Consider the following 72,089-nt stretch of genomic DNA (forward strand, 5'->3'; position numbering starts at 1 on the left):
TGTAAGGATTCTTTAACCACCTCCACCTGGATCCCTAGGCTTAAAGCCACACTGTAACAGCTCTTGGTGAGCCTCACGGTTATTGGGGGAGGCAAAATGACCCCAGAGGAGTCTTCCTCCTTTCCTGATGAGAGAAGCGCAGGCCGAGGCTGCTCTTTCTCCACTAGTTGTCCAGCAGGGTGCTCCTGAACTACCTCTTGCTGGTCAGTACTGGGCTCAGGAACAGACAGTGCCCAGTGAGTAGGTGCCCCATGCCTCTCCAAGGACCCCCCCCCCAAAAAAAAACCACACATCATGTATGACCTAGAAACCATGGGGAAACCCCATGGATTCCAAAAAGGCCATTGAACTGGTGGAGGGCCTTAGTGACCAGCCTGGCCACCCTCTTGATGATACTCACCAATATCTCCTAGCAGCGTAGTAGTGCCTTAGTACGGAGTAGCAAAAGTGGCTCCAAAGCTGGGAAACATAGAAGCCAATGTCTGATTCAGACGACAACACTCTCCCTCCGCTGACCACAGAGGAGCTGCTCCAGGAGACCAGTGCCAAGTTGAATGATGCAGAGCAGCCAACATTGCAGACTTCCCCTTCAATGACACAGATGAGCAGTTTGAGGCAATGGTTGACAGTACTGAGCACTGCACTGATGTTCCTGGCGCCTGTGTGCTACTGGTATGGAGAGCAGTCTCCTGCGTTTGTTATGCTTATAAGAAGCACATGGGATCTTTTTCAGCAGAAAAGGCAATACGCCGCATTTATTGAAGATACAACAATTAGCATATGCATTCAATCACACCACACACACACACACACACACACACACACACACACACGTCCCGCCAGTCAATGTTATAGTTACCAGTCCAGAGTCTGGATCAACCAGCTAGGCTGACCACCAGTAAGGAGGAGCCGGGTTCAGTCAGTCACGACAATGCACCAGGAAAGCCTTGGCAGGATGAACCCAAAGTTTCATGGCAAGGCACCCTGTTTACATAGTGATTTTCCTTCATTGAGACCAATGAGTTTTGCACAGTCATGCTGTAATCAATTCTTGTTTGATGAGTGCTTGTCTTCTTGACTTGTCCTTCTTTATCACAGCTATCTTGTCCCCATTGATAGGACCTGTCTCATCTTTAGTCGTCTATCTGCCCTCCTCTGACATTTCATTAGGGGCATGTTGCAGCCTCCTGGCACCCTTACATCTGTTTCTGGTTCCTCCCTCCTACATCTGGCTCAGTGATGGCCTTCACACTTCTCTCTTTACACATACATTCCTCATTCACATACAAAAAAATTAAATTTACAAAACATTTTGTATAGTATCAAATTGCAATGCACAAGAAAAACAAACAATCATAGCATTCTTTTACTTATTTTAAAATGCTAAACCTACAACAAAATAGGTTTCAGAGTAGCAGCCGTGTTAGTCTGTATTCGCAAAAAGAAAAGGAGTACTTGTGGCACCTTAGAGACTAACAAATTTATTAGAGCATAAGCTTTCGTGAGCTACAGCTCACTTCATCGGATGCATTTGGTGGAAAAAACAGAGGAGAGATTTATATACACACACACAGAGAACATGAAACAATGGGTTTATCATACACACTGTAAGGAGAGTGATCACTTAAGATAAGCCATCACCAACAGCAGGGGGGGGAAAGGAGGAAAACCTTTCATGGTGACAAGCAGGTAGGCTAATTCCAGCAGTTAACAAGAATATCAGAGGAACAGTGGGGGGTGGGGTGGGAGGGAGAAATACCATGGGGAAATAGTTTTACTTTGTGTAATGACTCATCCATTCCCAGTCTCTATTCAAGCCTAAGTTAATTGTATCCAGTTTGCAAATTAATTCCAATTCAGCAGTCTCTCGTTGGAGTCTGTTTTTGAAGCTTTTTTGTTGAAGTATAGCCACTCTTAGGTCTGTGATCGAGTGACCAGAGAGATTGAAGTGTTCTCCAACTGGTTTTTGAAGGTTATAATTCTTGACGTCTGATTTGTGTCCATTCATTCTTTTACGTAGAGACTGTCCAGTTTGGCCAATGTACATGGCAGAGGGGCATTGCTGGCACATGATGGCATATATCACATTGGTAGATGCGCAGGTGAACGAGCCTCTGATAGTGTGGCTGATGTGATTAGGCCCTATGATGGTATCCCCTGAATAGATATGTGGACAGAGTTGGCAACGGGCTTTGTTGCAAGGATAGGTTCCTGGGTTAGTGGTTCTGTTGTGTGGTGTGTGGTTGCTGGTGAGTATTTGCTTCAGATTGGGGGGCTGTCTGTAAGCAAGGACTGGTCTGTCTCCCAAGATCTGAGAGAGCGATGGCTCGTCCTTCAGGATAGGTTGTAGATCCTTGATGATGCGTTGGAGGGGTTTTAGTTGGGGGCTGAAGGTGATGGCTAGTGGCGTTCTGTTGTTTTCTTTGTTGGGCCTGTCCTGTAGTAGGTGACTTCTGGGTACTCTTCTGGCTCTGTCAATCTGTTTCTTCACTTCAGCAGGTGGGTATTGTAGTTGTAGGAATGCATGATAGAGATCTTGTAGGTGTTTGTCTCTGTCTGAGGGGTTGGAGCAAATGCGGTTATATCGTAGCGCTTGGCTGTAGACAATGGATCGAGTGGTATGATCTGGATGAAAGCTAGAGGCATGTAGGTAGGAATAGCGGTCAGTAGGTTTCCGATATAGGGTGGTGTTTATGTGACCATCGCTTATTAGCACCGTAGTGTCCAGGAAGTGGATCTCTTGTGTGGACTGGTCCAGGCTGAGGTTGATGGTGGGATGGAAATTGTTGAAATCATGGTGGAGTTCCTCAAGAGCTTCTTTTCCATGGGTCCAGATGATGAAGATGTCGTCAATGTAGCGCAAGTAGAGTAGGGGCATTAGGGGACGAGAGCTGAGGAAGCGTTGTTCTAAGTCAGCCATAAAAATGTTGGCATACTGTGGGGCCATGCGGGTACCCATCGCAGTGCCGCTGATTTGAAGGTATACATTGTCACCAAATGTGAAATAGTTATGGGTCAGGACAAAGTCACAAAGTTCTGCCACCAGGTTAGCCGTGACAGTATCGGGGATACTGTTCCTGACGGCTTGTAGTCCATCTTTGTGTGGAATGTTGGTGTAGAGGGCTTCTACATCCATAGTGGCTAGGATGGTGTTTTTAGGAAGATCACCAATGGATTGTAGTTTCCTCAGGAAATCAGTGGTGTCTCGAAGATAGCTGGGAGTGCTGGTAACGAAGGGCCTGAGGAGGGAGTCTACATAGCCAGACAATCCTGCTGTCAGGGTGCCAATGCCTGAGATGATGGGGCGTCCAGGATTTCCAGGTTTATGGATCTTGGGTAGCAGATAGAATACCCCAGGTCCTGGCTCCAGGGGTGTGTCTGTGCGGATTTGTTCTTGTGCTTTTTCAGGGAGTTTCTTGAGCAAATGCTGTAGTTTCTTTTGGTAACTCTCAGTGGGATCAGAGGGTAATGGCTTGTAGAAAGTGGTGTTGGAGAGCTGCCTAGTAGCCTCTTGTTCATACTCCGACCTATTCATGATGACGACAGCACCTCCTTTGTCAGCCTTTTTGATTATGATGTCAGAGTTGTTTCTGAGGCTGTGGATGGCACTGTGTTCTGCATGGCTGTTTCCATCCCACCATCAACCTCAGCCTGGACCAGTCCACACAAGAGATCCACTTCCTGGACACTACGGTGCTAATAAGCGATGGTCACATAAACACCACCCTATATCGGAAACCTACTGACCGCTATTCCTACCTACATGCCTCTAGCTTTCATCCAGATCATACCACTCGATCCATTGTCTACAGCCAAGCGCTACGATATAACCGCATTTGCTCCAACCCCTCAGACAGAGACAAACACCTACAAGATCTCTATCATGCATTCCTACAACTACAATACCCACCTGCTGAAGTGAAGAAACAGATTGACAGAGCCAGAAGAGTACCCAGAAGTCACCTACTACAGGACAGGCCCAACAAAAAACAACAGAACGCCACTAGCCATCACCTTCAGCCCCCAACTAAAACCCCTCCAACGCATCATCAAGGATCTACAACCTATCCTGAAGGACGAGCCATCGCTCTCTCAGATCTTGGGAGACAGACCAGTCCTTGCCTACAGACAGCCCCCCAATCTGAAGCAAATACTCACCAGCAACCACACACCACACAACAGAACCACTAACCCAGGAACCTATCCTTGCAACAAAGCCCGTTGCCAACTCTGTCCACATATCTATTCAGGGGATACCATCATAGGGCCTAATCACATCAGCCACACAATCAGAGACTCGTTCACCTGCGCATCTACCAATGTGATATATGCCATCATGTGCCAGCAATGCCCCTCTGCCATGTACATTGGCCAAACTGGACAGTCTCTACGTAAAAGAATGAATGGACACAAATCAGACGTCAAGAAATATAACCTTCAAAAACCAGTTGGAGAACACTTCAATCTCTCTGGTCACTCGATCACAGACCTAAGAGTGGCTATACTTCAACAAAAAAGCTTCAAAAACAGACTCCAACGAGAGACTGCTGAATTGGAATTAATTTGCAAACTGGATACAATTAACTTAGGCTTGAATAGAGACTGGGAATGGATGAGTCATTACACAAAGTAAAACTATTTCCCCATGGTATTTCTCCCTCCCACCCCACCCCCCACTGTTCCTCTGATATTCTTGTTAACTGCTGGAATTAGCCTACCTGCTTGTCACCATGAAAGGTTTTCCTCCTTTCCCCCCCCTGCTGTTGGTGATGGCTTATCTTAAGTGATCACTCTCCTTACAGTGTGTATGATAAACCCATTCTTTCATGTTCTCTGTGTGTGTGTGTATATAAATCTCTCCTCTGTTTTTTCCACCAAATGCATCCGATGAAGTGAGCTGTAGCTCACGAAAGCTTATGCTCTAATAAATTTGTTAGTCTCTAAGGTGCCACAAGTACTCCTTTTCTTTCTACAACAAAATAGTGACCTTAAAACGTCTGTTACTGCCTTGAAATCAGCCCTGGCACAGATTCCGGATGATGCATCTTTACCAATTGGCCCATTACGCCATTCCTTTCTGCTCTCCGAAAAGGGTATCTGGGAGGATATGATCAAATCAAATTCCAATACATGTAACATCATCATCTCAACACTTTATCCTTCATTCCAAAATCATCCAAAATGCAAGCAAAAATCCTACTACTACTACTACAACACGCTTCTGGAGAAACTGGCATCAAAAGGCTCAGCAGAGCTTTCAAGTCCCCAAATGCCTCACATGGTCAGTATCAATATGGTCTCAGGACTGTATGGTGCTACACACAGAAGGCGCTCCCTCAGGCACCAGACTCAACAGCACGTTTTGATGTCAGTCAACGGTGCTGACTTCTGCAATGCCAAAGAAGAGGAAGGCTTAGATTTTGGCTGCACTCTACTTTCATCCCCATGCCTAGATGACTTCAGTAGTAGCAAGCTTCCCTTGTCAGCTGTCTACATAGAACTCTTATGCTGCTTAGGCACTAGGGAAGGTGAGCACTGTTGGGACTCTGGTTAGGAGAGCGCCTCCTATGTTGCCATTGCCAAGATATTTGGTGCAGAGCCTGACCGTGTCCTATAGTCCTTCAAGAGTCTGTTTGACCAGGCTGTGATGGAGGCCTTAAAACTGCTTCCATGAGCAAAATCTTTATCCTGGCTTCTTTCTTTGTCCAAGACTTAAAGTCTTTGCAGCTCTGGCAATGATCCAGAATAGGAGCTTCACCTAGAGACTTCAAAGGAGCTAAGGCATCAGCCTAGTACAAGAGATGCAGGGCTTGAAGCTCGATGAGCAAGGCATCCATCAATCAATGCAGAGTAATAAAAAAAATCCAACTGAAGGCAAAAATGAAAACTTCCACTAAGTACTAATATAAATCTAGAAAGCTATCTACAATTGTAAATTTACAATGAATACTCAGAGCACCTGCTAAAGCAAGTCAAGCGATTCCAACAACAATCACAGGCAGTGAGAAGGAGCAGAGGGAGCTTAGAGGAGGTGGGGCCTTTTATACCAGCATGCAGTGGCACACAGCAGCAGCAGGTGCTCGAGTTGCCCCAACAAGTACCTCTGAGGGAAAAATTTCCAACAGTGAGGTGCACATACAAAACAAGAATGGAATGTATATGGGCAATCACTCAAAAGAATAAAGCAAGACAGCTACAGAAATCTAGGAAAATAGCAAAGATATACTCAAAACATCCTCTCTTTTGCATGAAATATCAGATTCACAACTGGGGGCAGGGGGAGGGGAGAATTTACAAAGGCTCCGAGAGCAGTTAGGCACCTAGTTCCCATTAAAGTCTATGGGAGTCAGGCACCTAAGTGCATTAGTTGCCTCTGAAAATTCCACCCTCTTTTTCTTTTGTTAGCCCCCTCAATTTACCATACCAAAATGAATTCATTTGCACTTACCCACTAAGTCACAGGGCTAACATTAGCCATGTTGTGTTCACAGGCTACAAATCATTTACATGTTCCATCAACAATTATTTATTCTGCCCATGTAACTGTTCTTAATCTTATTCATAAAAGAGAACAATGCTGTCAGACATTTGTAACATTGGATCCAAACTATAGTTGCAAGTCAGACACAAATTACACCATTATTCTCCCACTAATGAGATATCACCTACATCTAGGGTTTACTTACTGCCTAACAAGTGACCCCTCCCACCCCGCCCCCCAAGATCATGGTGTCCTGGCCCTATCTTCCAGAATCACAGAGAAACATCTGGGTTTTTTTTTTGTGCGGGGGGGGGGGGGGGGAGAAAGAAGAGCATCAGTAATTCCACATTGGGCAGAGATCAAAACAAACTTCTCTCTTCCCCTCAGCCCCCAAGGTATCCCAGCTGACTCCTAACTACACCCACCTTTGCCTCCTATCCTTATAAATTTAAAACTGTAAACTCAAAACTTCACACCACATGTTATTCTAGCATCCACTTTCTGGCCCATTAGGATAACAACTCTTGGACTGAGGTTAGTGGAAGTGCGTTTAGAAACCAGACTAATGGCTTTAGTGACAAATTAATCTGTTTATATGTTGGGGGATGAGGGGAAGCGAGTGGAAAGTATTAAGATGAGAAAGGGTCTTCAGTATATTTTAACAAACCATGTACAAGACTCATCATTTTGAATAATTTAAGTTTTATTTTTCATTTCCTTTTAAGTTATTGTTCATACACTGGTGTTATAGAATTTTCCTTTATCAACTTGGTAAACTAAAGCATAATGGACAACGAGTATTGTTTAGCTTTAAAATAATCCAATTTAGCAACTGTTTCTTTTAAAATAAACTAGCAAGTAAAAAAGTAGATCCTCCGGCTCATACAGACTTGCTGCTAGAGAACCTCAAAACGTACATATAACAACACTATGAAACTTAAGCTATTAATGTATGAAAACTCAAGTCATGAGAAAATCAATTTTATTAGAAAACAGATTGACGTTAGTTATTAAGAAGCTACAGGATTCAAGTTTACTTTCAAAAATTAACTTTTAATAGCATTCTTTCCACGAGTGCACAATTCCTTTTAAAATTCCCATTATGAAGTCCCTTTCAGAATTTTAAACACAAGTAGTGATATAACTTAATATTCCCCACAGTTTACTAACATTTTAAGACAACTGATGCATGTCCAAATACACTTTGACATATGAAAGATTTATTTACCATGCTTGATAAACTGAATGCAAACAGATTATATTTGCCACACAATTACAAGAGCAAGTTACAGCTTCTACATTACAAAAATAGTTATCACCTATTAGCATCTCTATACATATATTCAGCAATATGCATTTGCTGTACAATGAACACTAATAGTGGTTAAATTGGTGGAAAATTACTCATTAAAACAAAATTAAAGAACTCAGTAATTAAGTGGCTTAATTAATATAATGTAAAATCTTTAATGTCCAATAGACAACTACACCAAAACTATAGGCTTGTTCCCATCATCAACCATAACAAATGGCAGTATAGTTACTGGTGCACTACCAATACCTAAAGTGGTGACTCAGCATTTTAATCCAGTCTAGGGAATACTTTCTGGTATTCACAGATCCCACACTCTGGGGCTTGTTCTCTGCTCTCCACATTTCTTATCAATTAAGAACTGTTCCTGACAGATAATGATGGGTTCTTGATAATCTTAAGTACATCCATGTCCCAAGCAGGCGCATACAAGAATAGAATTCCATGGCCAGCAGAAAAAAAAAAAAAACCTACTATTTCTTACCCTGTCAGCATACCCAATTAAATAAATTAGGGTTTAAGGGTTTCCCAAATGAAACAGTGTATGATGCTTTTGTAATACATTTAGTTACCACCATTCCAGTGAGCAAGACAGTTCAAGACTGACCTAAAAATCATTCTAAATAATGAATACTATTACCTTTAGACCTCTTAACACACTAAATTCATGTTTTTAACATGCTGAATAAAAAGTCTATTAGTTACTTATTATCCCAACACATTTCTGATTAATACAGTTTAAAGAAGGTAGGTTTCCCCTTCTAGAAAAGGAATACATCTTAAAGTGTTGCCAGACATGTGGTATTTTGGATTATTGTTTACTTATGACAAGTGTCAACCAAGGGCCTGATCCTGAAAACCTTACTCATGTAATTAACTCTTGCACATTAACTAGTCCCAGTGAAGTTAACAGGAATATACACATAATAAATGGGTTGTGGAGTCAGGTGCCAGGTTATTGGCAGACAAAACTTACAAAGTGTTTTCTGGTTATAGACTTGTTACACACATTTAAGAGTAAGAGAACTTCATGTTATATTTTTCAGCTTTTAACAACGGCAACTAAAAATTTTGCCTGTAACACTCAACACACCACCTCCAAACATCTCAATCGTTTCACCCTTTCCAAGGACATATTTCAGTTAATCAGCTGGTAGCACTAAGTCCATGATGAAAATGTAAAGCATCGCTGGTAAAGTAGTCTGCTCTAGTCACTGTACAGTAAAAAACAAAAACAATGTTTTGAATTATACTTCTATTTAGCAGATTACTCACTTGGAGTATTTCAAGGACAGTTTGTATCAAAGTCAATCAGTGTGTGTGTTAAAATAAAGTTGCTAAATGTAACAGCAATGTTAATATTAAGGTAATACATACATCAGAAGTGCATTAAAACTGTCAAACTATACTGCATGGCAAATTACTACAAGAACACAGACCTTCACATTGCATAATTTTTAAAAATTGTAATCTTCTATCAAAGTCTCCAGATGAAAAAACAAGTTACAAATGTGGTGGAACATCTAGAAGGCATTTTTCTTCCACAATTCATGAACAACAATGTATCATGGCTCTGTTTTTCAGAACAAAAGTTGCCTTTTGAATTGCTCTACTGTGTATTCAAGCAGCAGATCTCCAGTGTTTGTAGAACACCTTTTCTTTTTTTTTTTTTTTAAACATTTTGATAGCATATTTTAAATTAAACAGGGTTCAATTTTTCTAGTTAGAAACAGATCAAAGTGTCTAGTAGCTTATTGACCTAACATGCCATGCAGTTTACCACAGCATAAATTAAGCTTTTAGTTTTCTAAACAACGAATATATTTGATAGTTATGTTTTTAAAGCACATTTCCCATTTAATGTCGTAACTGCACATAATTTGTATTACCATAGTGCCCGGGATCCTGATATTTGACCAGGACAGCTCTGTGCTAGGTGCTGTACAAATCACAGAATAAAGAGGTGATCACTGCCCCAAGAAGCTTACATCATCCCAGTCATATTTCAACAGAGTTTCTATTTTAGAGTGCAACAGATCTGCTACAGAATAAAAACTATGAAAATGCAAGTGACAAACTATACCAGAGATATTGTTTGCATTACAACAGTGTAACTTTAAAAAGAAAACGTCTTACATTATAGTATCAGGTTACAAATAAGTTGCAAAAAAATTACACAAATATTTGTGGAGAGTGGGGAGTCCAAGTTGCAGTTAGGATATTCATCTTCCTCAGCTCAAGAGAATTAGGACTAATTTCTAGGTTTCCTCAAGTGTAACCAAACAGATGGGATTAAAAGAGTGTTTTTTCCAGTGTAATCTGAATTTCTCTTTAAAAAGTTACATATATTTATTAACATAAATGAGCCCTAAGGATAAGAGATCAATCCAGTTAAAAATAAGTGTATGGGTCATTTTTAACCAAATACATCTGGTATCAGCTGTTATAGTATATATTTATATTAGCCTCTCCCTTCACCCCATATCGCAGTTCCAGAGTCATTTCCAAGCTAACACATTCCAATGGATGCAAAGTAAGTACCTTAATTTAAATTACATATCATCTCAAGAGACTTTGTGGCCAAATAAATCAGCATTTTACAAACCAAATTATACAAGGATATGCTTCACTATGGACCTAATTAGTAGCTTTTGGGGCTTCTATGAAAAGAGAATGCTTTCCAATCTGTGTTTCTTGTACTATTTCAGGCCCTGATTCTGCATAAGAACTCACTCATTAGCCCCTATCATACACTCAGGTAGATCCCTTTTCAGAATCAAGCCCTTAGCAGTTAAATATTAAGAACTCTACATTTTTGTCATCTTGAACCAAAAGTTTCTTAGCTGGACTAGCTTAAGGAAAGTAACTAGCATTTACACAGATGTATTACTACTGACAGCACTGTTCACGGAAAGACATTTTATTAATGGATCATTTTCTCAAAATAGCCAATACTAAGAAGCTTATGTAGAAGTAAAATTGCATAAGAGTTTCAGTCCATTTCTGAACCCACAGTTTTGCTCACAGAATGTTTTGTACTGTATCATTGGCAGGTTGTAGCCTTAAATCTGGCATGGCCATATCCAGAAAGAAATATACCATGATTTAGGGAGATCCTGCAGTGGCAAAGTGCTCTAGAGGCGGCAACTCTTACCACACACTACTCTCTGCTGCTGGCACAGGGGTCTAGCCAGAGCCTCTCTATATCCCAGTCACTGGCTGAGAAATCAGCCCTTTTTAACTGTCAGCAGTTAGCTGCTCCACACAAATACTGGTACAAGCTCCCCACAGCCATCTTAGTATAACCTATCACCAACCCCCATCCCAGGCATGCTTTGCTATTGCCAGCTATAGTCAAAGACTGAGCATTTGCAACTAAATGTTTTTTATATATATATAAGAGCATTAGGTTATATTAAGTGCAGTATAACTTGTTTGATTCGGATTTTACACCATTTTTCGAGTTTACAACTCACAACCAAAAATATTTTTAAGGCAGCAAAAAGTAACTTGATGTTGTAATGCCAGCATTGTGTCTTCTGGTTCAGTGTGAACTGACCAGCACTATTTGCAGAATTGTGATGATTTAGAGTCCAATAATGCGAAGAGATATAGGCAGGCACACCTTCGCACCCATGCAGAACTCTTAGCAGGACCCTCACTTATAACAGTCACTTTTTTTTTTTTTAAATTAAATTGTGAAGTTTAGCTCCATATAACAAAAAATGTGAAGGAGAAAACAAAAACACAAAATTACATTTTTAAACTTTCAGACTATTTCTTAACTGAAAAGTTACCTTTAGAATATAACACTACTGCCAATAAACTGGATTTGTATTTCTAATATCCTATGTTAGAAAGATATGGAAGCATTAAAGCTGCAGAACCTGTTTAAAAATACTGTTCATTTTAATTTAATAATCTAAGCACTCAATAGCACAGTATACATTAACCTGTAATTATCCAATTTAGAACTAACTAAATCAGGATTCTTTTAACTAAACTGAAGACATTATTTGGATTCAAGTAAAAGAACAAAAAAGTGTTTTAAAGACATTAAAGATAGTCTCCAAAAAAATCAAAGAAATGTTACAATTAAATAGAAATTAAACTATGCTCCTCACAAGGTGAAATGCACAAGCACACAGTTCCGCGGCCAATTATACCTGGCATTCAGTGACACTGAAAACATTTAGGATTATTTTGGTTTGTTACCAGAAAGTAGCCACATCTGAGTTCTTGTAGTTTAGTGTTTGCAAAGGCACTTGCACTTTAAAAAATAAATAAAAAGTCACTCTCCAATCTCATAATGTGAAGTGTGAGGGCTCAAGAGGATTTGAGCAACTACTGCTTATTCAGTCCAGAGAGATGTTAACACTGACAAGTAGTTTAGGTACACATTCTTTATATTTCAAAGCGATTATGATGAGATATTTTCAGTTTACACTTAGCTGCCCAAAAGCCATATCTAGACTTCCTATATATACTGTTTAAGTGATTGTGTAAACTTGAAAGTGATACACTTGTACTCCAAACTACTACCAAAAAAAAAAGGGGGGGGAATGGTAACTTTATGCGTTTTATATTTTTCATTATCCAATAGATACTTCAACATTCTTTAAGTGATGAATTTTGCAAAGCAGTCATGAATTTTTGTCATATGCATGATTCATTTTTAAAAATATGAACGTAATGAACATTTTCCATAAATTCCCATCCTGGGACATGGGCAGGGAGGAGGTAGAAACAAAAACAAAAGAACAGTAGCCAACTTAACACCAGATCCAAAATTCCACATTCAAGGAAAACAAAAACTTTCATTCAAGTCAACAACAGTTTTGTTTGTGCTTAAGGAGTGGAAGGGAGGGGGGGGGGGAAATCAAGCAGTTAACCTGTAACGGAAGCATATCTAAAACAGAATTCCTATACAAGCTGTATTATCATAAGTTTACTAATGCATTCTCAAGTTACCACATATATAGACATATCCAGACACTCTAAAGGAAACTGGTGACTTAAATAGAAGCCTTGATCTGTACTACTATGTGTTATAGTTTCAGTTCTCATTATATAACTTTTAGCTTATATATTTATTCCTCTCACAAATGTTCCTTAGTGAGATTGTTTCATCTATACAGCTAAATATATGCACATTTACTTTAAAAATCTTGTAGCCACATTGTGCTGTAGGCTCTCTGTCTGAAAATTTAAGATGCATTTTTTGTAGTGAAACAATTTGACAGAAATGTCTACATATCATAAAAGTAAAGAGAAGGGGAAATACACTGTTCAACAATTGGGGCTATATATATTTTGCACTTTTTCTCCTCCCGCAGATCGTACTGTAAACGAACAGACCTTCAGGGTTGCTAAACTACACACACACACACCCCCTTTTAAATAGTAGCAAATCTGATCAACAGTTCTACTAAGATGAAGTCTGGCAGCAACAACAGCCATCTTTTTCTTTCTGCATCATCCACTCTGCCATTTTTATTGTGGAGGTTGAAGCACGTTTAGATATTCTGACTGGCCCATTTGATAAGTCGTGTTTCCACCACAGTCTACATACTGGTATCTCTCCTGGGATATTTGTTCAGAATGGCCAAAGTAAGAGGTCGTCACTGTCACTCTTAAATACAGACAAAAAGAGAAGAGACGTTTGGTTTGTAAAGGCTACAGAAAAGAAATTTGACTTATCAGACCAATGCTCCTGGAGACAAAAGGTCTCTGGTCACAGAGCAGATAGAGCACTGGCATTGGCTGTGCAAGTTTCATCACGCTTACAGGCTCCATGTTAAGGCAAGATCATATTTAAACTGCAGATAACAATTTCTTAAAAGCTGAATCTTGCAAAGAAATGATGACCCATTTAGTAATTTTTACCACATTATAAATTAAAATGTTTATTCATTGTATATAGAATACATTTCCCCCCATATTTAAGAACACTGTAAATGACTTTTTTTTTTCCAAATACACTGAATGGCTTCACTAATTACTTTTATGCACAAATACAAGTGATCCATACTTACTGCATCATGACTACTATGTTATGCACTTTAATAGATGGTAAGGTACAGTAATCACTGAAATAACAAAACCAGAATTAGACTAATCAAGTGGTAAGATTTAACAAGCTAAAATACAGAACTAAAATTCTAAGAGAGGATATTTACGTGCTCTTTGGTCTTTAAAGAAGCACTAAGTATGAAGAGCTGCTATTAATGTAAATCAACTATAAAATATTTTTAGTCAAAAGTCACTGCAAATACAGCATATTGGCATCTTCTCTACACACAAATAAATCCCTTTTTAAGTTTACATGCAAAAAGTCATTCTATATAATTGTAGATTTTTTTTTTCCTGTTAAACTGCTTTTTAAAGTGGGGAAAGGGAAAGACTATTTTAACAACAAATGTTTAGTCATAGGCTTGCAATTTAAATTTCAAGCAGGGGATAGCCGGGCTCTGTAACCAATAGTTCAATTTAAATCTCAAGATATGGGCAAAGAAAGCACAACAGAAAAACGTCAACACATCACTAAGGCTACATTCACACTACAGCTTAAGTCAGTATAAGTTATGTCACTTAGGGGTGTGAATAAACTGCCCACCTGTGCTACATAAGTTATACCAACCTAAGCTCTGGTGCGGACAGAGCTATGTCGGCGGGAGGGCTTCTCCTGCCAATATAGCTACCACTGCTTCTGGGGACTAGAGTAACTAAGGGCTTGTCTACACTTACATTTTATAGAGCTCTAACTTGCTGGCTCAAGGGTGTGAAAAAATCACCCCCGAGTGCAGCAAGTCTGAGTGCTTTAAAGCACTAGTGTAGATGGGCTCCGAGCGCTGGGAGCCGGGCTTCCAGTGCTCACAGATAATCCCCTCGTGGAGGTGGACTACCAGGAGCGCTGGGAGACCTCTCTCCCAGCGCTCGCACGCGACCACACTCGCACTTCAAAGCACTGCCATGAGAGTGCTCCCACCACAGCGCTTTGAAGTTTCCAGTGTAGCCAGGCCCCAAGTCAAAGGGAGACCTCTCTCCCATCAGCTTAGAGCATCTCCACTAGCAGTGATGCAGCTGCACCACTGTAAGTTCTGTAGTGTAGCTAGCCTAAGATTTCTGCCAGACTCCTGGTGCAAAGTTGCAAGAGAGTCAACAAGGTTGGCAGGCTTTTTTGATTAACTCTTTGTGTCCACCCATTTTAAATTTGGACATTAAGGAACATGAAAAATAATTACAGCAGTAAGATTCCAAGCTAAATTACGTATTTGAATCATTAGACTTGTATGTATTCTTTAAAAAGTGCAGAAAATACAAGTGTTTAAGCATTTGTAAGCTAAGTTCGTATTTCACATTTATTCTAATGTTTATTAGCAATATTTTTTTAAAATTTTCTCCAAACATACGCAAGACACTAGTTCTCATTGAGTACTATGGCTTAGACCCTGCAATTGGTGTCTACAGTTGTATCAAATTGAAACTTTTTTTGACTGCGTTTGTAAATACAAAAGCGCTTATCTGAAAGATGTTCATGGACAAAAGATTCTTCATATTATGGTAACAAAAATGTCAGAGTTAAGTTTACCAAACTACAAAATTCAACTGAAATTTCAACCCAAATACATTTCTTTTTTGAAGTTATAAATGAACAAATGCTTATAAATTCTGTCCTCAATTGCAATCACAAGAATTACACCATTGTACATCTGTAGCGACATCCATAGTCCAAAGAGGATAAATATAAGGGATATAATCCCTCATGTTTGCATCATAAATCAACTCCCAGCCAGACAGTTAGTTAGAAAAAAAAGTTTCTTGAAGCAGATTATTGTAAATTAGTCCATTACAAGAATTCTGGCACCCTTCTCTGAAGCACTGGGTACTGGCTAATGCTAGAGACAGGAAACTAAAGTAGATGAACCAGTGGTCTGATTGACTATAGCAATGCCCATGTTCCTGTCTACCATTCATAAAAAAGCAGTATTTGCTTTACTACTGTATTTAGTAATTCCTAATCCAAATATAGCAGAAATACAGAAATGTGGTAAATGTTAGTTTTAGTGGGCACCACTATATAACATCATTTGTACAATGTTGTATACATACACACACACACACGTATTTTAAAAGCCAAACACTTACAACATGTAGCTCATTTCATCTTGTATGACTGTAGGCACCATATAATCAATCTGAAAAAAAAAACAACCCCAACAATAATTCAATTAAATGATCAGAAAACACAAGATCAAATATGGCTCATTTCAAAAAACATATCCACATTTACCTGCTTCATATCCAGCGGACCAATGTTGGTGATATTGTTTAGCCGTGCCTTCCCAATAACCGTTTTTGAAAACTGAACTTGGGCTGTAATGTTTGCCACTTCAACAGAATAATAATTGTTGTTGGTTATATTTAGGGTGTTCTGCCAAAAAAAAAAATAAAAAATAAAAAGAACTTTAGAATTGCCCATCATGAGTTTCTTGAAAAATAAACGTTTTGAAAATTGTTGAGTAGAAAACATTAAAGTGTCTCATATCAAAGTGAAATAGTTGTATAAACTATCTTTTGCTTTATGTAACTCTGCATACTTTTCTAAACATATTATCTAAACAGTTACAGTGTTTCTCAAATGCAGTCATCAGGGGCTTTTCTTGCGGCCACAGCCTCCTCAGCTGTGATGGAGGGGTGGGAGTGAGAGGAAGTGGCAGAACAGCGGCCCCTCCCTGTTACTCCTGGATGGACCACGTTGGTGTTGGTTGCTGGGGCTGCCAGCAGGGGTTGGGCCTTGCCCCCCTCCAGAGACACCTGGGGCACAACACTGGAGGAAGAACAGGCAGTTGGTGAATTCCCCACTTTCCCAGGGGTGATGGGGCTAGGCTTTGGGCGTCAGCCCTGGTGCGACAGGGCAGCAACAGGCCTGTGGCTCCAGCCGCATTGCTTCAGGCTCCAACCCCGAGCCCTGCCCCCGGCCATGGGGCTTCGGGAGCTGGCCATAGGGCTTCAGGCTCCAGCCCCCGCCTGCCTCCCCCAGCCACTCACCCATCCCATCACCCCAACCCCAACCAGGGTTTAATTTATCCCCAGACTTGTCAGGGCTGAGTAAGGCTGCTGTGAAAAGTGATACTTTTATGTTTGTTAATATCACTTTTCACAACAGACTTACTAGCTAGCAATAAATAAATTACAAGGATTTGGACATGTATATGTGCATATTTATTTGTTTTTCCTAAAGCTAAACGAGTACTTTAGGGGAAAAAAAAATATGAGAGCGGCCACCAGCCAAAGTTGGTGGCCACACTCCAAGTCCACCAAAAAAATCTGTACTGAGAACCAACATGTTAAAACATGTTTTAAAACACTAGGTAGCATCTGGTGCAGGCAGAGACAGTGGTGTTTTCACAAATGTTAGCTAATATTTTTACTAAATCTCATTTCTTATAGGATGAACAAGGTCTTAAAGGGCAAGAATGTGGGCGTTGTAGAAGTATACCCAATTTTCTTCCCTGTAATATATGTCAGCTCATTAATTTATGCAGGCAGTAACAGGAAATTCTCTTCTGATCACATAAAATGAATAACTGGGTTTTCAGCAAAAATTCCAATTCCATGAAGATTTGTGAGAGAAAGGAAAACAATCTACTTTCCCAGTTCACAGGAGAACGTGGATCTGTAATGCATACACTACATGGGGAGCGTTTAGCTATTGTATCCACAGAGTAGCCCCTTTTCTTAGCCTCCTTCCAGCATGCTGCCACCTCTGCACCAAATTATTTAGAGCCATCCCTGTTCACTACTCTATGCAATTCAGCATGCTGATTCTAAACACTTATAATACTTACATTTTAGGTGGCCACATTTTAAGAGGTATCCACCTCAACAATTGCAATCACCTTGTATACTATTTTCAGTGAAGTACAGGTATAGACTTAAAGAAGGCATATCTTTCTTAATAGTAGACCTAGAATCCTGGCACACCCTCCCAAAGCAGATCAAATCCCAGTTTCTACCTCTAAATCATGCTGTAAGACCTCTACTGTTCCCCAAAGATCCAGACCAGACGAAAGTCTCACAGTAAACTGAGGGTAGCAGCCCATGATTATACAAACTGGAGAGAGAATATGACCACCCGAACAGTTGTCACTATCTTTATAATCCATATAAAATGCCTGTTGGGGTAAACAGTGTCAGAATGCTTACAAAATAAATGACAAATTATGTGCCTAGTGAAATTCTATATAATAAAGCATTTTTGACTGGATCCATACATTGTGTTTTAAGGGGAAACTATTTACACAAGTTTACTGTTCACTTCACCACAATGTTCAGATTATCTTACCGTAATATTTAGATATATTATGCGCCTACTTGTTTCATAACTGACATATACGGACTTCACTCCAATGTATTCAACATCAATGGAACGAGGAAATAAGAAGAATACAGCCAGCCCAGAAAGGAGTAAGCATACAATTACAGAAGCAGTTACATAAAGCTTTCTGGAAAAAACAAACAAACAAACCAAAAAACTGTTAATCTAGTGATGTGATATCAACAAAAGTGATTTGTTATAAAATTCAAACCACTCCTTTCCTATAGTTCATTTTACATAGGAATGCTTATATACTTAAAAAGAAAATAAAGATATTTAATCCAGTCTGTCTCAACCTTTCACTCTAACTCCTTAAATTCCATTTAAACTGAGAGCAATTAAACTGCATATTATATTTAAGAAAAATCTTTGCATATAGGTTAATTGTGCTTCAAGTACAGATCAATTATGGAAGTAATTGATGTAATTAGTGACTCAAACTTCAACAGATATGGATGCTCTGGTCTAAAATTTTTAACCTAATTATGGAGCCCAATTTAAGAAAAAGACCTCAATCAAAAAATACTCTTTATTTGAAATAGAACACCCAGAACTGAGAAAGCAAGCAAATCAAATTCTGAAATATTGTCATATATGAGAATGAGGCTCCCATATGCCTTTCAAGGCACCTTGTTTTACAGGAAAAAATATTTTATACTAAAGCTAAATAGCAATGCTACTAGTTTGCTTAAATGTCTGTAACTAAAAACTGTGACTTTTGGTTTCTTGGAAAAAAAGCAAGGCATACGAAATAAAGCCTTGTAATATGGCTTCATAAAACTGCAAATTTGTTCCAAGTTTTGGACAACAAACAAACAATTCTTCAGAACTGACCTACCATTGTACCATATCTAGATGATTCTTAACAGCATAATCTTCAAGTCCTCACAATTAAAGTTTTAGAATGTGACAATTTTCACATCCCGATAAAAAATGGTATCTTGCCATATTTCAGTATTATAAAATGAGGTATACTAGCAAATAAATTAGTACATTAAAAAAAGCTATAGCTTCAGTAAAACACATTAGGTGTTGGAAATCAGAACTTAGGTTTGTCATCTCTCTGCTAAGCCAGCCCCAAAAGAATTATAAAAACCTCTCTATTCACTAATATTTTCATGTACTTGTTAAAAATTATTATTGCTAAGTATTGTAGGATTTCTAATGTCTGCTAGACATGAAAATAAAAGTCTATTACAGAAAAATCCAAAACCTTTTGGTCACTATCATAAAATACATCATAAATCACTAAGGTTCAACTGGTTTAACACATGGGCAGATCTAGTAAATTTAATACAGAGAAAGAAGCAACAGAAAAGGCTAGACCAGAATGATGAGTTTACTGATCCTTGACACTGGATGACCAAGAAACTATCCAAAGAAATATATAACAGCAATTGACTTATTTGACAACAGTGGGCCAAATTCACTGCTGATATAGATGCGACAATGAAGTAGTGTCTCCTTATGTCGGCAACGAATTTGGCCTTTTGCCTTCAGGTTAAAAGCTACTTTGCCCTTTGTCTAGAGCAGAGGTGGGCAAACTACAGCCCGCGGGACAGTCCTGCCTTGCTCTTGAGCTCCCGGCCAGGGAGGCTAGCCCCCACCCCTCCCCCGCAGCCTCATTCAGCTCACCATGCCACCAGCGCTCTGGGCAGTGGGGCTGCGAGCTTCTGCTGGACAGCGCAGCGGTGTGGCTGGCTCCAGCAAGGAGGTGCAGCTGCCAGTCCTGCTGCTCTGAGCAGCATGGTAGGGGGGCAGGGAGAGAGGGGGCTGGATAAGGGGCAAGGAGTCCCGGGGGGCAGTTGGATGGGGCAGAGGTTCCAGGGACTGGGAAAGCCCACGGTCAACAGACCAGGAACGGGGGAGGGGGGCACTAGATAGCCGTGGGAGTCCCAGGGGGAGTGGGTGGATAAGGGTCAGGGCAGTCAGGGGACAGGGAGCAAGAGGGTTTGGATGGGGGGCCTGGAGTCCCAGGGGGGCGCTTAGGGACAGGAGTTCCCGGGAGGAGGCGGTCAGGGGACAAGGAGCAGGGGGGTGTTGGATGGGTTGGTGGTTCTGAGGCGGGGGAGTCAGGGGGGGCGGGGGCCAGGCTGTTTGGGGAGGCACAGCCTTCCCTACCTGGCCCGCCATACCATTTTAGAAACCTGATGTGGCCCTCATGCCAAAAAGTTTGCCCACCCCGGTCTACAGTAAAGGCTACTGGATTCTCAAGCAATATACAGCCACAGTCTTCTAAAATGTTAATCATTCAATATAACTATAGCCCAAAAGATATTGTACTGCATTATGCACTGTGCTACAAAATACCTTGTTAAAAAACAGTTTTTGTGCTACCCTACAGCTCTGTTGTTCATGTTTTGAGAGTTAGTTTAAAAAAAAAAAATCTATATTCTGATGCTAAATGTGATGCAATTTATCAGCAAAAGAAAAGTTCATCATTTCATACATTCATATTCTTACTGTAACTTACGTTCTTCTTGGCCTCAGCCTCTGATCACTGTATGGAATCAGAGCCACAAGCTGGTTTTCCTGCCCTACAAATATACAAGAACAATTTTCAGAAATATCTTTAGGTGGACTTAGCTATCTCTAAACAAAAACAGTTCAAATAGCATTTTCCAGCAGAGTTTAATGGCAGCTCATGATGGATTTTTGTTTTTAATTAAAAAAACAGTAATTAAAACAACATTTTGGAAGTGTCCTTAGATATGGAACATCTCTTCATAGACTACACAAAAATCCTTTTAATTCCCCATAACAGAACAATCTGTGGGTGTATTAAGAGACATAGGCTTTTATCTCAGAAGTAAGGGTAAGAAGCAATTTTTTGACAGGGCAGTGAAACGAAATACTTGTTTCTCTGGAAGACAATTATTTGTATTGCATTAGCCACCAAAAGCACCAAACAGAACCAGGGGCCCATTACACTAGATGCTGTATGAACACATGGGACTACACGGTCCCTGTGCCAAAGAGTTTCCATTCATTTCTGACCTGTGTTCTCTTCTTATGATTCAACAATAAAAATGTTTAATATTGTAAGCACCTTGGAGCAAAGACCAGTTTGTAATTCACTATGCACACCTATGATGCATAGGAAGTGATCCATCATCAATGAGTGAGAATTAATAATCTGAACAGCATGGCAGCAAAAGAAAAAGAATCACTAATACCAAAATCAAGCTTGCAAGGACAGGAACTAGTGTTATTTGGGTACAACCTTTAATGTCAGGACCAAGAGTTTTGCTCACAATATCCTCAGTTGCAAACACCTGAAAGTTTACCAACACACTCTCTACCAAGTATCAACAAATTATTCCTGGGGCAGTGAGCTGAACATCTATGAAAGTTCAGTGAACTATTATCACACCTGATGCACTTATATCAACATTTCAGAGGAAAAAAACTCCAATGTGTAGCTTATATGACAGACAGAAAAAAATGGTGAGGGAGACGAAGGTCATTTATGATTGTTTGTCTGAAGAGGATATACAGGATTATCATTGGGAGTCTGAGCCCAGAGGTACTCTAGTATGTCTACACTGCAACTAGACATTCATGGATGACCTGTGCTAATTGACTCGGGCTCGCAGGGCTCTGGCTTAAGGACTATTTCGCTGCAGTGTAGACGTGTGGGGTTGGGCAGGAGCCTGGGCTCAAGGACCCTGCGAGGTGGGAGGATACATCTGCAAAGAGACTTGCAGCAGCAAGTCTCAGAGCCAAGTCACTTGACTCGGGGCTCACATTATGGGACGAAAAATAGCAGTATAAAACATTCTCAGTCTGGAACCCAGCTTCTGAGATCTACCGCCTTCACTGGGTCTTCCTTCCCTCCCCCCCCCCCCACAGTGTACAAGTTCCCTCAGAGGGCTAAACAGTCGAAGAGCTACAGGAATTTTCATACGATTCCTACTAAAGGCACAAGACTTATGAGTTAGTAATTTGTCCACATGATATTTTTTTAGGGGGAAAAAATACAAGTCCCAGTAAATGAAATAAATAACTAAAACTTAAAAGTACAAGCAGGACTTTCATAGAAGAGAAGTTGAAAGTATGCAGATTATTTAATGTGCAAGTTGTACAAGCAGCAGGAGAGGAGATAGGGCACATGTAGCAACACAGCATGTGACAATAGTTGGGTTAAAGTGTAGAGCCTAATCACAGATAGCTAAATATTAATGGCACCATTCAGCTCAAACAGCTTTTGCGATAAGGTATCGCAAGGGGAGGTTAAAATAAGTTGAAGCACACTGGTTTCCTGTCCACACCAACAGACCTCTACATTTTTCTTATAAGCCCACAGCCTCTTCTCTGCACAGTTTTCAGTTATAGACTCATGACTGGGTAAACAACAAAAACAAAGCCACACAAAGTTTCCTCAGAGTACAAAAATCTTTGTGTGAAGAGCTAGAAACAAGGTAAAAGGTCTGAGAAAAATTCTGGAATATTTGTTCTTGTTTGAGAGAAACTGAAAAAAATACTAAAAATAGTCATGTGATTGTTTAAATATATTCTTCAAACTTTGTGAAAAAGTATTGTAGTGCTACTTTTATTTTTACTCTGCGTTGTGTTGAACAGCTGGATTTCACCAAAAGACAAGAAACAAATTCCATATGATTGCTACAGTTTAACAAAAGCATGAATCCAAGTACATTGTGCTTGTAATTCCAATTGTGAAATATAGTCTCCTATCTTCAAAATTTTTAACTATATTGAAATCTCATTTTATAGCACACTGAATTTTAAAATACCAGTTCACTCTATTAGCCAGTTCTATTGAAAACATTTTTATTGCAGACTTTCGTTAATTAGTTCACATTTTAATGTTTCGTATGAGACAAGCAAACCAAATAAATGGTTTAATAAATCACCCTAATGCAAAAATTGAATAAGGGTATGTTTAACAATTTTCTATTTTGATTTACTAAAACATTAGAAACATCCTCAACTAAAGTGTTACCTATTAATATAACACCTAGTATTACCATAACAGAATGATTAAAAACATTTCTATTTAATTTGTTTACTTGAAATATTTGACAGCCCTTTGTACAGGTCTATCACATGGCAACAGGAGAGAAAAATATATGGTTGTAAAACTACAAAAACAGAAGGACTTAGGCCAGATGTGATGCCTAATGATATTAAATCCTTTAGGTTTATGTAAGCCACTACACTGATACTGATATTAGTTGGAAATTACATAGTTTGTTGCTATTTTTTTAAAAATGATTTTTTTTTCCCCCAAATGGTTTTGGAGCCTTTCCTCCCCGAAGATTCTGAAATGCTTTACAAACTGTACTTGAACAAGGACTTTTAACCAATACTGAAATTCTCTCTGGAGTAGAGTGTGGTAGCTGTTCTATGCCAAAATAATACTTAACTCCTGGAGGAATTCTGCACCAAAAAATTAAGAATTCTGTGCACAGTATTTTAAAATTCTCAAAACTCTGCATATTTTGTCAAAACACCACAATATAATCATGCCAATTTCAATTATGGTAATTTATTTCTAAATATCTGTCAGCAAGTATGCCTGTATCAATACAGACCAAAAAAAAAAAAAAGATTCTGGTAATTTTTTTTTGACAAATAGTTTACTTACTAGGCATATTAATACAGAATTTTGAGTAATTCATTTAAATTGCAATACAGAACTGTATTTTTTGCACCCTTCGGAAGCACCAAAAGCTTGGGGGAGTCAGGGGTAATGGAGGAGCTGAGGGAGGGGGAAGGAGCCTGGAGTGAACCTGGAGGGTTGGGGTGTGGGTGGGAGAAATATGGAACAGGATTTGGGGGGGGACTGTTAGGGAGTTGGGAAGCCTCCCCCATGCAGACTCTGGCTGACCCCAAGTCTCTCCCATTCAGTCACGCATATCTGCCCCATCCCCACATCCCCCCGCCCCATGGGTTTCTGCAGTCTCCTCCACCATCCCCATATATCCCTGCAGCCTCCCATCTCCAGTCCCTATGTGGCCTTGCACCCCCACTCGCATTCGGCCCCTGGCTCAACGTTGTCACCCTACTAGCTCTGAGCCCAAGCCCTAGTCTCTCCCCCCCACCCCCAGCCATTCTGAACAACAGTCTGTGGCCCGCCCCAGCAGCCCCATGTGTCCCACTCTGTCTGTCCTAACTTGGCTCCACTGGCAGAGTTCTGTGATGAACTTCTATTCCTGGGGGAATTCTGCCCCACTGAGCACTCACAGAATTTCTCCTCCCCCTCCAAATTACATTATGACCTAGAAGTGCTGCAGTTCTGCCTTTTGCCCACCAGCGGCTGTTTTGGTGCCATAACAGGAGGCTGTGTTCATGCTGCTGGCTGTTCTGGGGCCACAGCGTCCTCTGGTGGGCAAAAGGCAGAACTGCAGTACCTCTGGGGCAGAATGTATTTTCCGTGGAAAAAAAAAATGTTCTGTGGGACACATGAATTCTGCACATGCACAATGGTGCTGAATACCCCCAGGAGTAACATTTTTATGAAGGGAAATGAAGAATCGTTTGTCAAATTAAAAATGCAAGATTATACTTTGCAAAAATAGAATTTGATCAAAATAGAGCTAGTACACCTAAGCCTGTGTCTTCTTTAGGAAAAAAATGAGCTAACACATGGTAATATGCTAGTGACGACAAGTTATAATTTTCACACATATTAGAAGGTCAGGGTAAATCCTAAAGGGAACATGTAAAACTATAACTTTCTGGTCTTCACTAGGATTGTGCCTCCTGTTACCTAACACACAGTAAGAACTCTAGTGTAGTCAAAAAAAATCTACTACTGAAGAGATGGATTTTGCTTTGACATGGGCATCTACTAATCATTTGACCAGGCTAATTATAATCGGTTTTAGAACTGAGGCTGAACATTTCCAAATGACATCTGTAAAATATACCATAATAAAGGGTACAGCTTAAAACTAGTTTGTGACAGCTCTAGATAGAGAATACTTAGCACTTTAAAAGTATTTATATTTTCAAAGCAGTATACACTAGGGTACTTGAAGGTGCATGAATATTTTTTAAACCAGAATGCTGAATTTCAATAGCACTAGGTATTGCCCATATTCTCACATTATCTACTAGCTAGCAAGAAATTCTCCAAAGAATGTCAGGTAAAAAGGATAACACCACCATATGATGAAGTCCCATTAATTATTTCACCCTCCCGATCACAAATACCTTTCAGGACCTTTACAGGAATACTATCAGGAGCTCCAGCACGCACAGACAAGGGCATCATCTTTTAAGGAAAGTAGAAGTAACAAGGGGCATCCAACAATGCAGTCACAATAGAAAAACATTCTATGTCCAGAAACAAAGACTACCTATTTAAACAGATTTTCCCAAGCCACAGTTGATGTTTACTATTCAAAGCATGCAAAATGTATGGCTTTCAAAAAACCTCTTCTTGTGGTATGCACAATACACAAAAGCATATCAGCCTGCAGAGAGCTGAATCCCTCAATTATGATTTTAAAAAACAGAATACAATGCATGTTGAGAATTACTGATGGTACTATTTAAAGAGGTCCAACAGCCTTCTTAAAGGCACAAAAGGCTGCTTTTTTAAAGGAGAAAGAAGTAAAGCTGTTTACGCAAGATGCAAAGGACATCTAAAAGGAAAGACACTTCCTGCTAATGTAGTTTCCATAAAGGCCATTTTTCACAAGTATTTGTAGGTCATTTTAAGAGGTGTAATAATTTAAGGTACAGATTGTCTAAGCAAGAATTATGCAGATTCTCTGTACCCTAGTTCCTTACCAAAAGGAAGTCAAAAGACCATATTATACCTATCCTTGCCTAAATTTCTCCATCTATAAAATGGGAACTACAGACTACTTACCAGTTATAAAGAGCTTTGATATAACTGTTGACAAAAACTGTATAAAACTGCAGTTAGAATTGTTAAATGTTTGGGATCAATATGTATGATGAAGTACAAGCTTACACATCAATCGTCAAAACTGTTACTTCACAAAACTAGTCTGACCATTTCTGATAAACAGAAATGTATGCTGAAAGCATTTAACAGAAAAAAATAATCAGAAGACCCTATACTTGATGGACATTTAAAATTCTGAATTGACTCACATGTTTTAAAAATAAAGGTTAGTGAGAACATTAAAATAATATTCTTAAGGGTGCAGGCTCCGATTATCACAGTATATACTCCAGTGAGAGACCTCATACAACGTCTCTCTGTAACTCTGCCTAGTCATTTCAATATAGTTAAGGGATAAAACACCTAGATACAAAGAGAGTTAAGAGCCCATAAGCACGAGCAAATCCAGATTAAAGTCTTGTACTGATTTTCTCTGATACAAATATTAAAAAGGTATTTATAAAATGTTGATTCATCGCACTCAATCTGACCGTCTTCTTGGTGGTGCAGAAATAGAAGAGAAAAAACACATTTCAATTACAGAATTGTAGCTAGTGGATGCTGGGTATTAGTTTCATTTACAAGGAAATATGCTTATTTTTATCTATAACACCTACCACGTGGAATTCTCCCTGTTCCCTGGCAAGTGGGACAAGTGACACTGTCTCTTCCTGTAAATTCCACATATGGGAACTGTGACACATCCCCATTTCTTCCATCTTCACTATGGGATTCAGAGTGAATTAATCCATTCCTCATGTTTTCAGATCCTGTACCTCCATCATAGCCATCTTCCTTACACGTATGTAAAGGCAGGTGAGAAAAGGATTTCCCCATGTCTAAATGGTAGAGAAAGTTAGAACTATGTTTTAGGAAAAACAATCAAAAATGATTTACTGTCTTATGCTAAACCCAAGAGGCACTATTAATATTGCATTGCTTAGGAATGAAAAGAACCCAATTCATTTGGAATTCATAATAAAATGAAGTCAGAATAAAACAAGATGAAATCTGAAATTAAACAGCTGACAATCAACAGAGGTCACTTTGAAGCTCTACAGCAGAGAAGTCAAACATACAACTTGCAGGATCCATCCAGCCCTACAATTGTATTTATATGGCACACAACATTCAGATTAAAAAAAAAAGTTGCCATTCTTGACAAAGTAATATTTGCAACTAGGAGCACTAAAAGGAAAACTTTCCAAATATGAACTGAGCATAACTATTGCAGTTATATCTTCCTGAGTCTGCAAATAGCCTGTAACAATGACTGAGAAGTGTGAATTCCCCTAGACCCTATTATCCTAACTGGACATCAACTCTAAAATTCAATTATAACATTTCAGCAACAACATTAATTATTTCAGTACTGATCATTTTAGCAAAAAGAATGAGGAAGAAAGTGAAGCCAAGCCCCCAGGGAGGTGGGATTTAGGAGCTGCTAGAGGGAAAGAAATGTAAAGGGAATAACCCAGGAGACAGAAGAGAAGGATATAGGCAAGGAAAGATGAGAACACAATGTCAGAGACAGAAATCATGACAAAGGGGAGAAGAGTTTCCTGTTGAGCATTGCTGAATAATAAAGTACTACATAAATACCTAAAAGTTTAGTTTTCACATATAGGCCAGATTCTGAAAAGAATCGCTATCCAAATATCCCATTGACATTAGTGGGGGATGGTGCAGATTAAGGGGGAAAATGGAGTCCTAAATTTATACCCCAGCCCACAGAAAACCAAGTGTGTAATTTGGCCCTTTTCAACAAATCAGTTTGGCACCCTTAATCTATAGCCTTCTACTCAGTCTGCTTTTCAAATCAACACTACAAGAGTTGAAACCCCAATTTTGACCAACTTTAACATTTGTATGACTGGGTGGACAATGTCATCCAGATTACAATTACTTACTTTAAAAATACTTCTAATTAATCTTTTTTAAAAAATAGCTTTTGAAAAAACTTTAAAATAAAATGTTGAGCCCGCTAAGCTCTATTCCATGCCTGAAAATTCACTTACCAGGGGCAATTAGGGAAACTTTACTTAAAGAGACAGGAGCTAAAGACAAATTTCTACAGAATTTAACATTTCATTTAATTATATACATTTTTAGCCATTATTATTACAAAAATGGCTCTAAATCAGTTTCCATATATAAGGCTATCTTCCTGTATCTACAGACTATGATAATACTCCCAACTGACGCTCCTAGCTTTCTAATGAAGAAGATTGAAATGGAAAGCTATCCCTGGAACCCGAGAGGCATGAGTGAAACTGACAAGAATTGCATCATTTTCACTCTTATACTAGTCAGGAACCCTATAAGCAGCTGAGACAGACAGGGGAGTTACTCAAGGGGGGTGGAGGATACAAAAACAGAGGTTAGGAGATTGGTAGAGTGCTAGGGGACCCTCGAAGATTGCCAATGCCAGGAAACAGTGAAAGGGATAGAGTAATGAAGGCCCTCCACTTCCCTGTTGCATCCATCAAGAGGCTGGAAGTTTGACGGAAAGAAAAAGAAAATTAACTTCAAATTTCTTGGTCTAGGGATAGAGTTTTCAAGTTTCACACACTTGGAAAACAGCAGCAGATATATATTATCCCTCCACTTCACACCCCACTAAGCACGGTACAGGAAGATAGCTGATGAGCAAGGAGAGGAGTAAAAGGGCATGGACTTCTCACCAGTACATTAGCCTCAGCCCTTGCTGGTGGCCCTTACTATCTGTACCAAACTCTAACTGGAATAATCCTCTAAATCAGGGGTGGGCAAACTTTTTGGCCCAAGGGCCACCTCTGGGTATGGAAATTATATGGAGGGCCACGAACGCTCACAACATTGGGGGTTGGGATGTGGGAGGGGGTGAGGGCTCCGGCTGGGGATGCAGGCTCTGAGGTGAGGCCAGAAATGAGAACTTTCAGGGTGCAGGAGCGGGATCAGGGCTGGGGCAGGGAGTTGGGGAGCTGGAGAGGGTCAGGGGTGCAGGCTCTGGGTGGTGCTTACTTCAAGCACCTCCCGGAAGCAACGACATATCCCCCCTCTGGCTCCTACGAGGAGGCATGGCCAGGCAGCTCCCATTGGCCATGATTGCTGGCCAATGGGAGATATGAGGGTGGCGCTTGGGGCAGAGGCAGCATATGGAGCCCCCTGGCTGCCTCTAATCATAGGAGCCGGGGGGCAGGGAGGGGAGGGAAATGCCGATGCATGGAGCAGGGCAAACCCTGGACCTGCTCTCTGGCTGGAGCTCAAGGGCTAGATTAAACATCTGAAGGGCCGGATGAGGCCCCCGGGCGTAGTTTGCCCAACCCTTCTCTAAATAGTGGGTGTATGGCTATGCTCCAGGCTAAACAGTAGGAGCATTACGACTGCAGAAAAATGACTCCAAGGTGAAATGATTTATAAGTGTCTGTACCATTCTAGTAGTAAGATTATATAATCTACCACTATCAGTGTGGATAAAAATCAATGTTTAAAAAAAAATCTGATTTTTTTTAATTTAAATCGGATTTTTTTGATAAAATGCTTTTTGAGGGAAAAAACTATCTAAAAATTGTTTTAACTAAGATACAGTATAGCTCAAAGATATCTCATCATGGAATAGGCATTATAAATTCTAATTCTATAGTATGAGACAATATATTTATGTAATGTTTAAGAAAAGTTTTGTAAATGAGTTCCAATAGTTTATGCATTAGGGACCCAATCTTATGGGGTTCCACAAGTTTATGTATAGAAAGATTAACCTAAATAATCTATCTAACCAATGGGACTCAGCGCTCAGTCTAGAAGATACCAGAGATGCTTAGTTTTGCAGTTCTCAAACTGAGGATGTGTCTCCCCAGAGGCAATGTGCTTGTTAACAGAAAAAATGTTTTAAAATAAATAAATAATATATAGAGGTGAGAAATAACAGACCTCAACTCTGTTGTCCCTCTGCAAATTTGTATACACAGAATCAATCCCTTACCTCTCTCTAAAAGTGCAGTTTCAAAAAGTTCACTGAACAGAAGATTGTTGGGGTTGGAATAGATCTAGACAAGGAAAAGAAGTCTGGAGATAAATGTGAGAAGTGAGGGACATATGCTTGTTGTGTTAAAATATTATACGTTTGCCACTGAAGAAAAAAATCCAGAATACGCAATACCGTTGTTTTAGTCAAATAAAACAATTTAAATGTCTGTCCAGTGATGTTCTCCTCCTAATACAGCATGACAAGAAAATCCTCCAAATATTAACGATTAACCTGTTGAATTGGAGATAGTTCACCTCCCAATGACTTCATAAATATCGGTTTCAATTACCTTTGGTAAATGAAATAACCAACCAACCATTCATTTTCTGATATAGCTGTAAAACTAATGTAAAAAGTTTTCAAAGTAAATCACTGTTTAAAAATGTATAGTGTGTACCTTCTAAAAATGAAACCTACATCTATCTGAGTTATGAAGAATATGTATTAAGGTTATAACAACAAAAATACACTTTTATGTAGAAAACCATGATTAAATCGAGTCTTCCCGACTAGTGATTTAAATCAAATCCACCCTGACCACCATCATTCTTTAATGCAAGGTAGCACATCATTAACTACCATAACTTAGATTACAGTCTTTCATAGAGTTTGAAAACTCACTCACTAATGTGCAGCTTGATCCTGCACAAATTATTTAGACAAAGCTCCCATTGAACGGAAAGGGAATTTTGCTTTAGTAGGAATTGCAGGATCATGCCATTAATTTCCACTATGGTACTAGAGAAAAGAAATCTAAAATATAAAAACTCCATTCCTGCAGTTGTACAATAAGGTGTCCCATATAGAGTAAGTAGTATTTTGAGAACTTGCATGCATTCCTTCTGTATGGACCTTTCATATTATCAGAAAGATATATTATTCCAATATGGGGTAAAACCTACTGGAAAGGATAGAAAAAGATCGTAAGTTACTTACACTGACATCTTACTGATGGTCCCAGCAGCATTACTACATCATTACAGTTGGGTGTACACAGACATTTGCTTGAATTAAAAATCATGAATGTGTCTCAATATTCATGACCCATTTTGTTGGTTTTAGCAAGTATTCATACAAGTCTAGTTTTAGTCACAAAAAAATTCATAACGAAACCTACCCATAAGGGTATTCTTGCAACCATTTTGAATGTGCTTTGAGGATTTGGGCATGATCCAATAATGGAGCTGAAATACCATACAACAAATGACTAAAAACACAAAGCATATTGTCAATAGAAAGTATCCACAGCACAAGCTGCGGTAAGTAGTTTGTGAACAATTTATAGACTGAAATATGTTCACAAAAACCATTTAAATAATGAACAAATTTACAATAATTTGAATTTGTCAGCAAAAACAGAAATAGTTTCTAATTCACTAAATTATTCACTGATGACAACAGAGGGGCAGAGCCATCTTGTGTAATCAGTCCACTTAGAGAGTTTTATGATTCTGCCACAGCCTTGGAGCTATGGAGCCCGAGTTCTTTACCTCAGGCAACAGAGGTTATTGCTTACACTGAGGGTGGAAACATGCCCCCATTCAGAGCAGGTAGACAGGCTCACACTAGCACTGCTGGAGGTACTGTACTAAAAATAGCAGCATGGACATTGTACCATGTGCAGTGGATGGGGCCAGTCACCTGCGCTCAGACCTGTGCCACAGTGTCCACACTTACTTTTAGCATGCTAGCTCAGTCAGACCAAGTGTGAGTCTCTCTACCTATGCTGAAAGTCACGCCCTCTAGGTAGACATACCCAGGGGATCATACTTTTAGATCCAGAGGTCATGGATTCAATCCCTGCAACTGTTATGCTACAACTGCAACTAACTCGTCCAGCTACACTGCTAGAAGATTCAAATGCCAACTGTAACTGAAAACTACCATTCCATCTATAACTTAAATATTTACACCTCAAATCTATAAACATCAATTCTGAATACCCCAACACAATGGAATTTAAAAAACCTTAACATTTTGTAGATGGGAATACAGAAAAAAGCAATTAGGGGAACTGCCTGACCTCAAAATTATACAATAAACCAGTTTTAGAACCAAGATTACAACACAGGAATTTCTGGTTTCTAATCCTGTAGTCAATTCCTTAGACATAATACTTCTCAGTACTACACTACAGCCTACATCAGCATAACTTGTGTCGCTCAGGGGCATGAATAAACCACTTGCTGAGTGACATAAGTTACACTGACAAACGCATTTATATGCGCAGCACTATGTCAGTGAAAGAGCCTCTCCCACCAACACAGCTTATGCTGCTCATGGAGGCGTTTTTTATGTCTTTACCAGCAGCACCACTGTACATATAGACATGGCCTAAATGGATGCAACTTTTCTTTTAAAAGACAGATTAAAGGTGGAGTTCTTATTTTACTCTGCTATACACAAAATTAAAATGCCACTCTAAAAAAGCAAACAAAATGATAATACACCCAGTTTTAAAAGCCATTTTATTGCAGTTGCCTGCTCTATCAGCTGAGGATTAGTCATTACTATTACAAACTCTCCCAACATATAAAAGGTAGAAGAGGTAAAGAGACATGACTTGGTATTCACAAGTCTGTTCAGATGGGTAGGCATGTTTAACGATGTGCAATATACAAGCTTTAACAAACTCCTCCTCAAATCCCTGCCTCCACTAAGTACACAGCAAAAAGTGTTTCAAGAAAACACTTGAAACTTGGGACCTTGAGACTTACTTGCTGCGTGGACAAAACAGAGAGACAGCCCTCAGAGCAGACAGGGCCTACAGTGTGTTTACATTTGAATCCCACTACCCCCATCAGTCACAGCTAGAAGCAGGTGATTTAATTTCACCAGAGACCTAAAGAACCAGCTGGTGGAGACCTCCCCACAAAACACAGGCATCAAAACCACAGCATGACAACACCAGGCCTTAGCTATCCATCCCACCCCAGCCGCACAACCCTCCCCCCCCACCACACACACACCCCGCTCCTGGGCCGGTCCCACCCCGGCGCACAACCCTCCCCCCCACCACACACACACCCAAACACACACCCCGCTCCTGGGCCGGTCCCACCCCGGCGTACAACCCTCCCCCCCACCACACACACACCCAAACACACACCCCGCTCCTGGGCCGGTCCCACCCCGGCGCACAACCCTCCCCCCCACCACACACACACTCAAACACACACCCGGCTCCTGGGCCGGTCCCACCCCGGCGCACAACCCTCCCCCCCACCACACACAAACACACACACACCCAAACACACACCCCGCTCCTGGGCCGGTCCCACCCCGGCGCACAACCCTCCCCCCCACCACACACAAACACACACACACACCCCGCTCCTGGGCCGGTCCCACCCCGGCGCACAACCCTCCCCCCCACCACACACACACCCAAACACACACCCCGCTCCTGGGCCGGTCCCACCCCGGCGCACAACCCTCCCCCCCACCACACACAAACACACACAAACACAAACACACACCCCGCTCCTGGGCCGGTCCCACCCCGGCGCACAAGCTCAGCAGCGCCCCCCGCCCCGGCCAGCAGCACTCAGTGACACCGGCCCACCAGGCCCCGCTCCCACCGCCCAGGCCACAAGAGGATGACACGGCCCGGCCGCCCCGCCCCGCCCCCTAGGCCCCTCTGCCCGGCGTCCCCTCGGCAGCACCGGCAGCCGCCGCCCTGGCTCGGCGCCCTCTCACCTCGGCGGCTCGCTCGAGGCAAGTGGGCTGCGTGCGCGAAACAACGACGCCGAGCTCGGGAGCCCGGATCCTTCCTCAGCGAGCGCAGCACGCAGGCGCGGCAAGGAGGGGGCAGGGGCGGCCTGGCTAAGGGCCGATGGTCCGTAGGGGCGGGGCTGAGGCCCGGCGGCGGGAACCTCTCAGCCGCCCCTCAGGCCGCGGGAGCGGGGGCCGCTCTGCTGTGGCACGAAGGTCCGCCCTGCGATCCCTGTCCGCCTCTAGCCGTTCAACAGCTTTGCTCTAGTGGAAGCCCCGCTAGAAATCCCCCTTCTCCGGGTGCTGCTGGGCGCCGGGAGCCGCGGGGAGCAGCGCCCGCCGGGCTGGAGAGCCCGGGAGTCAGCCGGCCGATCGACTCGTTGCCCCGGTCGCCAGCAGCGGGCTGGGCCCTGCCAGAGCACGGGCACGGCGCAGCCCTTCCCTCAGCGGGGCCTCTTTTCTTCAGCGCCCCGCCTGAGCCCCTTGCACCCGACGTCTCCCTGTCGCTGTGCGGGCGCCGCTGCTGGCCTTCACAGCGTCGCCAGCCCTCGTGCTTTCATCCCAGCCAGGGTTTGTAACGTTCAGTGATTTTGTTGCTTAACGCCCCAGCCTCCGGGAGAACGATTGTTTTCTAGATGGGCAGTTCGGCTGGCACAGGAACGTTGCTGTGGGGGGAGGGGCTTCCCTGCCTTCTCCACATCACCCCATTAACAGTTTGGGTGGCGACTTTCCCATTGTACCCACCTTGGGCAAGTGGGGAGGGAGCAGAGCAGAGATGTGCGTGAAAGAGAGACCCCCCCCCCCCCGCACCAGTCAGCAGAGCTGACCGGGCACAAGGGAAAGGGTAAGCTGCCTCCCAAAAACAGAGGAAACCGCTTAGGCCTGGTCTAGACTACACAGTTTTGTCGACAAAATGCAGCTTTTGTCAACAAACAGTGGAGTACACGCAACAATGCTCCTCCCACCCATTTAATTCCCCTGCTATGCCCACAAAATAAAACCACCTCAACCAGCGGCATAGAGCTTTTTGCGATGTAATTAGAGCGATGCAATGCCAGGGTAGACAGTGCACTTCCTTGTGTTGCCCTAATTGGGCTCCAGGAGGTGTCCCGCAATGGCCAACGTGACCGTTCTGGTCAGCACTTTGAACTCTGCTGCCCTGCACTCAGCCACCCATTTAAAGACCCAGGAATTGTTGAACTGCCTCTTCCTGTTGGCTGTGAATGGACTGTTCACACAGCATCTTTCCAGCTGACCATGCTTGCTTTCTGCAACAGATGTGCTCCCACATGGAGTACACCAAAGCTGTTGGATTTGCTGGGTCTGTGGGGAGAGGAGGCTGTGCAGTTGCAGCTTCATTCAAACTGTAGGAACTTTGATATCTACTGGCAGATTGGTCGTGGCATACAGGAGAAGAGCAATGAAAGGGAAATGCAGCAGTGCTGTGCTAAGATCAAGGAGCTGAGGTGGCATACCAGAAGGCAAGTTAGGGCAACAGTTGCTCTGGTGCAGTGCCAATGTCATGCCACTTCTACAAGGAGCTGCACGCCATCCTGGATGGTGACCCCACCACCAAGAGCCCCATGGATACTTTGGGGGGATTGGAGGGAGCAGCCAGTGGAGTCAAGCCTGAGGATGAATTGGTGGATGAGCAAGTGGAGTTGGAGGAGGATGTGAGACATGTGACAAGGTCATCCAGTGACGTGGCAAGCCAAGGCCTATTTTCGACTCCAGAAGGGTCTAGCCAGTTCCAGCACTCTGACTCTGGCACTCATGAAGCAGGAGAGGCAAGCTCTGTTAAGCACGCATTTTGCTTTGATACTTCACAGTCATAGGAGACTGAGGTCTCATTTTCTTTGTTATAAGGTAGAGGAGGGATAAGGGATAGAAATTAATAGAGCCTATGCAGCTACGCAGTGAGGGCCCAGTGGAAAAGTTTGGTAATGTATACCTGGATGTCCCAGGAATCCTCCATAGAGATCCCTAGGAAACTTTTGTGTAGGTACTCAGCAATCCTCTGCCAAAGGTTCCTTGGCAGAGCTGCCTTGTTTCTGCCCCTACTGTAGGAAACGTTGCCATGCCAACTGGCATTTATTTCTTCAGAGACTAAAGCAGCACACAGGCGAGCATCATACAGACTCAATCTGAAGCTGCACGCATGCAGGAGATGCATCCTGGCATCTTGGGTTACCTGCAGGAGTGAGGTATTGGGTTTGAGTACCCCAGCCTGTGGAAGAGGGTGCCAATATTCAGAATATCCTGTTTGCAAACCACCCATATCCTTTCTCCCTTCTTGCTCATTCCCCCTTCCTAACCCTCCACGCTACCTGCCAAACTCACCATATTTGGGACTCTTGTCAAGCTGTGTGCTAACAAAGGGACAGTGAGAAAGAGGTGTGTGTGACTTTTGTGATTCATGGCTTTGAGTGTACTCTCAATACTGTCTCTGTTCATTGTTTCTTTAGCTTCTGCAGATGTGCCCTTGAGGACGAAGCCATACACACTGGCGAAGCACCTCTGTCAGAAAAGAAGGCGAACCAGGAGGAGTAAGGAGGCTATGTTTAGAAAAGTGCTCCTGTCAATAGATGCAGCACATAGCGAAACAAGAGCATGGAGAGAGACAATTAATGAAAAACTCAGGTTGGATAGCCTGGAAAGGAGACATGGACTGGATCAGATGATAGATGGACAGGAGTGGATGATTAAGCGACTGGAGGGACAGAGGTGCTCAAGTCCCTCATAGTAGTGGAGTCTGAGCACATCTGTGCACAATTCCCCCTGCAGCCAATACAGAATGCCATTCCGTGCTCTCCCCAAACTCCCCCCCATACATTCCTCACATGTTTCCATTCCATCACAACACCCCTTGCAATCCACCCCAGGGCCTGGTTTTATGATGAAAGCTGGAGTTAGTTACACACAGCTGTGAGAACCTGAACCGAGAGACTGCTCCTCATTGCCATGTCCCCTGTTTGCAAAAAATATATGTTTTAATCTTTTAATTAAAGCCTAGTATTTAAACAAAATGAGTCTTTGTGTCATGCACATGGTAGTTGCTGCTAAAATTCAAACACAGTGACTATAGGCAGGAACATTGGCTCACTACAATTAAACCTCAAGAAGCAAGCATTACCGGGGTCATTTAAGGCAGCAAGTAAACATTGCCTGACCGAATACATCACATAAAGACCGGTGCTCGTCAAAATGCTCCTTCAGAGCCTCTCTAATTTTAAAAAGGAGGACTTGTGGCACCTAAGAGACTAACATTTATTTGAGCATAAGCTTTCGTGAGCTACAGCTGTAGCTCACGAAAGCTTATGCTCAAATAAATTTGTTAGTCTCTAAGGTGCCACAAGTCCTCCTTTTCTTTTTGCGGATACAGATTAACACGGCTGCTACTCTGAAAACTCTCATTTTAATAGCGCCCCCTGCCCGTTGTTCCCCTGTGATTGCTCTGGTATCTGGTTGCTCAAAATCAACAGCCAGATGATCCATCTCAGTGCTTCACCCCTGGGGAAACTTTTTCCCCAATTGGTTCGTAAACGTTATGCAGCGCACAGCATGCTGCTATGGCCATCAGAATATTTTCCTCATTGAGGTCTAACCTGCCAAAAAGGTGGCACCAGTGACCTCTTAATCTGCCAAAGGCAGATTCAGCAGTCGTTCAGGACCTGTTGAGCCTGTTGTTGAAGCGCTCCTTTTTCTGTCTAGGCTCCCGGTGTAAGGCTTCAAGAGCCTCAGGTACAAGGGGTAGAGTGGGTCTCCCAGGATCATTATGGGCATTTGCACTTCCCCCACTGGAATCTTCTGCTTTGTAAAGAAAGTCCCAGCATGCAGCTTTCAATACAGTCCAGTGTTCCTAAAGATGCATGCATCATGAACTTTCCGTGACCAACCTGCATTGATGTCAGTGAAATGGCCCCGGAGATCCACCAGTGCCTGCAAGACCATGGAGAAGTAGCCCTTTCGGTTGATGTACTCTGTCACAAGATGGTCTGGGGCCAAAATTGGGATATGCATGTCATCAATTGCCCTGCCACAGTTAGGGAATCCCATTGCTGCAAACTCATCAATTATTTTCTGCTCATTACCCAGAGTCACAGTCGTTCGCAGCAGGAGGTGATTAATAGCCCTGCACATTTGCATCACTGCAACCCCCATGGTGGAATTTTCAACTCCAAACTGATTTGCAACTGACTGGTAGCATTCTGGATTTGCCAGCTTCCACCCAGCGATTGCCACTCCCTTTTCCACTGTGATGGCAGCTCTCATTCTGATGTCCTTGAACTGCAGAGCAGGGGTGAGTTCTGCACACAGTTCCAAAAAGGTGGCTTTCCGCATCCAAAAGTTCTGCAGCCACTCCTCATAATCCCATATGTGCATCATGATGTGATCCCACCACTCAGTGCTTGTTTCCCGAGCCCACTACTGATGGTCCACAATATGCAGCTGCTCCATGAATGCCAGCAGCAATCATGAATTGTTTCTTTCCGTTGCACGCAGCAGGGCAGGCACCAGAGATTCACTTTTTGCTTCCCAGCTCATGAAGTACAGCAGGACTAGCCACATTGTGTCCATAAGGTTCATCACCATACTGGCCAGCAGTTCAGGAACCATGCTATCAGGCAGAGATGGAAGGTGCACAGTTTACAAGGAGCTGTTAAAAAATTATGCCAAACAAAGTCAGAAGCCCATGAAAAGATGGGATTGAAAGAACTGCGTCATGGGACTGTGAGCACACCCTTATGATGCACTGTGATCCATTCCCAGATCTTCCAGTGGCAGAGGGCGAGTTGCACAGTGGGATAGCTACCCACGATGCAACACTCTCTCTGTCAATGCAAGAGCACCGACTGTGGACACGTTCTGCTGACACAAGGAGTGTTATATGGACATGCACAACTGATATAATTAAAGCGGCATATGGTCGTTGACATAAATTAAATCGACTTAACTCTGTAGTGTAGACAAGGCCTAACACTCTTACCAGAGCAAAATGGGAACAGGAGGAATAGGGCTGCCAACCCTACATGACTGTCCTGTAGTCTCCAGGAATTAAAGATTAAACTTTAATTAAATTAAGTCATGATGAAACTCCAGGAATATGTCCAACCAAAATTAGCAATCCTACAAGGAGTAGTGACTCTGGGGGTACACCTATACTGCAATAACAAGACCCACAACACAGCCACGGCTCGCCCAGGTCAGCTGACTCAGGCTTGCAGGTCTTGGGCTGCAGGGCTAAAAATTCCAGTGTAGACGTTTAGGCTCAGGAATCCTCCTCTCTCTCTCAGGAACAATTTTGTGACCCATTTTTTGTGTTGTAGCCAGGAGTAAAGAGGGAATAAGATGCCCCCTTATGCTAGTGCACCTGCACTCGGGAAAGCAGTCTCCACAGAGCTGCTGGGCCCATCTGCAGACAGGTTGTGGGTTGAGTCTTGACTTCCCCCCTAAGTGGCTTAAAAAGAGTAGTTACACTGGCGTATGGAGGAGCATATGCTGTGTCCTCTCATTCAAGTGCATTACAGACCTCTCACTCCAGTGAATCGAGGAGATTGGGAAGGACATTGTGACTCCCAGAATCACAATCTCTCTCCAGGGCTGCTCCAGTGGCAGCACAACAACACAAACTCACAATGTAGCCTATAATTTGTTCGGTAATATGATTCTGGACAGCAGCAATTTTTTTAAAGTTGTGTGGTCACATTTCCAAATGCTTATTTCAACAATGTCGGCATTAAACAGGAATTTGGTTAAAAGGCTGCCATAATGCTAACTTGGCCCATCCTTTCTGAGGGGTATGCCTAATAAGGAGTATAAATAACCACTCAAAGTCTTCTCATGTAGCATTCGCTGTATTCCAGAATTGCTGCTATTTATGAGGAATGCACCAATATAATACTTGGATACAGTTCTCTAATGAGAGTCTCAGCACTAGTCTTGTGTCTGTGCATTGAGCTATCTGGATAAGTAAAGAATAAACATTTCATATCTGATTTTTTTTGATATACTACATCCCTACTAGCAACTGTCATTCTTGTTGCACTTTGGTCTTACGAATACCTTTCTAGTTTATTTTGTTCATTATTTATACACAGTACAGTAGTTACTCAATTGACATGAGTGAGATGATTAAATTCTGTGTTATGAGGGGGATGCAGAAAGAACATAACTTATCCCAGTTACTATGCAATTTTAATGTTGTGTATGAACTATGACTCATGCAGTAATACATATTATCAGTGCTTCATGAATAGCCCATATTTCTCCATGGTTGCATATGTCCATCTTTCATATGTAAAACCATATGGTTGAATACGGATGAGCAAAATAGCCTCGATACAGAACAGTAGCATATTTCTTTTCTAATTGAATGAGTGATCTGATATATTTATATAACACCTCTTACTCAGAAGCAGTCCAAAAACTGTGATCAGAGCCTTTACCTCAGAAGAGCAGCAGCTGATTGCACAGCTAGCCAGATTCTGCCATCCTTGCTTATATATAGTAATACTCTATCCTCTCAGTAGTCCCATTGATTTCAGCCTTGCCCAGTTTACACACAGTTTTTGTTACAAAGGCAGAATTATATGCTGCCAAATAGGAATATAAAATGTAAGATTCTAGTACTATTGATGTTCATGGAACTGATACCAATACACAAGTGGGTTATGTGGGAATTTTTAATGTTTAATCTTCTTGTAAGCTCTCTTTTGCTTCCATATCCTCCTTCATCATGTTTTATCAAACTAATGTTTTTACCATAGAGATTCGTAGGGGGAGGTAGGACATAGCGGGAAACTTTGGCATTTATGCAATGGGATTTGCTTAAATCTAAGGAAACCCACAAAACTTTAAAATAATTTGGGGGTGGAGTAGGGGGTAAGAATTAGATAAGACCTTGGGAAGGTCTGGCCTATGACCTGTGCTTTAAAAGACTCCCTTTCTCACTTTGTCAGCCTAACACAGCTATTTCAGGTTTCAGAGTAGCAGCCGTGTTAGTCTGTATTCGCAAAAGAAAAGGAGTACTTGTGGCACCTTAGAGACTAACACATTTATTTGAGCATAAGCTTTTGTGAGCTACAGCTCACTTCATTGGATGCATTCAGTGGAAAATACAGTGGGGAGATTTATATACACACACAAGAACATGAAACAATGGGTTTTATCATACACACTGTAAGGAGAGTGATCACATGAGCTATTACCAGCCAGGGGGGGGAGGAAGAAAACCTTATGTGGTGATAATCAAGATTGGCCATTTCCAGCAGTTGACAAGAACGTCTGAGGAACATTGGGGAGTGGGGGTGGGGAAATAACATGGGGAAATAGTTTTACTTTGTGTATGGACCCATCCACTCCCAGTCTCTATTCAAGCCTAAGTTAATTGTATCCAGTTTGCAAATTAATTCCAATTTTGCAGTCTCTCATTGGAGTTTTTGAAGTTTTTTTGTTGAAGAATAGCCATTCTTAGGTCTGTAATCGAGATTGAAGAGAGGTTGAAGTGTTCTCCAACAACTATTTCACAAGAGAACAGGCATGCATGTCAAATATCTCCTACTATTGTTTTCTTTCCTAAAATCTTGTTTGGCCAATATGAAGAAAACTCTCCTGTACTTTTGATTTCCCACATGTTTTTATTATAACACCTTAGTGTATATCTGGTGTAAAGAATCTGTTTAAACTTGATGTTTAATGTCTTTCTTCTAGGATTCTCCCATCTGCTTTTAAGGCTCAGGTACCAAACAGCAATCTGTAGTGTTTAATATCGTTCTGCACAACTTATTCTGTTTGTTCATTGAAATTGATTTACTTCATCTTGGCATCAATGCAATAGATCCAGAGGGAGTACCATTTTGAGCCATTATTGAAGCATGTGAAATGGCACCCACAACAGACAATTAAGAGCTAACAGAAGATGCAGCATCAGGAGGACCAGCATGAACAGAATGCATTGAAGCAGTTCTATCATATGGCATGAAGCCAGGTTGTCCCTGGCTCTCATGTTATGGGGAGGGTTCAGTATTACACTCATTAATGTACATGATATTTACTACTTCATGTCAAGACATTTTCGGTGGACTAATATAGTCTACTGATGAATTTCTGAGGATCTGTTTTTAAAATGAATGCTTAAGTATGGAGTCTGCCAGACTGATTAGTTACTACTCCTGAAGAAAATTGTTTTGACCTAAAAAATATTTTTTTAAAGTTTTGAACATTTCATCATTTTTAAATGAAAAATTCCAGTTTTCCACTTCAAAATGATTTTTGTATGGTAATTTAAGCTAATTACAGTTAAAGCATTTTTAAATAGTTAAAATCAAAATGCAATATTGAAGTTTTCTAAAACAAAACATTTTGATGAACCCAATTTTTTTTTTCTTTTCAGGTTTTCAGTTCATGAACATTTTTGAGATTTTTTCTTTTATCAAACTTCAGGATCAGAGCACTTTTTGATATCTCAACTTTTCATGGCATGAAAAAACTGTTTCCTGACCAGCTTTTCTGAGTATATTTTTCACAACTAGCATACTGCAAAACTTCACGTGCTGTCAATGCGCAATGACAATTCGTACACTGTTACAGTATGCAACATCATTGTTAGTCATATTGATGCATAGTGAAGAAGTCTATTACAATGAACAGCATAGCATCTCTGACCAGTAAGTATAGTCACTTTAAGCTTTGAATATCATGAGGTGTTTTTTTAAATTTTTTGGACACATTTTGGGTGAACAAAGGCTGAACGAATACAGGCTTAATGGCTGGAGAATTGAACTAACTTCTTATTGGTTCCATGGTGAACTACGCAATGTATAGTTCTTGCAATTATTTATATCAAAGATGCATCACGTTCAGTGATCTTTGGCTTGCGTTGCCATGTGAGATAATGGCTTCAAGATTGACCTCGGGATTTTCACTCAGGTCCAGATCTTGAGAGATACCTAGGTTCCTAACACCCACAGATCCCTCAGTTTCTTGGATGGTGGATACCAGAACCAGAGCATCAGCTGCTGAACAGAATCTTTTACAGAATTTTTTTAAACTATTCTTGTGACCTGCAAAGACTAGCCCCACTCTTATCTTTTCCTAGGCAAAACTCTTGTTGACTTAATTTGGAATTTTGCCTAAGTAGGAAATGCAGTATCAGGTTCACTGTTCTCCAGCCAAAGGACAGATGTCCCATTCACACAACAACTTTTGACCATGCCTTTAACTGGTCAGGGACACAGGCTAAAGCATGGGTTTTGTCAATATGGTCTATAGATAAAAACTAAATAACAATCAGTAATTAATTACTAATTAATAACTAGTGAATCTTAAACATAGGCTGGTCTTTCTGGCCTGCTTAGTATGGCCTAAGTATAGTATGGTCAACAAGTCAGTTTCTGTAACCTGTTACATACAGTTATTTTATGTGTAGGAACACACTTAACTGTGCCTCTGTGCCAGCCAGTTTTCACATAATTTTGTGTAATTATGATCTCCCACAGTGCACTTCCCTCATGATGTGGGTGCCTGACAGCTGGGTTCTCTCTCCTCCATGAATAAGCTATTTCGGAAGGCATTTCTAGCTATCCCACATGGAATATGCAGGGCAGTTTAAAATTCTCAGCATCTTCCTTTGCTGAACATAGTATTCACACCATTGTTCACAAATCTGAATATTGCAAGCTGCAAAGCAACTGCACCTACTATCTAGATGGGGGGGGAAGGGTGTGGAGAGAAAGGAGCTTTAAACATAACTATCATTCTTGGCACAGGCAATTGCTTCTGAGCAAGCCAGAATGACTCAGAATGTGCTCATTAAAGATAATGAGGGTGGTAGGTGTGGATCCAAAAACATAGTTGTAATGTCAGAAGAAACACTGTGCAGACATAACACTGTCTCTTGTTACACATGAGACAAGGTGAGTGAGGTAATATCTTTTGTGGGCCAACTTTGCTGGTGAAAGAAAAAGGTTTTCAAGCTACACAGAGCTTTTCTTCAGGTTACAAGTCACAAGTAACTATTTAAGATGACAGTTCCTCTAACTGATTATAAAGTCATAGTTGAAGTGTGGACGGTCTATTAATGTTAAAAGCAAAATATATGAGCATAGTGTAATGCCCCATCACGTCTACCTGCTCTACCAGAAAAAGAATTTCTGGCCTTTTAAAGACCAGGTAATAAATGCAAGGGAGTCTTGCCCCTTAAATCAGTAAGATTGAGAGGTGGATGCTCCAATCAGAAGAAAAACACCCTGCTAGCATATGGGCAATTATTAGAAGCTGGGTTGGAGAGAAAACAAAAGGCCAAATTTGGAGATTCTTACACAATTTATGCCAATTCCTTCTCAGCGACAACTCCAATTGAAGTCAATGGGAAATTACTCAAATAAGGACTGAGGAAAAACTCAACAAAGACTTCAGAATTTGTCCCAAAGTAATTAATTAAAAGAAACTAGAGAGAAGAGACACAAAGCAAGATTCTGATCTCAGTTATCCTGGTGTAAATCTGAAATAACTTCGTTAAAGTCAATACAATTACTCCCGTGTAATTGAGATCAGAATCTGGTCAATTTTGTGTGAAAGGAAGTAGGAAGGACGATAATGCAGCTCAGAGGGACAAATAAGCAAAGAAATACAGAAACATCTTTGTGAACTGAAGAAATACAAAGTACCACAAAAATGCTTAACTTTCAAAAGGAAAAGGGAATTTTTAAGGAGTGCAGACACCAGAGTAGCAGTTTTCAGAGTAGCAGCCGTGTTAGTCTGTATTCGCAAAAAGAAAAGGAGTACTTGTGGCACCTTAGAGACTAACAAATTTATTAGACCATAAGCTTTCGTGAGCTACAGCTCACTTCTGTGACCATTTATACGATAGCTTTCAGGATGCCATTCACCCCAGCTCTGTGTCCACAGTAATTAAACAAAATGACTGGCTAAAACAGTGGGTCACCTTTGCTGTTTCTTAGACAGTTCTATCTAACAGGAATTTGCATGCATTCTAATTTAGCTCATGTTTATATATATATAAATAAAACTCATTAACCTTTTTTCTTATCTCACCATACAAATGACACATCTAATAGAAGGAAAACAGGTAAAACACTCATGCAGCCCCAGTCAAGTCAACAAAATTGCTTGGATGAAACCAAAGGCAGAATTGGGCTCTCAGTAAATAAAATATACAGATAAACACGTTTAAAACAGTATTAGGTTAGTAGTTAGATTACTTTCTAAGAGTATAAATATTTTTTTGATAATGCATAGTAATTTTCTCCTGTGTTTCTAAATACGTTTGTGCTGAAAGCTGAGTATTTGGACATTTCTGAGTTCTGGTGTGAAGAACAAGGGTATTTTATCCCATAGCTTGGAATGAGACATATGTGACCTGAATTATATTTTTCACAAGCTGCCAATCTGATTTCATGGGGGTCTTAGAGAACATATTCTCTAGGGAGTCCCCACAGTCAGCCTGATGTTCTCTTTTTCTATTGTGTACTTTTTAACCCTAACATTGGTAAAGCTCTATATTTGAATATTTTGTGTAAAAACATGTGAACATACAACTACTGGCAACTTCAAAGACTATTGGCCACCTATTGGACAGAAGTTCTTTCCTGCAAGACACATATTTGATTTTTAACACATTTTTAAAAAATAGATTTGATGAATTAAAAACACCCCTTGAGGGCTAGGCAGATTTCCTTTCTGGAGAATGACTGGGATTAATGTGGATGTGCAGTAGCGACTTCAGAAATCTCTGTTTAGAGCACAGATGCATTCAGAGAAGACCCATTTATACACTATGACAGATGCATGTTTATTTAGTTTCTACTTATTTCAGATCCACCCGCTGAATCTCATGGAATGACATCGCTTTTGTTATTAATTTGAACAGGCTGAAAGGTGCTGTCTCTATATTCATTTTTATTCCTAAAATGTTCATTCCTGGCACTTGATTTGTGACACCTGACACCAAAAACCTGATGTATGGCTCAGAGTTAAGAAGCATGGGACCAGACAGAAGGAGTTAGCTGTAATCCCTCAGACGTACAATATGCTAATATACAATATAATACTTAGTCCTGCTATGAGTGCAGGGGACTGGAGTAGATGACCTCTCGAAGTCCCTTCCAGTCCTATGATTCTATGATTCTATGCTGTTCTGTCATCAAAATGTGAAAATCACCTGAGTGTAAATAGTGTCATACAAAGAAAATACTAAAGTAAATAAACTGGAAAATTGTGTGAGTTTTGATTCAGAATAGATTAGGCTTTCAAAAATGTTTGCTTATACATTTCCCTTGACTCCTCAGGATTATAGAAACCAGACTTATTTTCTTTTCTTGCACATTAACTTTTCCTAAAGAGCTGTCATGATCAAGGGGGGTATGAGGACGAGCTCTCACACATACCCTAGAAAATGCCTCATGCAGCCAACATAAAATATAACCTCTGACAGCTAAACTCTGACCATTTGCACTCTCGTGGCAGAGAGAAAGAGGTGGTGTGAAAGGCAGGTGTCTGGTGCCTTATAACCAGATTGCTCTGGGCAAATGGGCCTTTTTAGCCATGGTAGGCAGTCCACCTAGAAGGGACTCTGATTTCAGACCAAGAATGTCAGGAATGGCCAGCTGGTTTGTAAAAGTTATGCCAATGACATATACTGTAGGGGTCTTTGTCTTCAGGCAGCATAACCATACAATGGTATGGCATCCCCTGGAAGCAATGGGTGACCCCTTTGCCTGACACTTGTGGAAATTGGGAAAAGGCTACTGTATTCTGGGTGCATGTGGCTAAAGAATCAAGCCCAAGAACTATGTTTGATTTCCCTGAACTTGGGAACAATGACTGGGAAATTTGTATAAGTTTCTGAGGTATTGAAAAGTAGGAGAGTGCATGCAGGCTGTGTACAAGAGACAAAATGGAAGTGGTCAAAATCCATGAACATCGGGAAGGATTATAAAATAATTTATCAAGGCTCAGTAGCAATGGGGAATGGAGTAGCCTGATGAGTCGAGGAGGAGCACAGTGGACCCTAGCTGCAATCATAAAAGAGATGTGCAAGAATGTAGTAATTACTGATCCATCAAGTTAATGAGTCACACAAGGAAATGGCTGGAAATAATTATTGAGAAACGACTTTGGGAGGAGAGGAGCATTAACTAAGTGACAACCAATTAGAGTTTATGCTAGGAAGATCAACAATGGATGCAGTGTTTGCAACCCGAGTATCTCAGAAAAAGTATAGAGAGAATGCTAGGAACTGCACTTAGTGTTTGTGGACTTAGAGAAGGCTCAAAACAAAGTTCCTAGAGAATTGTTATGGTAGCGCTTGCAGTCGCGCAACCTGCCAGAGACATATGTTCAGACTATCATGGAGAGATACGATGGTAGCACAACAATAGAAACAGCTGTGGCTGCAGTGAGTCATTCACTGTGAGGTTAGGCCTACATGGTTAGTCATTCACTGTGAGGTTAGGCTCTGCCTTAAGCCCATTCATATTTGTGATTGTAATGGACACCTCAACACAGGGTATATGGGGAGACACTCCATGGAGCATGCTTTTCATTGACATTATGTTGTGCCATGAAGATAAATATGAACTGGAAAGAGACCTAAAACTATGGAGGGCTGCATTTGAAAAAAATGGCTTATGAATTAGCCAACAAAAGATGGAATACATGTGATGCTTCATAGAGATGAACAAAGAGAAGTCAATAAAACTAGATGGTATGGAATTTACATCTGTGCAACAATTTAAATACCTTGGTTCAGCATTGAGCCATGATGGGAATGTGGATGCAATGTTAGGAGTCACATGTAGAGCGCTTGGAGTAAATAGAGGGAGTTAATAGGAATTCTCCATGATAAGAATATGCCAAATAAACTAAAGAGCAAAGTGTATAAGATCATGATTGGGCCTGCGATGACATATGGATTGGAATGCTGGTCAATGAGGAAGAGAGAAGAACAACTATTTCACACTGCCAAAATGAGAATGCTCAGGAGGATGCTGAGTAAGATGAGATAGGCTACGCCAGTGCTTCTCAAGCTATCTGATGTGGGGGACCGGCAATATTTTTTCCCAATGTGCACACAGACTGGCAGCCGATGGTTCGGTCCGCGGACCACCACTTTGAATAGCACTAGGCTATGCAATGAAGCAGTATGAACCATGATGCAAATAGCCCCCATCATGGAAAAGATGAGAAAGTACCAACAAAGACGGGTGGGTCATGTGCAATGATTAGATGTGGGATATGTTATCCAGAAAGTACAAGAGCTAGTAGTCATGGGACAAAGACTACAAAGAAGACCTAGAAAAAGGTAGTTTGAGACCCTGAAGGGGTATGTCTACACTGCAGTTAGACACTGCCGCAGCTGGTCTGTGTCAGCTGACTCAGGCTCGTTGGATTTGGGGTAATAGGATGTTTAATTGTGATGTAGATGCTTGGGCCCACTTTCCAGGGCCCTAGAGCCCAGGACCCAGCCCAAGCCTGAACTTCTACACCACAATTAAACAGTCCCTTAGCCCAAGCCTCTTAGCCTGAGTCAGCTGGGAACCAGCCATGGATTTTTAATTGCAGTGTAGACATACCAAAGGAGGACATGAAGAGGGTTGTTGTCAGCTTGGAAGATGCACTTGAGATGAAGAACAAGAGTGACCAACCCCAACTGATAAGATAAGGTGAAGAAGAAGACACATTTACTCATTTCCAAGTTTCTATGGATGTCAAAGTACACATAAGAAAGAAAAGAAGTCAGATACTGCAATGGGGAAAAGAAGCAATTGTCCTACTTACAATGTTTGCTTCCTAGGATTTGTTTCCTAGTCTCCTTTTTAAAATGGTACTTGAAACAAGGGTAGAATTTACCATGTCCTTTGAAATAGAAGATTAGTATCCTGAGTTACTACATTGGCCACACTCTTGCTTTAAGTCCTCATGTAGCCAAACAAGGTCAGTCATATTTAGACCAGGTTTGCAGTGTTTAAGTTAGCTGAGGGAGTTATGTCTTTTGTCTCTGAAAGATCCCAGAAGGTAGCATTTATAGTTATTCATTTGGCCCCAGAATGCTGTCATGCGGCGTGCCACAAGGTTCTGTTCTGTCACTCCTTTTCAATGTGCATGTGAGGCCATGGGGGTAGTGAAATGGTTAGGACTGCAGTGCTACCATTGTGTGGATGACATGCAGCTCTGTTTTTTTGTTTTCAGCAGACCCAGATGGTGCGTCTTTGCATTTCTGGTGTTTTGCCAAATTGGGATTTGGATGAGAGTGAATTGGTTGAATGTTTATCCAAGCAAAACAAGAGATGCTACAGTGATCTTAGTTAAAATGTCATCATGTTCTACTAATAACTGAGATTTAGAACAGGAGACAAATACTGAACCTCATATACCACTGTGGTAAATGTCACTAAAGGTGTACATCTTAATGGCAATCACATTGGTGAGCTGGAAGAAGGGTTTTTAATATATGGAAGAGAATATTTCAGCCCCCATTAATTAGGGAATTTGTCAACCATTTGTTGAAGAGGTTTTCATCTACTGAAATACTTGTGCCTACCACAGGATGAGATATCCTTTTAAGGGAGCTGGGTTTAGCTTTGCCTTTGACTAATTAGCTGTCTCCCAGATGATGTGTTTCAGGCTAGGGATCAGGTGAGAGAGCCTGTAGATCACTGGTCTGTGGATCAAAGGCAAACAAGCAGCTCTGTTAGGAAAAAGAGACTTTTTGTTTGTCTGTTTTGGGAAATAACTGAGCCCAGCAAGGGGCTGAAGAAATTGTAGAGTTGTGGAAAGGCTAGTTTTGATGTAAATTGATATTTTAATTGTGATATTTTTAATAAAGCAGATCCCAAGAAGGGGTGTTATTGATTTATAACAGCCTGGATGCGGTTTGGAGAACCCCAAGAAGGGGGAACTGTGGCAGTAATAGGGTCTGATTCCAGAATGTGTAAGACCTTGTTAAAGTGCCTCTCTGTATCACCTCATATCTATATCATAACCTGAGATAAGAAGTACCTAATCTCTGCAGTGGCTGGTGGGGAATTTGACACAGTCAACTACATATGTATTTTACTACATTTTTCATTTTGCACTTGACCTGGATTCCCCTTAATCTTATTTCACTAAGATTTATAATACGTAGCCTATCTTATGACTTTTTCCTTTAAATTAAAAATGCATTTGCATTATAAAAGAGATAAAGATGGCTAAGCAGGCTGAAAACAATTCAGGTGGCAACCCAAAACTTAATTTAAAAAGTTTTAAGTCTGTGCTGGTCATGCTATATGCCAGGTCATCTCTTAGGGCTCCAAGCTTTTGTGTAAGCTTTTCAAATGAAAGATTCTTATGGATTTTTCTTTATGTAAACTCTGAATTTCCCTCTCACCACTCCCTGGCTGTGCCACATACTCTACATATATACATGCAAAATGTTTCTATAATACCCTAGTGTTGCCTGATGCTAGGACCAGTTTAACTGCTCTAGAAGCCTCAAGTGACGCTGGGTTAGAGTGCCTTATATGGGGTCAGAGTTTGCACCTGTGAATGTCCCTTCCACCTTAGTGTCCCATCTGTGTTTGTTCTCTCTTGTTAAAGAGTTCCAGCCGTCAAAGTTGCCTGTGTAACCTATGTAAAGATGATACTTAGCTGCCAGGCTGCAGCTTGGGACATGATTTTGGAGCCTAGTGGCAATTGAAAATCAATATATGTCAATTCAATGTGCATGTGGCTGCCAGTTTAAATTTGCTTTGTATTTATTTAGGTCTGACTGCTACCATTTATTTCACCTTTTATCAACTACCAGCAGTATGAGGCTAACAGTGAAGAATGATGCAAATTCAATGATCCTATTGACTGAACTGCGGAATTTTCTCCTTGAGAGAGAGAGAGGTTAAATGCACTTATGGAAAAAGAAGGAAGGTAGGTAATGGACTCAGATGAGTTAAGTGTGGACTGAAGTTCTGAGTATGGACTGAAGCATGGAAGAATGGAGATCACATTATATTAATCTCTTGAGCATATGCAGCTCTCCATAAATGACTGTGAAAGACACAGAACTGATACCAAAAATTTGCTCCACAGAACAATAAAATGCATAATACATTAAAGACATCCTAAGTATCAAAACAGTTGAAAAAAGACAACTGCTAAGGCACAAGGTTTGTTCTACTTCAAACCGCTGAAAACTGTTTAGAGCCAGATTGTGCCCTGGCCTTACAGGAGCATAAGAAAGATTAAATCACCTCGTCCTCCTCCTGATTCCCTGCATCTTGAGTGGAGGCACAGAGGATACAGCAGGTACACTTTTCTCCCCCACACATCCTCTAGTGCAGGAGGACAGACTTGTGAGGAATGGGTGGAGCCTGGGCTCCACTGCCCCCCCACGCCTTAGCAGCACCAAAGAGTTTGGAGGGGGTGGGAGAGTAAGCAACTATTAGTAACTATTAGTAGCAGATTACTTCTGCCTGTGTTTCCCTGCACAAGGGACTTAATAAGTAAGGAACTCACTCTCACCTTCCTATGCGACTTCAGGGTTTTTGTTTTATTTATTTTTTTAAATTCTGGTCTAAAGGACTAGTAGAGATCACCCATTAGGCCTTGGAGGGTTCTACCCATATGACTGGGGGGGGGTGTTTGCCATTAGTTAGAAGGGGCTTGTTATAGGGCTAAAATGGGGGTCTTTCTATTTGTGTTTCTCAGTACATAAATTTTTTTCTTATGGCTAAGGCACCTTAAAACCTCACCTTGGAATGCAAAACATCCTGACTGAAAGGCTGGATTCCTTTTTCCATTGCTGAATAAACTGATCCACCCCACCATCTTAAGCACCCATTTTTATTACCATGTTTTGGGCCTCATTTTTAATGTAGTGCATGTATATTTTTCATTAGCATCATGTGAAATCTGATCACAAGCTATTCATATGATACTTTCATTTGGCAAGGAGTGAATCACTCCTGGCATCTCATGACATACCTTTGATTTTATTGGACAGTCTGCCGCAAACGTGCCATGTCACTTTCATGCCCTAACAGCAGTTAAGTGGTTAAGTAGCATATTCCTCATAATGAACAATGTTGCAAAAACTCGACTTGAATTTATAGCTCAAACTCAGGGGAAACATTCTATGAGCAGCATGTCAGTAAGAAGATATTCTCAACCTTTGAAAACAGGATTAAATCCAGTGGGTTACCAGCTATACATAGAGATAGAAAACACAAAGTCAGAATCTTGAAAGCAAAATCATGACAATGGCTTTAAACTAGGGATGGTCCAATCTCAGAATTCCACAAAAGCCTGTAAAATGGTCCCATCCATCTCTCTTTTCATCTATTTCCCATATTCATCCAATTCCTGCAAGATAACAGGTCCAGCTCAACGATATCCTTCCATCTAAAACCGTTACTCTAACCCTCTAGTGATCCCCCTTCTTTTTGTCTTCTGCTGTAGGTATCCATGGTCCAGCTGCTGTTCCTGTTAATTCATTCAGATGAGACTATTCTCAGTCATCTGTATTTTATAGTGCCTGTGTATTCTTTTGATTCACTCACCACAGAGTCTTTCCTGAGTAACAACAGAAATTAAAGTTGCAATCTCATGCCTATGATAAAAAATAGTTCAGAGGTATCTTTTGTAATGAATCAAAAACATTTTGAGGAAGCTTCTTCTGGGCCGTGCCCCGAGCTTCTTTTTATTTCAGAATGCACTTCTGGAGACAGAAGGATGTTTATATACTAGTCAGAAATGTGTGACATTTTCTTTCCAAGAAAGAGCTCCTGCCAATGGTAAGGCAACCAGCTGTAAACATAATATCCTGAAGCACCCCTTTTAAGTATATTTATGGCGTTTTACTAGCCACTCTTCCTGGATGATACATAAGGATACAATTCTATCACGGAGGTCACAGATTCCGTGACTTTCCAGAACCTCCATGACTCCTTCTGGGGTAGGGCTGGAGCAGTTGTCAGCCCCAAGACTGCCAGAACAGCGGCCCCAGGGCTGAAGCAGCTGTTGGGGCTGAGACAGCCTCCCTGGGACTGGAACAAAAGTGGTCAACCACTGCTGCTGGAGCAGCTGCAAGCCCCAGGAGCGCTCTTTTTCTCCCTTCTCCCAAGGTATTTTTAGTAAAAGTCCAGGACAGATCGTGGGCTTCCATGAATTTTTGTCTATTGCCCATGACCTATCCTTGACTTTTACTGAAAATACCCATGACAGAATCTTAACCTTAGCGATGCACCACAGCTGAGATCAGGGTATATGCTTGAGCTGAAGCCCCTCTATTATAAAAAAAGAGAACTGCAGTAAGGTGTTCTCTGTGAGGCACACTCAAATTTGGAAGCTAATCTTCCCCCAGCCTCACAAATTTGCTAATCTTGTGTGAATGTTTTGAGGTCTCATCTCTACCCCGGTTTTAGGAGAAGGAAGAGTATACTAAGGCTGTGTGTGGGGAGGGAGGTGTCTGGGCTTGATTTTACTGAGGTTAGTTATCATGGGGGCAGGGGAGAGTGAGGAGCAGCTCCCGCCTTTATTTTTAATTGTTGGCATATGTGCCTGGAAGCCAGAATGAAAGCATATAAATAGAAGTAAATAACTAAATGAAAGAAAGGGTACCTGAGTGGTACCTGAGGAACAAGTATTTGACTTCTAAATAACTCATTCCACATTTAAACTTTGGTCACCAATAAAATGAGAAATGAGTTTCAGTTCTCCGGTTTAGTGTCCTATATGTGCCCATTCAAGTTATCATGCTCCAGGGAAATTGCCCCCAGTGAAGTGGACGAGTTGTTATTTAAGGTGAATAAAAGGAGAAGTGCTTTATGCCAGGCAGAAGCTTGACTCCATAAGGGGGAAGTGGGAAGTGTGGCTCCAGTATATGACTCTATAAGGGGGAAGTGGGAAGCTCAAAGCTCCCGGCTCACACAACTTCCTCTTTCTGTCATTATTCAGTCTGGGCACCATGTCAAAATCTACCTGAATCTGCTACAATCTCTATTCCCCTATGTGCAGCCTGTAGATAAGTGGATTTTTTAAAATGTTCTTTCTTGCCTGCTTCAAGTGCTAAATTGATTCCTGTGTAACTTCATGTGAAGTTAATGGCCTCTTCTCTGTGCATATGCTTGCCTGCTGCCTGTTCAGCTCCAGTTTTTTGTTTTGCTCTGCGACTAGTAATCCCCCTCATGCAAGGCATGGGGAAGAGCATGCACACGAGCATAGTGTGAATACAATGCCTAGCACAATGGGAACCATCCCTGGCTGCAGCCTCTGTTGGCAGTACAAATTATACACAATACTACTAATAAAGCAGTGTAGGAGGGCGAAGTCATCATGGGAATGCATGAAACAGGAAATGCCACTGACAGTCAACAAAACTGCATATCGACAGTTTCAGTGAGTGCCATGAAATGCATAAAGTAAACAGACTGAAACAAAAGAGAAAATATTTGGTGGTTTTCCTAATGGTGTAGTTAAAATAATATTCAGGGTTACCTGTACAAAGAGTAGGTACACATTTTTCAGATGAACATTCAATTTTTGAAGCATTCATGGTGTTCCTTTAACATTTTTGATCATAATAATTTATTGAATAAACTGGTCCTGAGCTGGAAACAACTGTGTATAACTGTTTAAATCCTCTTCATGACTTGTATTCATTTGTGTTATTAGTTGCTTCAGCAGAACATCCTGTGACTAGCTGGTTCCCATTCCTATTTGCAATTTTTGGTAATGATCTCCCAAGTTAATATTTGGCATCAAATATTTATTCATACACTGATTATGCTATTTTGCTGGCAGCTACCATCTGCTGAATAGTGGGTGAGAAAACATTTTAACAGGCGGAGAGCAACAAGATAAAATCAATGACATGAGGGAAATACCACCAGAAGACTTATTACTGGTTGGTATCCAGGGAAGAGATAACATAACACACTACCAGGCATAATTACTGCAATTAATAAAGGTGTTGGTACAGGATAGTTCAATATAGCTGATACCAAGTTAGCGAGTAATGAGATCCTGTTTACATGATAGGACTCTGTCCTTTTGGTAACGATGATAGATAAATGTTTGTATGCAGCCATAAAGGGACACATAAAACTGTGAGGAGTGATTATAATGAAACCTGAAGCCAAATGAACAGTGACTAAAAGTCACTGAATCTTTATAAAAAGAAAAGGAGTACTTGTGGCACCTTAGAGACTAACAAATTTATTAGAGCATAAGCTTTCGTGAGCTACAGCTCACTTCATCGGATGCATTTGGTGGAAAAAACAGAGGGGAGATTGATATACACACACAGAGAACATGAAACAATGGGTTTATCATACACACCGCAAGGAGAGTGATCACTAAAGATAAGCCATCACCAGCAGCGGGGGGGGGGGGGGAAGGAGTAAAACCTTTCATGGTGACAAGCAAGGTTGGCTATCTCCAGCAGTTAACAAGTTAACAAGAGGACCAGTTGGAGAGCACTTCGGTCTCTCTGGTCACTCGATTGCAGACCTAGGAGTGGCTATCCTTCAACAAAAGAGCCTCAGGAGCAGACTCCAACGAGAGACTGCTGAATTGGAGTTGATTTGCAAACTGGATACAATTAACTTGGGCTTGGATGGAGACTGGGAGTGGATGAGTCATTGCACAAAGTAAGACTGTTTCCCCATGATATTTCTCCCCCCCACCCCACCCCCCACTGTTCCTCAGATATTCTTGTTAACTGCTGGAGATAGCGGAAACTCCAGCAAAAGGCATACACACTACCAGCACCTCTCTTCCCACAGATGGATATCCCTAGGATGGAGAAAATAAAGGCATGGCTGTTTCACTCTTTTGTATTTAGAGAGGTGCCATCTGATCTGCAAAGATGGCTAAACCAAAAAGGCCGTAGAAACTGTTAAGAGCTGATATAAAGAGCTACCAGAGGAAGACATTGGCTATGCTCAACAATTGATCCAGCAAAATTCAGGAACTATGCTACTTACTCCTGAGTACCATTTGCCTGCACTTTATCTAGTACTATTACATCTATATAGCTATAGAGTATGGTAATTGAAACTATAGGGTCTATTTTCCTATAACTAATATTAACAGTAATGCAAACTATTCACAGGTTTCAGAGTAGCAGCCGTGTTAGTCTGTATTCGCAAAAAGAAAAGGAGTACTGGTGGCACCTTAGAGACTAACAAATTTATTAGAGCATAAGCTTTCGTGAGCTACAGCTCACTTCATCGGATGCATTTGGTGGAAAAAACAGAGGAGAGATTTATATACACACACACAGAGAACATGAAACAATGGGTTTATCATACACACTGTAAGGAGAGTGATCACTTAAGATAAGCCATCACCAGCAGCAGGGGGGGAAAGGAGGAAAACCTTTCATGGTGACAAGCAAGGTAGGCTAATTCCAGCAGTTAACAAGAATATCAGAGGAACAGTGGGGAGTGGGGTGGGAGGGAGGAAATACCATGGGGAAATAGTTTTTACTTTGTGTAATGACTCATCCATTCCCAGTCTCTATTCAAGCCTAAGTTAATTGTATCCAGTTTGCAAATTAATTCCAATTCAGCAGTCTCTCGTTGGAGTCTGTTTTTGAAGCTTTTTTGTTGAAGTATAGCCACTCTAAGATCTGTGATCGAGTGACCAGAGAGATTGAAGTGTTCTCCAACTGGTTTTTGAATGTTATAATTCTTGACGTCTGATTTGTGTCCATTCATTCTTTTACGTAGAGACTGTCCAGTTTGGCCAATGTACATGGCAGAGGGGCATTGCTGGCACATGATGGCATATATCACATTGGTAGATGCGCAGGTGAACGAGCCTCTGATAGTGTGGCTGATGTGATTAGGCCCTATGATGGAGTCCCCTGAATAGATATGTGGACAGAGTTGGCAACGGGCTTTGTTGCAAGGATAGGTTCCTGGGTTAGTGGTTCTGTTGTGTGGTGTGTGGTTGCTGGTGAGTATTTGCTTCAGATTGGGGGGCTGTCTGTAAGCAAGGACTGGTCTGTCTCCCAAGATCTGTGAGAGTGATGGCTCGTCCTTCAGGATAGGTTGTAGATCCTTGATGATGCGTTGGAGAGGTTTTAGTTGGGGGCTGAAGGTGATGGCTAGTGGCGTTCTGTTGACAGTCTCTACGTAAAAGAATGAATGGACACAAATCAGACGTCAAGAATTATAACATTCAAAAACCAGTTGGAGAACACTTCAATCTCTCTGGTCACTCGATCACAGATCTTAGAGTGGCTATACTGCAACAAAAAAGCTTCAAAAACAGACTCCAACGAGAGACTGCTGAATTGGAATTAATTTGCAAACTGGATACAATTAACTTAGGCTTGAATAGAGACTGGGAATGGATGAGTCATTACACAAAGTAAAACTATTTCCCCATGAAGAAAAGGAGTACTTGTGGCACCTTAGAGACTAACAAATTTATTAGAGCATAAGCTTTCGTGAGCTACAGCTCACTTCATCGGATGCATCCGATGCTCTAATAAATTTGTTAGTCTCTAAGGTGCCACAAGTACTCCTTTTCTTTTTGCGAATACAGACTAACACGGCTGCTACTCTGAAACCTATTTCCCCATGGTATTTCTCCCTCCCACCCCACTGTTCCTCTGATATTCTTGTTAACTGCTGGAATTAGCCTACCTTGCTTGTCACCATGAAAGGTTTTCCTCCTTTCCCCCCCTGCTGCTGGTGATGGCTTATCTTAAGTGATCACTCTCCTTACAGTGTGTATGATAAACCCATTGTTTCATGTTCTCTGTGTGTGTGTATATAAATCTCTCCTCTGTTTTTTCCACCAAATGCATCCGATGAAGTGAGCTGTAGCTCACGAAAGCTTATGCTCTAATAAATTTGTTAGTCTCTAAGGTGCCACCAGTACTCCTTTTCTTTTTGCAAACTATTCAGGCATTTGCAGGACAGACTGCAATTACTATTCATAGCTGAGTGGGAGGATTCCATTTATTGGTCTATCTGACTTTGATCAAATAGGTAGTTATTACAGTCTGAGTTCTTGCAATGTCAAATACTGATTTCATTTGCCTTAGAAATAAAAGCAGTGTGATGTATGAATGTGTTTAAATCCAAACAGTCTGAATGCTCAATTTTTATAATGTAGCCATCTTAATGGTAGGTTTATTTATATTTTGAAAATGTTCTTTCTTAAAAAGAAAGGCAAATTTGGATCTTCTGATTGACAGCCCTGGAGAGTAAGTTCTGTAGTTAACCACAGAGCAGGTATAGCATATGCAATGGCAGTGCATGCTTCCCCCACATGCACCCTGCCAGGGTTTCTTAATTATGACCCAGAGGATATACGTCAATGGATGAAACCATAGTTCAGTCTTCATGTTCATTCCATATTTGGTCTTCCTGCTGAGATTGCCAGCCAGTATTCTGCAAACACTTATGCACTTCCTTAACTTTACACACATGACTAGTCCCATTGAAGTCAATGAAGAAGAAGAAGCTAAAAAATAAGTCTTTTAGTCAATGGCACTACTCATGTGCAAAAAGTTAAGTCCATGTGTAAGTCTTTGCAGGACTGAAACCCAGAAGAGCAATGACTATGGTTTTTTCACGCAGATATTGGTCGGCTAGGAACTGGACTGAGACCAATAATTCACCCCACTTAGGCCAATAATCAATCATCAGTTATTAACTGTGGGTCACTAATGGCCTGAGCAGCATTTCAAATGACAAAATGTCATTTGAACTCTCCACACCCCAGTTTTTCTATCTGTAAAATGGACATGATAATACTCCTTTGTAAAGTGCTTTGAGGTCTGTGGATAAAAAGTGATATAGGTATTAGTTTATTATATTTTTACTATTACAGGTCTTAAAATCATAATTTTATTTTGTCTCAAGAAATGCGTGCCTTAGCCTAACTCAAAGAGCTTCCTTCCTTGTATGAACTGATATCTTCTATTTATTATCATCTGTTACCCAAGATGTTTTCAAATCCTTGTGTGTTTGACTGAGTTAGCTTGTAAGTGAAGACACAGGGCATATTTTTGAGCCGCTCATTCCTGATGGCCCAGTAAATGAGTTTTTGTCTCCATTCTGTTCCTTGGAGAATATATAATATTGTAAAAGTATAATTTAGAAAAAATAACAGATTTTGTTTCACCAGACTCCCAGACTAATTGAGCACTGAGACTGATTATGTTCTGCCCCCCTTGGGTATAGCCCTGCTTCCAGAGCAGCGTTTAGATCACAGATGTAGGAGTGTGCGTGATTTATGTCTCCCCCTCACCTTCCTTCTTAGATTGGTTATTCTACCTTTATTCTACCTGATGGATTGCCAGCTCTCAAGTTCAGGCTGTAAAGGATTCTGTGTGGAGAGTCATATGACAGTGCAGCAGATGCGTGAGAATAAAGGGTGGTTTGTTAGATCTACTTGGTTCTATCAAAGTGGATACTTTCTTTTAATTGGAGCAATTTAGGCATACAGAAATTGGCAGTTTCACAGATAATTTATGTTTATCCAACAATTTTTTGGGGGACTAAGAGAAATAATCAACAGCAAACAGTTTAAACTCAAAATACAGAAGCAAGTGTATTCTTTCACTCACAGCATTAGACTTTCCTCTCAATTTATGACCATTGCAGCAAATGGACACACTAAAGTGAGTACCAAGTAAGTAAAGTTGTAAATAAAATGGACAATATTAGATTTTCATGCAGCAAGGTAGGGCACAGAAGAAATGGGGCTAATTTCCAAAATTCATTTGTTTCGCAGAATTGGGCCTTGCTGCTTCCCTCCAGTAAAACTGGCTTTCAAACACAAATATGTAGAGTTACCTTATGCCTAGTGTATCCCCTTATTTACCCTGAAATGTTGCTTCTGTAGCAATGACTTTTATCTCTTTCTTCTTCAATCACCTATACCAGGGTTAGGGGCGGCTCTACCAATTTTGCCACCCCAAGCAGTCGCCACCGAATTGCCACCATCGCAACAGCTGCCGCAGCAGGAAGAGCGGCGGAGCTGCCGCCAAATTGCCACTGCGGGACACAGACTGTCGCCCCATTCTTTGAAAGCTGGGTGCCTGGAGCCGGCCCTGCCAGGGGTGGCAAAGCTTACTCTGACACTCTGAGCCACCATGTAGCCACCATGAATCTTCAGAAGTTCAAGAGCTGAGGCACACCTGCCAGGGCTCGGGGTTTCAACCTTGTGAGTGGCACCTGCCGGGGCTCGGGGCTTCAGCCCCACTCCTGCTGAAGCCCTGAGCCTGGGCAGGCATACCCCGGGGGGCTGAAGCCCCTATACCACTACCTTGCTGCAAGGCAGAGGTCCCAAGCTTCTCCCCCAGTCTAATAGGTGGAGAATGGGCGGGAACATGGGGGGACTCTTTGAGCTGGACTTTAACTGTAAAAGAGCCGCATGTGGCTCGCAAGCCATGGTTTGGCCACCCCGACCGATTTTATAAGTAGAATGTGTTAGGATATAGATATTCAGGCCTGTCTGTAAAGGCCAATAATCTAAGAATGTAGGTATATGTTTATAATTTAGCTAGTAATTGAGGTATACAAGAAAGAATCTGTGTAAGGGCCTTCTCTCACTGTGACAGTCTGAGGCCCTGTTCTTAGGCCAATGCCTTTGGCCAAGCAGCAGAGGCAGCCATAAGCTGGGAAGCGACTGGCCACCTTCTCACATTCCAAACTAGTCAATATGGGACTGTTAGGAAGGTGATCTGATCTATCACCTCCAGAGAAAGGGAAGAGCCTAGAAGATGTAAAAGGCAATTTAGGTTGTAAGTTTTCTGTCTGATAAGAACTCACTTATCAATAGACACAGCTGGGAAACCCTTATGTCTTTATAGATGTAGTTGTGAAATCCTCACTTCAGTATTGTTTTGTCATTATAGTTCCCACTTTGCTGTTGTTTATTTGCATGGACTCTGTCTGGTTCTGTGATTGTTTCTGTCTGCTGTATAATTAATTTTGCTGGGTATAAACTAATTAAGGTGGTGGGATATAATTGCTTAGCTAATCATGTTGCAATATGTTAGGATTGGTTAGTTAAATTTCAGTAGAATGATTGGTTAAGGTATAGCTAAGAATATTACTATATGTAAGCAAAAAGAAAAGGAGTACTTGTGGCACCTTAGAGACTAACAAATTTATTAGAGCATAAGCTTTCGTGAGCTACAGCTCACTTCATCAGAGTCAGGATGAGCTCTACCCTGACATCCAGTGGTGAGTCATGGTGGGTTGTGGAAAAGAACTTTAGGGGCTGATCTCATTTGCATAGGCACCACCCACCCACCCTGCCTACATGGTCACTTTGGCTGCTGTAGGAGCCCCAGTTTCTCTGCTATTGGGGCAGGAATAAACTGTTATTATCCTGATTATGTGAATCAAGGACAGTGGAACTGTACTCGGCCTTTTGTTATGATGGAGGGACTCATCATCAACTAAGCAGCACTCGCTAGGCAAGGGTCAAAACCTAGTGAATAGAGAGAGGCTGAGGATGGGTATTAATGCTTGGTGGTGTAGGCTTCCTGGTAAGGGCTTTACATGCTAATTGCAATTTTTCCTCTCTTCACTGGGGAATATCAGAGCTAATTTTGATTCTACTAGGAGTCTAGTTACAGGCTGCTGAGCTGAATTCACTTTGGGCTAATGGTGCACCAGCACTGAGGCTCCCCTACTACAAGCTGAAATCACAAAAGAGCTAAACTTACTAAGAGCTGAAATCACTGAGTGTTGTGTTAAGTAGTGGGGGAGCCTGAAGATATATGGTGGAGCAGTTTGCGGGATGGCAAGCAGAGCAGCTTGTGGAGCAGAGCATTGCAGTTTGTGGGATGGTGAGCAAAGGGGCTGGTGGAGCAGAGCAGTTTGCGGGCCGGCGAGCAGAGCAGAGCATTTCAGTTTGTGGGACGGTGAGCAGAGCGGCTGGTGGAGCAGAGCAGTTTGTCGGATGCCTGGAGCAACTCATGGGGGTGGCTGGCAGAGCGGAGCCCCATGGAGAGGTGGGGCAATCAGTTTTGGACCACGTAAGGTGCCCCTTAACCCCCACCCCCCATCTCCACCCAGGTTGGGAGGTAAAACTTTGCAGATAAACTTTCAAACTCTGGGACTGCTCTGACCAGGGACAGAGACTTTTGGGTCATTGGACTTTTGGGACTTTGGGTGATTTTGGGTTGCTGGACTCAAGAACCAAAGGGAAAGGATATGGCCCAATTTGCTTGGGGTGGGTTTTTTGCTCATGGGTTGTGTTATGAATCCCTTTGATGGTGTTTCCCCAACATAATACCACTTTGTTTCCCTCTGTTATTAAAAGGCTTTTTGCTACACTCAGACTGTGTGTGCGAGAGGGGAAGTATTGCCTCTTGGAGGCACCCAGCGGGGGTGGGGTATATTTGTCCCAGGTCACTGGGTGGGGGCTCGAGCCGGTTTTGCATTGTGTTATTGGAATGGAACCCCTAGATACTGAACCCGGCTCTTGTTGCTGCCAACTCTGATGGGCAGAAGGGTTACATATATAAATTAGGGGCAAACAGGAAGTAAGTTGGGATTTGAAAATAAGAAAAAAGGAACTTGGATTTAAGCTTGCTGGAAGTTCACCCCAATAAACATCGAATTGTTTGCACCTTCGGACTTCGGGTATTGTTGCTCTCCGTTCATGCGAGAAGGACCAGGGAAATGGGAGAGTGAAGGAATAAGCTCTCTAACAGAATGGATAGAGTAATGCAAATAAAAGGCGATGCTATGAGAATGGAGATAGAATTAGAGAACCACTCCAGGTGTCCCAGTGTCCAGACTAGCATCAAGGGTATAGAAGTGTACGCTACTGAATACAGGGTTCTCTCCAGAAGTTGTTAAGTTAATAAAATCAAAATTTCATTACAGTAGGTCTAGAGTATCTAGAGTAGCAAAATTGCAGGGAAGTCTAGGATACAACACAACAAGCTAACACTATTCTAAAAGGTGTAAAACAGTTTAGATTGGCTTGTCTACACTGAACAGCAATCCATGCTACAGGGATGTGATTTCTAAAGCACACCAATGTGTCACGTACTAACTGGCCCATGTAGACCCTGCAAGTGCAAACTGAAAGGGAACTTTTATTCTGCACCAGCAGGTCTACCTGGGCCCCTTAGTATGTGACATGTTGGTGCTTTAGATATCATACTCCTCTAATGTATACTGGTGCTCCATGTAGACAAATCTAGCTTAAGGTTTAAAAGTACCTTTTTTCCCATTCTAAGTAGAGCCAGTAATTCTGATTTTCAAAGATACTGCTTTGTCTTTTAATGCAGGAATGCATGCAGAGGAACAAAGAAGAAGGAAAGTGGGATTTCTGGTAGGAAGAAAAAGAAACAGGGATAGAGGATATAAAGAAAAGTTATGGCAGGGGGATATATGAGACAGTACACATTATGTGGCCGGCTGTTTGAAATATTTTGTTTAGGTTCTCCTTTTTCCGTATTGTGATTTTGAGAAGTTATTTAGTTAATTTGTAGGAAGATCTTTGACATTTGTCTAGCTCTTATATGAAATAATTATCCTATCCAACTGTAATTTTAAATATCTTCTGTATTTGTATGGATGAGGTATTTTTTTAAAAATGAGTATTCTGCATTAAAACTAAGTCAAAACTGTATTTCCTTGTAACACAAGAGACCCGTAAGGCAAATGAGTAATTAACATGTTAAAAGGGTTGCTGCAAAAAGTTATGACTTGATTTATTTTCATGCGTTGCCAGAAGTGTGCTCATTCCTAGAACAATTGAAAATAGTTGAACAAAGCTATTATCCATAGTTTTAGAAAATCTGTTTCAGTCCATGGATTGTTGGAAAACTGATCACCATAGCAATTGTTTTATATACAGGCTATTTGCAATTCATTTGTGTTGTGTGACTGGTCACCTGAGGGAGATGCTACCGTTTCTGCTTCTGCTTTCTGACTGGATGAGTTACAAATTCATCAATGCTAGATGGTCACACAAAATTCAGGTTTAAATACATTTTCATGACTATTCAGGACACTCTCTTTCAAACAATTTTTTTTGCCAACAAATGTTCTCTAGTCACGGAAAGGGGTTTGGACTATCAAGTGAATTTATGACTTTTTGTTAACTTTTTTGTTTAGTTGCAGTAACTGCTCATCGTAGTTCAAGATCGGTATTAATTGGTTGATGGATAATATTGAGGACAGCTGTCAGTGGCATTGAACTAAACACCATTCTGCCTTGAGAGCTCAGATACACTAATAACGTTGTCTTGTTGGCTCTGTTTGGTGAATCACTGCCGCTGATGGCCAATCTGTCGGGAAAGAAGCAAGGGGCATTGTCCTGGTTATTAATCTGGATAAAACTAAGTCCTTGGACATTACCATCAAACAGTCTCCGGCTCCAGATTACAACCAGTTCAGTATTAACCTGTCTGGACAGGATATTGAGCAGATGGCAGCTGTCCGATATTTGGGTAGTGTCACAGACCATGCTGGAGGATGCTTGAAAGAGATGGATGATCATATAGCAGCAGCTTCTTCCATGATCTGAGCCTTTCAGTGGCCTCTGTGGGGATGACACAACATCCAGCTTGCTATAAAGCTGAAGATCTGAACTGCAGTTTTACCAATTCTATGATATGGAAATGATATGGGGGTTCTGAAGAAGCCAGAAGAACATTGGATTGACATTTTTTACTCTTGTCATCTAAAGTTTTGGGGATATAAGGTTGTATATTCAGCTTATGTCCATCACTGACAAATCAGACAACTTCAAGAGATCAATCTGGTTGGTGCTTGGTTTGCAAGGAGGCCACATCCTTTTGGGATTTCTTATGATTATGATGAATATTTGCCAAGCTCTAACCAGGATGCTGAAAAAAGTGAGGGGGGAATAAAGTCACTAGGCTAAGTATTATAATAAGGATTAAAAAAAAAACCACAAGCTAAATTGACATCCTCTTGCAGATTCAACATCTGCATACCAAAGAATCAGGAGCCCATTACTTTGATGGTAGGCTAGATTCTAACTGTCAGGCATTTAGGCCTATAGTAATGTAGATGTTAAGTGTAAACTTTAATCTGCCCAATTTAATATTTTCAATACATTTATATTAATGGGAGCTTAAAAGCTTTGTCTTTGGTCTTTGTTGCAGCAAAAGACCTCTTACACAGTGTCTGAGCAAGCCACAAGGTGACAGCTCTGCAATTTCTGACTTGGTCAAGGAGCCTTAAGAGACCTTAGGCACATGTGAGCATGAGACATGTGAATTAGTAAGGGACAGTGATTATTCTGTACAAATCAATGGACACTGAGAAGTCATCTGTAAGCCCTGACGATGAACCTACATGAGGCGGCTGAAATAGTTTTGGAGTCATCTCCTGTTATTCCACTCTTTGACAGAAACAAATGAACTTGTGGTTAAAAACTAATTTGGTGGGAAAATGTTCCATTGGATGGAGGAGCCAAAAGTGGGTTGACTGAGACTGACCACACTCAACCAGGATTTGCCAGTGCAATAGGGATGTGAACCTGTGGTCTACCAGTTCGCGCAGAAAATCTCCAGGGCGGTTCTGCGGGGGTGTTACCAACTCTGCTGCCTTAAAAGATGAGGTAAATGAGGAGTGAGCCCTTCTTGGATCAACACAGCAACTAGTTGGCTTATACTCCTGTTTCCCTGGGCTGGTCCTAAGGAAAGTGGAGACAAGGGCACTGCAGACCAGCCAGTTGACCGGAGGACACAACCTACTCGCATGGTAACACCTGAGCCAGACAACATCCTGGTTCCCTTACATGCAGTTCCTGACTGACTCTGAAGTGCGATAGACGAAGCAAGCCAAAGAACACATCCTTGTTTCCTTTTTCTAAGTGAAATTTCTTTTAGTTTCTTTAATTTGAATAGACCATTTATACAGGGACACCTGACAAATTAGTTAATTTCTTCTAATCTTTTACTGGGGGTGTGGCAGTGAGGGGGGATGGTCAGGGAGGTAGGTTAAATAATAGCATGTGCATGTAAGCCAATAAGAGAGAGCTTGGCCTGAGTCAGGGCCTGCGGTAGAGCCAGTCTATGGGGAACCTACCAAATGCAGCTGGCCTGTATTAGGCTGCCTACAGCTGTGATAGCCCCTGTGCCTGCCTCTCCTCACCCCAGGTACACAACTCTGACCTTTAGCTATGGCATCTGACCTCTGATTCTTGGCTCTGATTCCTGACTTCTGACTCTGGCATGTGGTTCTGACCCTGAGCTCCTATTCCTGGCTCCTGCTCAAACCACAAGGAATGACTGGCCGTGTCCTGGTCTCAGACAGTTACAATTGGCATAAACTAACCTAGGTTCCAAGCAAATCCTGCCACAAATCACAAGCTATGTAAAGATTCTAATATTAACCCATTCTGTTCATTAGGGGATTTATAAACTTCTCTGGGCACATTACATTAGCAATAGATTAGCTGGGAAATACTAGTAAGCCATTCAATTGGTTGTACTGTTTGATTTTTTGTTTGATCAATTGTTGGTCTCAATCTTTTGCCAATCATTTGATGTTCAGCTTGCATTATTGTCAATTTTTTAACTGATTGTGACCTCAGCTTGATTATTGAATTTTTTGTGCTAAAGGGAAGCATAGTAAATCCATATTTGTTTCTTTACTTCCTCACTAAAATATATTAAGTACCTTGAACTGGTTCTCTCATGGAATGGTGATGAGTTTCAAACAACCTTAGACTGAATGGACTTTGCATTATAATGTAATAAGCCATTTGACCTAGGCCCTGAAATAAACCCCTATTAGTACTACAAATACACACTCTCTAAAGAGATATCAAGCAAGCAGAGATGACAATTTGTAGACCGCTCTTCTGTGGAAAGTAAGAGCAAACCTTTTGGCTCTATTTAGCCACTTCCTTCTTAGAGCCTAGTTTCAGGAGTTTCCCATAGATTTCCGGGTGTAAATTGTCAGTGCTCCACTGAAGTCAATGGACCTATGATACTTTACACCTGCTGAGGAGCTGCCCTTGTTGTCTTCTGTTTTCTCTTTAAGTTATAATGCACTGATGAAATATTTCCCCTTATTTAGTCTAAGCTGAACTGGGTTATTTGACTGCAATTGGAGCAATTATTAGCTGATACTCTTGGAGGGAACGGAATAGTGGCCTAAAGGGAGATAAAGAAAACTGAAGGTGACTGCGTAAAGGGCTGAAAACCTGATGCCTGCTGCAGAAATCCAACAGGACTGAGTCATTGGATGTCATTGTGGGCAAAAGGCAGGCAAGTCAAGCTGTTGGTAACAGACACTTTTACAATATTTTTTTTTCATATAAACCTGAGATTGACAATTGAATTACAAGAATTAAGAAATGGCCTAATTGGTAACAAGTAACTTTGAATTAGATAGACACACAAAGCCCTTAAATTTCAGTTTTTTTGTTTAAAATTGGCTGGGAATAGATCAAAATTTATTAGAAAAATTAAACAGGTAAAAATCAATACAAAAATTAACTTCACAGTTTTCTGGGTAAATATCAGGGTTAATACTAGGGGAAAGGAGGACAAGAAAAGCAACAAAGAGAAAAGGAAAGATATTAAAAGCAATTTAATGCTGTGCTTTATTTAATGAGGTGTACATTAACAGAATGTATGCATATACATGCATGCATATGTGAGTATCTTCCACTTCACTGTCTTACTTGAATAGATTTCTAGCATTTACACTTGGCCTAACTTATTCTTAACAGACACATCTACCTAATGCAATGTAGTGGATTTCTCTTCACACAATCAGTATATTCTTGCATATGAGTGGTCCAAAATTGAGAGAAATCACTAAAAACTGAATAATAGGTTGTGTAAAACCCAGAAATATTTCAGTAAAAACTGAAAATGAAGGGCTTTTATATACACTACCATAACTTCTTAACTCCACTGATTAGCTAGTCACCTCTCTGATTTCTAAACAGGGTTCTCTTATTTTGCTCATAGAATAGTCTCATGCAGTTCAAATTACCAGGAAAGTCTGATTGGGTGAGGTTATTTTTCTATCATTGTAGGCATGTTCTTTTTCTTGTTTAAATAAGGCCTGCAGAAAATATTGTGACCCATGTCCTCAGCTGATGGAAATTGGCAAAGTTTCATTGTTATGTCCCCTAAATACTGGGGTGGATGGGAATGGATTGAAATCTAAGCAAATACAAAAGGGTGCTTTTCAGTGTGTTGTTTTGTAAATAGAAGGGATGCAACCAGAGTCATTCCATTTCCTTAAGCCATACAGGTCACCTATTGACATTCTCCAAAAGTATGGCCCTCCTTATCAGCCCCAGAAATTTGTAACATATTGCACAGCTGATGACATCCAGAATGTCAACAATTGGTTATCAATTAACTAAATCATCCAGGAGCCATCCCCGCTGCTTGAGCCATTAATCTTAATGTAGCAGAATCCCTATCTGGTTTACTAATCAACATAGAAGAATTAATTGATTTATTGTCATGGTGGCTGGAGTGGCTCTTGGTTGAGAATACCAACCTCAGAGCAGACATTTAAGAAGCAGGGCACAAACCTCCAGACTGGTTGTCAGTCCTATACTTGTGTCATAAACATGCAGCTAAGGGTAGCATAAAATCCCTTCTTTATCTGTAAAGGGTTAAGAAGCTCAGATAACCTGGTTAGTACCTAACCAAAAGGACCAATGAGGGGAGAAGATATAGGGGGGAGGTTTTTGCTTTGTTTTTGTTTTTCAAATCTATAGGGGGGAGGTTTTTGCTTTGTCTCTTTGTGTGTGTTCTTTCTAAGACAAAGAGAGAGACCAAGCAAATTTTTGGTCCTACTGAATAATACATCTAACTTACTCTAACGCATTTTCTTGCTATTACTTACTATTTTTGTATCTTTTGTTTTAGCTTGTGAATTTTCCCTGTGCTAAGAGGGAGGTTTATCACTGTTTTTTGTAACTTTAAAGTTTTGCCTAGAGGGGAATCCTCTGTGTTTTTAAATCTTATTACCCTGTAAAATTACCTTCCATCCTGATTTTACAGAGGTGTTTCTTCTACTTTTTTTCCTTTATAATAAAGTTCTGTTTTTTTTAAGAATTTAATTTGTTTTTAGTGTCCTAGAAACCCAAGGGTCTGGTCTGTGCTCACTTGGTTTACCTATTTGGTTGGTAGATTTAGTTTCAAGCCTCCCCAGGAAAGGGGATGAAGGGGCTTGGGGGGATATTTTAGGGAAACAGCAATTCCAAGTGGTCCTTTCCCTAAATCTTTGTCTAACTCACTTTGTGGTGGCAGCAGTACCCATCTAAGGACAAGGAAGAATTTGTAACTTAGGGAAGTTGTTAACCTAAGCTCATAAAAATAAGCTTAGAAGGTCTTTTGTGGGGGTCCCCACATCTGTACCCTAGAGCTCAGAGTGGGAAAGGAACCTTGACAACTTGGATTTCACCAACCAAGTAACAAGTGTAAACTCTTCAGGCACTACATAGCCTTAACATAGAGTCCCAGACAGTCACCTTGAGAATTCCAGTCTATCTTGCTGCCATCCCGGGAAGCTTGACTCTGTGATAGATGGTCACTTTACACCACAGATCACAAAATATTCAGGTTACTCCCAGTCCCAAAGGACTAGTCACTTACCCCAGGTCAATATGCATTTCGATCTCACATCAGACAATGCTTGTAGCCAACCCTATAGTAAACAAATTTAAGAATTTATTAACTCTTATTTCTCTTTATTATTTACAAGGTTAAAACAGGTAAACACACAAATGAGTTCTAGTCTTCTGAAATATGCCAGTTCTATAAATCCTTTAGGGCTAACCCAGATTAATTCTGGGGAACTCTTGCTTATGTTTAGGAATCAGTTGTCTCTTAGAGTCCCAATAGCATAGGAAACTGGAGTTCTCCTTAACTTCCTTCCCCCAGTGTTCAAGCTGTGATGGCATGAGTGCTTGGGCACTCTTCAGGGCTATAGGGGAAGTAATCAACAAAGTTTCTGTTCCACAATTGGCCATTTGCATTCAATAGTCCTTCCTAAGAGGCAGGTGATAATGTGGTGAATGACTATTTCACGCTCGCTAGGTAATGCTTCTCCCCTGACTGGGGGATTTGCAGTCTTAGCAAACATTTAAACATTACCTTATAACATGGGATACAGGTATAAGTAGGATTAATGCATGCAGTGTACTACAACCATTCCATAAAGTGTAAACACTAAACCTTCCTGTAACATTGTTTATTTTAACTAGGCTAGCCCACAGGAAAGCCAGACAGCATATTTAAAGTATTTAGTTAAACAGATGAAAAATATAAAGCTTGATATGGGGAAAGTGTTTTTTATTAAATGTATCAAAAAGCTCTAATCAGGATCAGATCTCCATAGTACTGGGGGCTGTACAGATACTATAGACAAGGTCCCTGTCCTGAAGAGCTTACGATATAGTAAGAAAGAAAATTGTAGGGTAAGTAATGACATGCAAAGTTAATGCATGATTTAGAAATCTAGTTTTTACACTTAGAAATCTTGGTATTTTTGTTTGCTGGCAATAACTCGTGTTACAAGATGTATCGACATTTAATGAACAGCTCTCACTTTGATTGATATAAAACATTTGCACACCAAGGTAACATCAGAAGATGCAACATTTAATTTCTATTAGGGTTCTCATTACATGCTTGCATACACACATTAAATATATATATAATGCAATCATTTTTGTTGGCAAAATAACCTCATTAAGTCTATGCACAGAAATGGATTTGAAGTTCTTCAGAAGAAAAGATGTATGGCCTTGTTCTTTTCTCAATAATACCACCATAAATAAGAAGTAATGCCAGGATTAACCTAACATAAGCTAGGATAGAAACAGGCCAATTGCTTGTTCAGGTATTTGACTAAAAGTTCAAAGATAACGATCTGAGGACACATCATAACCTGTGGGATTATATAAAACAAGAAGAATGACTGACTACTATAAGAATTATTAGATTCATTAAAACATGAATGAAGATAACCTGGCTCATTACCCTTTAGACTCTCTATTTTTATATAGCTGTGACCTAATGAAAATGTCAGTGCCTTTGGGAAGCAGGTACTTTTTTATTGGCTCCTGGCATACAGCATGGCAACACAATGGAACTAAACTACAAAAATAAAATTCCAACAAATATTCAGACAAACGTTTGTTTGGGAGTCTGGCAAGTACAATGACCTAGCTAAGGTAAATTCCCTAGAGATGGCTTGGCAGAAAATAAAACTGCAGAGGATGAGTCCTTCTATGGAAAACAATGCAACAAGACAGGTGGAGGAGGGCAGAAATCTGATCTAGCAAAGTATGATGCCAATCATTCAAAGCACTGAACTGGTTAAAAATGGAACTATGAAAAGGTGAAAGCAATGAAATAAGTTCTGAAGTAATACCAGTGCATCAAATGGTAAAAAAAAAAAAAAATCCATAAGAGAACTACATTGGGAAGAATAAGAACACTTAGCCATATACACGAATCTAAAAGTCCATATTTTGGAATTTCCAGAAGTTCCATCTTTGACGTCATACTGTCACCCACATGTGTCATCAGCATAGTTGGAACTAGAGCACCTTGAAACTCAATTTCCATTTCATGGGAAATTCTGACATTTTGAAAATTATTTTTGTTTGGCTTCCGAACAAAACAATTTAATTTCCCACAAAATGAAATAAGTTAGTTGCAGGTCAATCAATTTTTTTTATGAAATCAAAACTGTTCTGATTTTGACACTTATATTATCTAGAATGTTATATAAAGTAAACTTCAGAGCAAAGTCATTTTTCAAAGTGAATGAATGTTCCAAGGTTGAAAAATTCTGTTTTGATGTTATCAAACTGATTTTTCAATTTTTTTCCAAATGAAATTTCATCAATCAATATGTTCCCACAAAGTTTCAGTTTTGATGGAATGACACTGAGTGAATTTTCTGATGGAACACTTTTTTTCTTTATCAGCCCCTGTAGTTGGATCCTTCTTTCCCCATTCCCTCTAATCCATACTTCTCCCAGTCCTGTCTCTTCCCTACCCCTGTCTCCTTGTACCAGTCCCATTCCTCTTGCTTACCTATTCCTAACCCACTCCTCAGGCTTCTCATTCCAGTCCCAGTCTCCTTGTTCAGCCAGGCCAAGTCATCTCCTCTGAGCTCCTTATTCAAGACTCACTCTTTCCCCCCCATATTGCCAGTCCTAGTCTCCTTGCTCTATTAGTACCTGCTGGGGCGGGTGTTTCAGATCTCACTGTATCGGGCCTGATTACATGTGATATCTATAAATCTCTCCAACATATATTTGATGTGTGTCAAACGTTGCAATACAACTGTT

The 72,089-nt window shown here is 41.0% G+C and overlaps 2 protein-coding genes across 7 annotated transcripts; one reads left to right on the forward strand and one right to left on the reverse strand.

Annotated features, from left to right (window-relative positions):
• Positions 1-7,513: 7,513 nt before the first annotated feature.
• Positions 7,514-34,673, reverse strand: TMEM106B (transmembrane protein 106B). Of its 5 annotated transcripts, XM_038389830.1 has the most exons (9): positions 31,186-31,247; positions 31,005-31,072; positions 26,674-26,895; positions 20,648-20,711; positions 18,142-18,301; positions 16,087-16,227; positions 15,942-15,991; positions 13,829-13,882; positions 7,514-13,425 (listed from the first exon to the last, which is right to left on the reverse strand). In XM_038389830.1, exons 2-9 carry the CDS (start codon positions 31,033-31,035, stop codon positions 13,287-13,289), a joined length of 861 nt encoding a protein of 286 aa, XP_038245758.1. In that variant the 5' UTR covers positions 31,036-31,072; positions 31,186-31,247; the 3' UTR covers positions 7,514-13,286. The 5 variants fall into 5 exon arrangements, with proteins under 5 accessions (XP_038245758.1, XP_043365177.1, XP_038245759.1 ...); XM_043509242.1 differs by lacking the exons at positions 31,005-31,072; positions 31,186-31,247 and adding an exon at positions 34,527-34,673; XM_038389831.2 differs by lacking the exons at positions 31,005-31,072; positions 31,186-31,247 and adding an exon at positions 33,768-33,900.
• Positions 33,653-36,803, forward strand: LOC119850683 (protein transport protein SEC31-like). Of its 2 annotated transcripts, none has more exons than XM_038389107.2 (2): positions 33,653-34,352; positions 36,248-36,803. In XM_038389107.2, the coding sequence occupies exons 1-2, from the start codon at positions 33,668-33,670 to the stop codon at positions 36,523-36,525; spliced, it is 963 nt and encodes a 320-aa protein (XP_038245035.1). In that variant the 5' UTR covers positions 33,653-33,667; the 3' UTR covers positions 36,526-36,803. The 2 variants fall into 2 exon arrangements, with proteins under 2 accessions (XP_038245035.1, XP_043365179.1); XM_043509244.1 differs by having other exon boundaries at positions 33,653-34,351; positions 36,243-36,803.
• Positions 36,804-72,089: the final 35,286 nt, after the last annotated feature.

This window comes from Dermochelys coriacea, chromosome 2 (genome assembly GCF_009764565.3).
Source record: "Dermochelys coriacea isolate rDerCor1 chromosome 2, rDerCor1.pri.v4, whole genome shotgun sequence".
Taxonomy (NCBI): Eukaryota; Metazoa; Chordata; order Testudines; family Dermochelyidae; genus Dermochelys; species Dermochelys coriacea.

What these genes read in the sequence shown, in the direction of transcription:
- TMEM106B (XM_038389830.1), bottom strand. Translation starts at nt 31,035, where the DNA reads ATGCTGCTGGGACCATCAGTAAGATGTCAGT. An exon ending in AACAGGGAGAATTCCACGTG is followed by an intron (nt 20,712 to 26,673) that starts GTAGGTGTTATA and finishes GTATATTTGTAG; the next exon opens with GGCAGGAAAACCAGCTTGTG. An exon ending in GTCCGCTGGATATGAAGCAG is followed by an intron (nt 15,992 to 16,086) that starts GTAAATGTGGAT and finishes TTTTTTTTTCAG; the next exon opens with ATTGATTATATGGTGCCTAC.
- LOC119850683 (XM_038389107.2), top strand. Translation starts at nt 33,668, where the DNA reads ATGACACGGCCCGGCCGCCCCGCCCCGCCCCCTAGGCCCCTCTGCCCG. An exon ending in GTGCTTTCATCCCAGCCAGG is followed by an intron (nt 34,353 to 36,247) that starts GTTTGTAACGTT and finishes TTGTTTCTTTAG; the next exon opens with CTTCTGCAGATGTGCCCTTG.